Here is a 72,089-nt window from a genome sequence, read left to right on the forward strand (position 1 = left end):
ACTGGACCTATTACCGAAGTCAAACTTGTGTAAGTAAGTGAATCATCTGTCCTTCAGTCATGATAGGAAAACCAAATCGATGCTGGGAGAAGGAATGGCAGACTGTATTCTGATTGTATCTTCTATGCTCTTTGTATGTTTCTATGCTCTTTGTATGTGTCTTGGTGTAGGAGAAACGTAGGACCACGTTGGAAACAAGTGTTTCGGTACACGTTGACGTGTAGAAACTGTAGAGAGAAAATTGTAGAAATTGTAGAGAAAACTGGGGGGGTAGAGGTGATGAAGAGGTCTGTACAGGGGGGTAGAGGTGATGAAGAGGTATGTACAGGGGGGGTAGAGGTGATGAAGAGGTCTGTACAGGGGGGTAGAGGAGATGAAGAGGTCTGTACAGGGGGGGGTAGAGGGGATGAAGAGGTCTGTACAGAGGGGTAGAGGGGATGAAGAGGTCTGTACAGGGGGGTAGAGGGGATGAAGAGGTCTGTACAGGGGGGTAGAGGGTATGAAGAGGTCTGTACAGGGGGGTAGAGGGGATGAAGAGGTCTGTACAGGGGGGTAGAGGGGATGGAGAGGTCTGTAGAGGAGGGTAGAGGGGATGGAGAGGTCTGTAGAGGAGGGTAGAGGGGATGGAGAGGTTTGTACAGGGGGGGTAGAGGGGATGAAGAGGTCTGTACAGGGGGGTAGAGGGGATGAAGAGGTCTGTAGAGGAGGGTAGAGGGGATGAAGAGGTCTGTAGAGGAGGGTAGAGGGGATGAAGAGGTCTGTACAGGGGGTAGAGGGGATGGAGAGGTCTGTACAGGGGGTAGAGGGGATGGAGAGGTCTGTACAGGGGAGTAGAGGGGATGGAGAGGTCTGTACAGGGGGTAGAGGGGATGGAGAGGTCTGTACAGGGGGTAGAGGGGATGAAGAGGTCTGTACAGGGGGGTAGAGGGGATGGAGAGGTCTGTAGAGGGGATGGAGAGGTCTGTAGAGGTGGGTAGAGGGGATGAAGAGGTCTGTAGAGGTGGGTAGAGGGGATGAAGAGGTCTGTACAGGGGGGTAGAGGGGATGAAGAGGTCTGTACAGGGGGGTAGAGGGGATGGCGAGGTCTGTACAGGGGGGTAGAGCTATTCTCATGCTAAAATTGACTGTAAATCCAGATTTTAAAGTTGATATTCTTCCCCCATAACCTGTGCCCCACCCAAACATTTTAGCACCAGCCGCCACTGCTCACTACAAAGCCTTTCTTACCTTCAGGTGTGCATGAACTACAGGTTATCAACTGTGAAATTATATCTGAATGGTCTTTATTGTCATTGATATAGTACAGGTACCAAACAACGACATTTGGGAGGGGGAGCTCCCCTGGGGCTAGGAAAGAAAAAATAAAATAATAATAATATCGGTATCGGTATCGGTTATCGGCCACGAGAAGCGGGTAAATATCGGTATCGGTTGGAAAAAATGCATATCGTGCATCCCTAATTAAAATATCTATTTTTGAGTGAACAATCATTTTAATTGTCTTTATTTTTAGTGTACACATGCCTACAACAACAACTAACAACTTCAAGCTAAATTTAGAAGCTGATTTAGAAGATGATAGCTAAATAAGAGCGATTGAGTAATTGTGCGATAAGCTGTAATTTATGATCCGATTAGTCGACTAATCGTTAAAATAATCGGTGACTAGTCGACTATGAATATAATCGTTTGTGGCAGCCCTACTAGACATGTTATGCTCAGAGACTAACCATCTGGGTGGTCTCTGTAACGTTGTGCTGCAGAGCCCTGAGCAGAGACTCCTGGCGGTCCTCGTACTCCACCCTGTACACAGACCAAAACTGTCAAAGCACTGGGACATCTAACCAATGGGACTTCCACTGATGATACCATGTTCATTTTGAGAACACCCAAGTATGATTGGCAAAGAATACTCAAGGCTTTGTAAAACACCTGTGGTACAATACTGCAGCTTAAAGTGCTCATTAACTCAAGCTTGGAACCTTAATTCTAGCTGTGCCCATTCACAGCTGGACTCACCGTTGTAATTAACTTAGGTATCATATGTTGCTCCCTGCCACTAGGTGGTGCTATAGCACTGTGTGTGTGTGTGTGTGTGTGTGTGTGCCTCCTTCCAGTCTCCTCCAACCCAGAGTGAGAACTCACATAACAGGCCTCTGCATGCGGATGCCCATGGGTGGGGACAACTTATTTAAGCCGTCCAGGAGGGCGTGGGCTACGTCAGCGTTGCGGTGGGTAAGGAACATGATCCAGTTGTCCAGTGGCCGGCTGCTGATCAGGGGGATCCCCCTCATTTCTTTGGACCAGTCTGCTGCCCAAGCGTTGTACTCGTACTGGGAGATGAAAAAAAATGGGTTTGCTGACCTCTATACAAAATGGACCCTGGCTATGGTCTGTGATGTAACAATGACCAAAGTTTGAATTCTTCTAAAACATTCCCCACATCACATCCAGTCATTAAGGATGTCACCATGTGATGACATAACAATGTAGAACATGCAGCTGGGGTTCTAGAATCCAGCTGCAGTACACATGCCGTTCATTTACCTGCCATTCCTCTGTGAAGAGCTAGATAGATAGATTAGTTATTCGTTCTTCTCACAGTTTTTCTCCAACTCTCGCTATCCGAAAGTCACCAGACAATGAATCCTAGTGCGCCTATTCAACCGACGGCCTCCTTGTATGTAGGAGATCTCCACATGGACACCACTGAAGGAATGCTATGTGAGAAATTCAGCCCTTCTGGACCGATCACCTCTATAAGAGTGCAGGGCTTAAAGTACTCCGGCACAGTGCCGGATTTCCGGCGCGGGAGAAAAAAAAACTGCAATTGCGGCATTGCGCCGACGTGGTGGCGGGGGCGCTGTTTCACAAATAACTTCGTGTTTGCTAGCGAAACAGCTGATAGTTGATGTTGACTGCTCAAGGAGAATAAATATCATAAATTGATGGCGAAAGGGCACAAATTGGTGCATATCAATTCACCAGAATGCAAGAAATTAAGTGTTTGATGCTCGTTTAAGGACCCCCAGACAGCCCTGCTTCATGGGTCCCCCCCGATGTCAAACACCACTGGTACCACCTCCGCCTCATTTTGAGCCAGGAAAAACCCTGAGTAGTGACGGGAAGCCTTATGGGACGTGGTGCCACGAAGGAGAATATAAGTGATAGTGGCTTAATAAGTAATCAGTTTGTTCTTTTAAAGACATGTATATATGTTATTCTGTATTGTTATAGTGATAGTGGCTTAATAAGTGATGCAATCAGTTTGGCCTTTTAAAGACATCTACATATTTTTTTTTAATTAAGTATAAAACAGTATTATGAATGAATGAATGAATGGTCTTTATTGTCATTACAGTTTTTCCCAATTGCTAAAACACAAAAGCCAATTCTCTAAACCAAATGACCAGTTCTCTAAACACATTTAATAAAACTAGCTCCCATTTGCCAAAACCATAAACACATTTCACATGAAGACACAATTCACAAAACACAATCCTCCTTTTCTCATAAATCTTTTTTTTTTTTAAATTTGTTTTTCAGATTTTTATCCCTTTTTCACCCAATTTGGTAGCCAATTTAACCCAACTTAGCATCCAATTATCCCCTGCCTATTGCATAGGATCCGCCGCACGACCCCGTGGCCGGCAGTCCCAGAGGAGGGCGCCAGGCAGACTAGGCTGACTGGCTCCTCGAGCCCAGTACCGTTATTCCGGCACCCAGGGGGCGGTGTTGCGCGACGGATCCTAGTCCAGAAATACTCCTATACCCCCCTCGGAAGCGGCTGGCCAATATGCCGCTTCCCGTGTGCCTCGGCCATATCTGGATCTGGCCTTTTCTCATAAATCTAAACACATTTTGTCTTGCTAAAACACAAGTTGCAAAAAACTCTGCTCAAAATGTCAAATTCTCAAATTAAAGCTCATGTGACGCAAAATGCTTGCCACAGTCAGCAACATTTTAACACAATGAACACACCTGGCTTCATTCATTAAACATAACGACTCAAAATTTAAGACACTTGTTGCAAATGATTGTGGTGTGTGTGTGTGTGTGTGGTATAGTTCCATAAATAAATAAAGAAACATCACACCCTGAACATTGTTTTCAGTGAGTATTGTTGTGTGTAATGGATCCTCTCTAGTGTTTGCATTGAGTTGTGATACAGTACAGTATTGTACATGTTACGGTACATGTGGGAATACGGTAACATTTTTCAAACCTTTATTTACGTAAAACTCGATAGGACAACAGTGCAACAACTTCGCGGCTGAACTTTAGTAAACATGACATCATATGCCATTTAAAGGGGGGAAATAGATATCTAAAAATGCATGACTATCATGCAAAATCAGCCTTACTGTAATGTAAAATATGTAATGTTAGATATAACGTTAGACAGGGAGCGCAGATTCATTTTTATGCATGACTATCATACATGTGGGAAAACTAGGGTTAGGGTTAGGTGCTAGGGTTACAGTAAGGTTAGGGTTAGGATTAGGGGTAGGGTTTGAGTTTGAGTTTTGAAGAGAGAAGGTGTGGTTTTGCTTATGTAGCTTTAGAAAAGTGTGTTGTGTTTAGAGTTTTGGGAAAATGGAGGAAAGTTTTGTGAAATGTGTTTTAGCAATTGAGAAAAACTGTAATACAGTACAGGTACCATACAATGAAATTTAGGAGGGGGGCTCCCCTGGTGCTTGGAAAAAGACTAAAAACACGAGGGCCAAGGGTAAAATAAAAAAGGGAAAAGAGCTGGTTTACATAAATAAAGGCTATGTACACTATCTACTATAATACTATACTATACAATAAAACACTGTGCTGTACTCTATGCTATAAATATCCTAACTTTTCCTATATCTGAACCTTATGTACACAAGGGTTGTCATATTGCACATAGTATTGTTGCACATTCATTTAAAGTATTAATGCATTTTAACATTGAGACATATATTTTGTATTGACTATAAAATAGTATTAATGCATTTAAACATTGAGACAAGAAGCTGTCTTCTGTACCCGCTCTCCCAATATCTCAAACTGTGACCCCCCTCCCCAAGAAAAAGTTTCAGGCACAGGATTTTTTCCCACTTTAAGCCCTGAGAGTGTGCAGGGACTTGAGGACACGCCGGTCTCTCGGGTACGCTTTCGTCAACTTCCAACAGCGAGCTGACGCCGAGCGCGCCTTGGACACCATGAACTTCGACGACGTCAACGGGAGACCCATGCGCATCATGTGGTGTCAGCGTGACCCCTCTAGAAGGAACAGTGGAGTCGGCAACATCTTAATCAAGAATTTAGCGAAGGCTTTCGACAGCAAGGACCTCTACGACACGTTCTCAGAGTTCGGGGACATCCTTTCCTGCAAGGTAGCGTCTGATGAGAACGGCTTCTCTAAACGCTTCGGCTTCGTCCAGTATAACACCCAGGAGGCCGCAGAGAGAGCTATCGAGAGACTCGACGGCACGTTGTTGAACGACCAAAAAGTGTTTGTCGGACACTGGAAGTCTCGCAAAGATCGAGAGTTCACTAACGTGTACGTCAAGAACTTTGGGGAGGATATGGACGACCGACGCCTGAAGGAGAGGTTTGAGAGATTCGGACCGGCCCTGAGCGTCCGGGTCATGACTGATGGCGCTGGTAGATCCGTGGGTTTTGGATTCGTCAACTTCGAGAGGCACGAGAACGCCAAGAGGGCCGTCGAGGAGATGAACGGCCAGGAGATAAACGGGAGGCGGGTCTATGTGGGCCGGGCCCAGAAGAGAGGAGAGCGCCAGGCTGTCCTGAAGAGCCAGTTTGAGCAACTGAACCAGGGCCACAGGACCACATACCAGGTGTGTGTTTATGAAGGAAAAAATGTGACAGCTGCTGGTGAAAAGTAGTCAAAGCAACCAGTAGGCAAAGTCTTTTTTTTTTTTTTTTTTTTACATATGCTTAAACTACAGATTGTACGCTTTCGAATGATGTGTCATACAATCACAATCCAGAGAAAAAGCTGTTTAAAGAGTTGGTTGTTTTTCACACCTTCACACAGCCAGCTAATGGGCGGTAACACAACCACTCCCCCTCTAGATTGACAGCTGTCAATATCTGTCAGTGTTAGTCACTGGGTGAGATAGCTACAGCTAACATTATTATGTGTATAAGAAAAAGAAGCTGATAGTCTCGGTAAACATTGCTGATGTATTTGAGGTATAAAAACATCTCACTAAACATGCTCTCTCTCTACCAGCAGGGTGTCAACCTGTACGTGAAGAACTTGCACGACCGCTTGGACGACGACCAACTGCACAAAGAGTTCTCCCGCTTCGGAACCATCACCAGCGCGAAGGTGATGATGACGGAAGAAGGACGCAGCAAGGGATTCGGCTTCGTGTGCTTCTCCTCCCCCGAGGCGGCCACCAAGGCCGTGACCGAGATGAACGGCCGCATCGTGGCCACCAAGCCCCTGTACGTGGCCCTGGCCCAGCGCAAGGAGGAGCGCCAGGCTCTCAGAACCAACCGGAACATGCCACAGAGGATGGCCAGCGTCTGCGCCGTTCCCGACCCAGACTTCCTACCTAACTTACCCTACCAGGTTGCTCCCCCACCTGGACTCTTCATGGCTTCTCACATTCCACAGACCCAGGACTGTGGAACCGCCCAATACTCCTCAGCTCAGCTGAGACCCACTCATCACCTGGCTACCCTCGAACCTGAGGCGAAACCTCAGCACTTCCAGAACACGCCCGACGACACCACCACGTCTCCATGGGCTACCGGGCCTCAGACCTTCGATGCTATGACCCCCGCCACACCTTCCCAGGTGCCCTGTAGGATGACGTCTCAGCACATAGGTCAGTTTATTTAGTGAAGTATCCCTGCGCATAGCAAGGTTCCCACGGGTTCTTGTGAGTTTGAGAAAAATAAATCAAGGTCTTAAAAGTTTTTTGAAAATAGACATGGGCCATTGAAAGTGCTTGAATTCCCCTCTCTCTCTCTCGCTAAAAATTAAATAATATATATTCAAAAATGTTTTACTCAGCTCGTCAACTAGCTCCGTCTCAAACTATGCCGTGTTGGGTCCTTGAATTTGAGGGAATCGAGTCTTGAAAGTCCTTGAAAGGTGCTTGAATGGGATGTTTCAGAAGGTGTGGGGACCCCTGACATAGAGACAAGAGCACTATCCAAACATTTGCCATAAATATCCCTTTGGTTATGCTTATCTTCCCCTCTCAGCTACCCAGGCCTTGAGAAAGCACCCTGCCGTTGCAGATGGTGATCCAGCTATGGCACGGCTGCACGCTGTGCCCCAGAACAAGTCCACAGCTGGTGTACACGACCGCCAGCAGCACACGGCTCCCCAGCTACAAGTCCCCGTGCAGCAGCCTGCTGTCCATGTTCAGGACCAGGACCAGGAGACACTGACTGCCTCCATACTGGCTACAGTTCCCCATGAGGACCAGAAGCAGATGATAGGCGAGTCTATTTGTCTGTTTCTATGGATCCCCATTAGCTGTTACAGTTACTGTAGAATTTCTACCTTCTGAAATGATGGCTATGACTGGTGTTATCAAGCGAAAATGTTCTTTATATACAAATCTGCTGACATACACTTGTGATCACTTTCAATTCAATAAAACAAGCTGTTAGATATTCACTTTCATATTCTGGACGGTACAATTTGCATTTCTCAAAAACAACAAACTGTCGACTTCTGTGAGACGTCTTGTTGCAAGGCATTCTGGAACCTGCAGTTCTGAAACCCATTCTTTAACTAATACAACAGAAATGTACTTCTTGTTTTTTTAACTACCTTAACGATAAATAATAACTCTTAACTGTCAATCAATCATGTAACATATTAATCAATCTCTTTTAACTGTCAATCAATCATGTAACATATTAATCAATCTCTTTTAACTGTCAATCAAACATGTAACGTATTAATCAGTCTCTTTTAACTGTCAATCAAACATGTAACGTATTAATCAATATCTTTTAACTGTCAATCAAACATGTAACATATTAATCAATCTCTTTTAACTGTCAATCGATCAGGTAACCTATAAAGTTACAACAGTTACTGTTACTGATATCTATTCTCCCCTCCCTCCAGGTGAGCATCTCTTCCCATCCATCCTCAGCATGCACCCCAGCATCGCCCCCAAGGTCACGGGCATGCTGCTGGAGATGGACAACCGTGATCTGCTGCGCCTGCTGGCGTCTCCTGAGGCGCTGCGCTACCAGGTGGATGAAGCGGTCGCTGCGCTGGAGGCCCACTGGGCTGAGGAGGCTGCACAGAAAATTGGCCACTTCCCAGAGTTCCAAGCGGCTAACGCATAAAAAAGGAGACCCGGACTATGAAACAATACCGATTCACCGATGGAATAAAATGTTAGCATTGAAAAAAAAACGATTACGAAATGAATAAATTATTTCATTAGGAAATTAAATTGATGGACTCGGCTGTGTCTAGAAAAGGGTAAACTGGACCTTGACGATAAAAGTAAAAACCCTGGTTGGACTAGATGAATGAATGGACTTTATTGTCATTGCTACAGTACAGGTACCAAACAACGAAATTTAGGAGGGGTGGCTCCCCTGGTGTTAGGAAAAGGGGGGAAAAAAAAAAAAACTTTTTAAAAAAATCACAAGAAGGGAAGGAGCTGGTTTACATAAATAAAGGCTATGTACACAATCCACTGTACTATACTGTACAGATAGACGACTAGGGTTGTCATATTGCACAATAGTAATGTTTCACGTTATTTAAAGTGTCACAGTTTGCAGGCTTGAAATGTACATGTTTGTGCCTCAGCACTACACCTGATTTTTTTTCAGTCCAGCAGCTGCCATACAATCCTTCCAGACTGTCCAGGGCCCAGAACTTAGGTCTTTGCTGTGTTTAGGGCCTGGACGGCCCTGTGGTAGAAGCTGTTCTTCAGTCTGTTAGTCTTAGCGGCCAGGGTCCTGAACCGCCTTTTCGAGGGCAGCCTGGTAAAGTGTACGTACCCAGGGTGGGTCGGGTCCCTGGAGATCTTGGAGGCCTTCCTGAGACAGCGTGTGTTGTACAGCTCTTCCAAAGAGGGGAGGGGGGCGCCGGTGATCTTCTGTGCTGTTCTCACGACTCTCTGTAGCGCAGATAGACCAACAACAAGGCCTCCTAAGTGGTAACTGGACTGCACTTATACAGCGCCTTTATCCAAAGTGCTTTACAACGGCCTCTCATTCACCCATTCACGCACACATTCACACACCAACGGCGGCAAGCTACCATGCAAGGTCGCCGGCCCGCTCACTCACTGTGAGCAATTTGGGGTTCAGTGTCTTGCCCAAGGACGCTTCGACATGTGCCCAGCCGGGGACTCGAACCGCCGATCTGCCAACCTTGCGATCATTAGTCGGCGGCTCTACCTCCTGACTCCTGGTGAATGAACTACTAAACCCCTCAAAAAAAGTTTGGAAACGTTATTTCAGTCGATTCTTGCTCCCCTTTAGTAATACTAATTGGTATTGTATTTTATATCGTTGGAAAGCCTGATTAGTCACCTTTACAACGAGGTACAACTTGTAAGGATCATGCATTCGTGGAATGAGTTACACAGCTAAAGGTGTGGGTAGCGGCCCAAAATGTTTTGCCAAAAACGACTAGATCATTAGACAGCTGTACTTTTATGGCCCGGCGATCAGCTATGCACCGCCAGGGAGTGTGTGAAGTGTGCGCTCCCACAGGCACCTGGAGACATATATATATATATATATATATATATATATATATATATATATATATATATATAACACTAGGCTCCAGAGATCTGGATATTCTTCAATTCCTCTGTGCAGGTTGAATGAGCTGTGTGTGTGTGTGTGTGTGTGTGTGTGTGTGTGTGTGTGTGTGTGTGTGTGTGTGTGTGTGTGTGTATCTGTGTGTGTGTGTGTGTGTGTGTGTATCTGTGTGTGTGTGTGTGTGTGTGTGTGTGTGTGTGTGTGTGTGTGTGTGTGTGTGTGTGTGTGACATTATAGACCTGAACAGATGAAACCATCAGCTGAAAGTCGTCCTCCCTCTTGTCTTCTGTCCTGTGTTTCCAGGTCAGTTTGTGAGCTTAGAATTATAAGGTTCTATCTCCGTTTAGAATGAGAAGGTTCTATCTCCGTTTAGAATGAGAAGGTTCTATCTCCGTTTAGAATGAGAAGGTTCTATCTCCGTTTAGAATGATAAGGTTCTATCTCCGTTTAGAATGATAAGGTTCTATCTCCGTTTAGAATGATAAGGTTCTATCTCCGTTTAGAGTAGTTCAGAGATATTGAGCGTCAAAGTTTGTACATTCCATTATGTTTTGTGAGATGGAACCTTTGTATTTTGTTCATTACTAACTCAAAAATTTCAACATTTTAAAAATAACACCACACAGGCATTAATAAACACCTAATGGATCAGATTATGTAAAAAACTCAATTTTGACAAAAATTGAGATAGAACCTTATAATTCTAACGTCACAAGTTAGCATAAAGGACATGTAGATAGAGAGAGGAGGACGCTGCTGCTTTAGATCATTGGGACCTGGACTGGCTGTTGATACACAGGATATATTGAGGTCCATGAGCTATAAATAACAAATAAATGGCCAAACGGACATTCTGAAAGTAAGTGAAATTATTGCGTCTATAACACAACAAAATGTGGAAAAGGCGCAGGGGTCAGAATACTTTTCGAAGCCACTGTATTTGTGGATAGGCTACGTTTAAGTGTAATTGTTCCAGTCGTTTATATTTTATTTTGTCGTTAAATCGTTTCCTTGATCGATATCGTTAACCTTTTTATGTTTCTAATTCGACTTGCTTAGCCTATTCTTGACTCACGCATTAACGCATTATTGTCTTAATCTTGATATTAAAAACCTTACGAAAAACACAATTCTACAAGTCTGATATATAGGACATGCAGGGAGACATTTCAAACCCCAACATCATGAAACAAACACGACAATGTCAATTAACCATCATATCTTCATTGAAGCATTAACCTGTCGTCGCCTGTGATTAAAAATATTGGTCCGGATGAGAAAAAAGGGATAGAAAACGGGTCTTCAGTAACTAAACAGTTGTTAATCAGTGTAGTTCAAGTTACATTTACCCGTTATAGTGCCTCCCACACAGGTGTATGCTCTCTAATACAATACCAAATTCAACCATCTGGTTAACTCTTTGTCTTTCTAATGTGTCTTTCTAACTTTTTTTTGTCTTTCTTCGTAAGAAATAACTTGCTTAGCCTGGCCTTTTAATATGAATACAATAAATACATTACATTACGAGACAAATAGCCTATTGTTTTAATGTTCCAAAACGATACAAGCTGGATATACTGTATAGCCAATTGACATTTCAAGACCCAATATCATGAAAAAACAAGCACAATCATCATATCAATTTACCATTTCAAATATCATAATTTAACTAAACTGCAAGTGAGGGGTATTACCTGTGGCCGCCTGCGATGAAAAATGTTTGAATGAAAAAGGAATGGAGCGCAGATGATACCAGCTTAAAGCAGGTATTACCAGCATAAAGCAGGTATTACCAGCATAAAGCAGGTATTACCTGGGCGGTTAGTGTTACGCTTATGCAGGTGGGTGTATTTCGGGAGTGGTATTTTCCCCATCTTTTCAGGATGAATGAATAAATGTATCCAAAAGCATCGGATAAATTCATGCATGGCAAAATACAGATAGGCCTATGTGAACAATATATAAATATGTTTAAATTCCAAGTGTTTTCCCTCAACTACAGCAGTCACTGCATCAGGAGCTTTACTGAAGTCTACTTGAGCAGGGTCAACTGCGAAAGATAAACGGAAGGATTTTAGGCCTACAGTATATTCTGACAATTGGCCAAAAGGTGCGTTCTCTTCTTTGCACCCTATTAAGATGTTTTAATGATATTAGTAGGCTATGTAAATACTAGGTAGTACTTCCATGTCAGTTGACTAGGTAACATGAAAATCAGATGCAAAGTAGGTTTTAAGAGGAAACACATTGTAAGAGGAAAGGCTTTTGATCCCACCATCTGACCGTTTACCATAAACTAAACAAACTAAACCAAGTATGAACTCTAAGGGCCTATATTTATGAAGATAGATATGGGTAAAAACTCGTGAGGTTGTAGATTCGTGCAGTACAAGGTGCAGTACAAATAAAAGTGCAAAGAGTGCAATGTCGGGAAGGCAGGCTCACCTCAGGTCAAAGGCCAGGGAGAAAGCGGCTCTGATGTGGAGGGGGAGACTATTCCAGAGCATAGGGGCGTCCTTAGAGAACTTGGGTCAAAAGTAATTTGAGCACTTTCAGCAACCCTGAAACTGAGAGAGCAGGGGGGGTGGACATGCAGTGAGTGATTGATTGCAGTGCTTCACCAATCACAAGACACAGTGGCGTAACGAGTCTGCACTGGGCCCTAATGCACTGGGCCCTAATGCAAGATGGCCAGAGTGGGCCCGAGGGAGCGTGATTTTTTCTGCAATTTTTTTTGCGCAATCCTGCTTACGACAAGTTTTCGTATTTGTCAAGTATTTTTTGCCAAAATAAATAATAGCCTCGTAAAGGGTGCACTTTCCATGAGAGAGAGAGAGAGAGAGAGAGAGAGAGAGAGAGAGGGGGGGGGGGGGTCATATAAATCCATCCTTATTGAACCTCTACTGAAACAATGATTAGTCCATAGTCCAGCCTGAATTACTGTTTGTTAGCATAACTGTTTGTATGGTAGCAAAGTTGTTCAAAGGGCAGAATTGTTCTGTCAGTTAATTTTGGATATCTACCTCACGTGGCTGCAATGCTATTCATATTGCTAAAACTACACTAGAAAAAAAAAAAAAAAATCCCACAAAACTAACTTTAATAAACCCCTGTTCGGTGCTTGATTGAGTTAACATTAGAACTAAGAGATGCAAAAATTGAATATATAAATCTGATATATCGGATTTATATTCACTGGAATAGTGAAAAGGAATAGGCCTAACTAAAGTGTTATATCTGTACATATATCTTTATGGCTTTTGCACTATTGCACTTGCATCTGTCTGGATGCCGAATGCGTTTCGTTGTCTCTGTACTTGTCCTCTGCGAATGACAATTAAATTTAATCTGAATCTGAATAAGGATGACTGAAACTCGGTCATGGAGAAGTGGATTTCTGTGTATTTGTCATTACTTCATCCCAGTGAATCTCACGACTGCGAGGAGTGGCTCAGAATGAACAATGTGTGGTAGACCAGCACTGACGGGAGGAGTTGTGGGACATGATTGGTTGGGGTAGATTAGATTAAATCAATTACGACAGTGGCTATGGGACCGGCAGATTATTCCGATCCTTGTATTGCAAACAAACAAACAAACAAAACAAAACAAAAAAAGGCCAAGCTACAAGTGAATGTAGCCAATTCATTTTCAGTAATTATGTTACGGATTTGATTTGGTCATTCTGTTGCTGCACACAACCTGAACGTAAAATCTCTGTTCAAGACTGTCCATACTCACAAGAGTGTTCCTGTTACGCAGGCTGCATTCTTTGCACCTAGTGAAGTGCATTGGGTGCACATTTTGTGAGAAATTACAATTGAATGCAAACAATCCAGTTCAGCCCCTTCTGGCACCTGAGGCTGCATGCCTGTGTGTCGCTACCTCAGAGGAGAAGGATGACACCTAGACACTGGGACAGTAAATACAATGGGGAGCAGGTACACACACACACACACAGTACAATAATGAATCTCATATATCTCACTGGTGGCCTGCTCCTCTCCTCACCCGCCTCAAGGCGTGAGTAGCCGAGTACCTGCAGGGGAGACTCAGCACCATGAACAGCGCCCATTCCAGCCCCTGGGCATTGGAGATGCAGGGAAACCCCACAGCTATGCACAGCTGCCCTGCATCTCCCAATGGACCTATCGCTAAGCCACACTCCTTTTGAAAACTCGGACAAACAAACAACGCTTCACTGACAGTGACAGACTGACCGACCGTGACTGAATGACATTCAATGACTTACAATGGCGGGAGTTGGCACATTTCTGATTTCTGATTTACCACAGCAAGTAATAGACGTGTTTTTTTTTTTTTTTAAGATGACAAGAATATTTAGTCCTCACAGGAGGAGGCACATAAAGAAAGCAGGAGACAGCAACAGAGGAAGTGAGCGGCTGAGCCAGACGCACGCACGCACGCTGCGGTGAGAGCAGGACTAAAGGCCGATTTAAGCTTCTGCGTCGAATTTACGCGCGTAGCCTGCGTAGACTACGTAAGGGGTCTCGCACTTTACACTTCTGCGTAGTTCGCTCTGCAATTACACCGTCACATCGCTAGGTGGCCGTGTGTTTTCTATGCCCCTGTGCTGTGCCTCTTCCGGTTAGGAACTCAACGGAGCTCAAAGCTCAAAGCGGCATAATAGCGATCTTTTTGTTGTTATGCTTGTTGTGAATAAAAGTTCTATGATGCATTGAAATGACATTAAACTAAGATAATACGATGGTTATCATAATTTTTCAAATCTTTATTAATAAGTAATTACAGAAAATGTAAATGACATTTCTGTCATGGCTTCCGCATTTTGGGCGACGAGAGAGTCGGAATCTTGTCGGAATCATGTGCTACCAAGCGGACCAATCACAGAGCTTATGGTTGCGTAGAAACTGACGTGTTCTTAAATTTTTGGAGATGTGCACGTCAACCCTCTCCGTAGGCAACGCAAGGCCACGCGGGACTACGCAAGGCTACAGCGTCGATTTTACGCAGAAGTTTAAATGGGCCTTAACTACGGCACTGTATCCATGTTTAATGTTATTAAGTGTTCTGCTCTGCTGCCAGACCGAGGGCCAGTGACGGTGGGAGAGACCCCCGGCAGCACAGGAGACAGACCCAGCAGAGACGGGGTCAGACATTAGCCACCGGGCCACCCCGGGCTAGACGCCAACCTGATGGCGTAGAGATCCTAGAGGAGGAATCTTTGTTGGCTCATGCTTCCCCCCCCCCCCCCTCCCCCCCCTCCTGAGTTTGAGTAATGGCGAGAACCCCTAAGTTGGCTTTATTCCCCTTGTTCTTTTTTCTCTTTAATTAAATCCCTAAGTGGCTAACGGCCCCTCCTGTTTTGTGTCGTCTCTGGCTCATGTGCTTTTCCCTGGTCTTTTTATTCAAAAAGGCCTTTGACTGTTGAACCCGTGTTCATTCTTGTGATTTATTAAAACATTTAAAATGTTTACTATGTTTTCAACTTATTAGGTTTTTAGGTTGTTTTGTTTTGAACTCATTATGTAGTTTTTCTCTCTGTAGCACTGAGATTCTTTTGAATGAAAAGTGCAATACAAATAAAATGCATTATTATTATTATTATTATTTACAGTTTTTCTCTATCGCTTTAACACTAACATCGGAGTCTCAAACACAATGACCAAGACCTGAAACTGGTGTATTTTATCTCACACCAATTTTTCACAATGACAAACACATTTCTTGCTTGTCACTCATTTTGCAGCTCTAAACCACACAGGTAACAAAACACTAAATACAATTCTCTAACGTGCTATACATGCCATATAGGTGAAAAATCCATTACATCAGCCCTATAACACCGGTTTTACCTGATGGTGTACCCATCATGGCTGTAAATCAACCCATACTTATTGATTGATTGATTGAGAATGTTTATTTTGGTCCCCTATACAATTCACAATACAGATATAAGAAGATGTGCATAGTCACAATTTATAACACCAGGACCAAAAAGGTGTAGGCTGAAGCCGTGGCTTATTGCGCCTACCCTTGTTACATGTATGCATGTCCCCCCATGAATGCATAATCAAAACATTGAAACTTTTATAAACAAAAATGTCACTTACGCATGTCAACAAAAAGTTCAAAAAAAATACCAAACAAAAACTATATTTAAACCTCTGTTTTATACTTGTTAATCATCTTATTTTAAAATATTTTTAAAAATCCTTTTAATGTACTACACATTTTCATTTCCTTTTCAAAAGTATTCCATAAATTAACTCCTTTAACTGTTATCCATCTTTGTTTTGCATTTGTTCTAATCTTTGTTTTCATAAACATACATATTCCTCTGAGTTCATAATTACTCTGTCTAACTTGAAATAGTCTCTGGATACAGTCTGGAAGCATCTTATTTTTTACTTTATACATTACTTTATACATTACCATTTTGAAGTCCACCAATTCTTTAAATTTGAGATCATAGGTGTTTATGAATAATTTGTTAGTTGGTTCTTGATAGGCAGCTCTGTTTATAATTCGTATATCTCTTTTCTGTAGTAAATACATTGGATTTGTGATTGTTTTGTATGTGTTTCCCCACACTTCCACACAGTAGGTTATGTATGGAACTATTAGAGAACGGTACAATATGTGTAATGAATTTGGATTAAGTATGTCTTTCGTTTTATGCAGTATTGCAATAGACTTTGATATTTTAGTCTTTAAGTAGTTTATGTGTGTTTTCCAACATAGTTTGTGGTCTATAACAACTCCCCAAAATTTGTTTTCATAAACTCTTTCAATTTCAACATTATCTATCTTGATTTGTACTTGACTATGAATTTTTCGATTTCCAAATATCATAAGTTTAGTTTTTTCTAAGTTCAATGACAACTTGTTTGTGTCAAACCATCGTTTTATAGTTTTTAGTTCCGTTTCCACTGTATCCAGAAGCTGCTCCAAATATTTGCCAGAACAAAATAAATGTGTATCATCTGCAAACAGAACAAAATTTAACAACTTGGACACATTGCAAATATCATTGATGTATAAAATAAACAGCTTTGGACCCAGCACTGAACCATGTGGGACCCCACATGTGACCCTTAGCAGTTCAGATTTATCATTGTTTATTTGTACATACTGGTGTCTATTATCAAGATAGTTTCTAATCCATAAATTTGCTATCCCTCTAATTCCATATCTATCAAGTTTTCTTATTAATAATCTATGATCAATAGTATCAAATGCTTTCTTTAGATCTATGAATATCCCTACAGTATAATCTTTACTTTCAATTTTTGTGGATATTTTTTCTTATAGTACAGTACCTGGAGGGCTTGGCAATCACTTCATGTAAGCATGATTCATTTGAGGCATTCATTGATGCATTCGAAATTCCAACGCTTCTTGTCTAGCAACTACCGTATATGTCCTATGAGGGCTGTAAGCAAATCCCTCTATGCTTTCACTCCATACAGTTCTACAGCACCATTCTGCCAGTGTCTGCTGCTGCAAGACCTGTCCCAGGGGAGCATGTCACACACCACACAATGATGAATGGCATAATGTCTCACTGGTGGCTGCATCGTGTAGTCCCAACAATGGATCTGCCTAGTGAAGGATTTCATATGTCTCACTGGTGGCTGTATCGTGTAGTCCCAACAATGGATCTGCCTAGTGAAGGATTTTGCGAAAGGCAAGTCAAGGCAAGGCAAGTTTATTTGTATAGTACATTTCATACAAAGGGCAATTCAAAGTGCTTTACATACATTATTTAAAAATACAGCAAGAAGAGCATAGTAAGAAAATAAAAATTACAATGAATAAAAGCAAATAGAAGAAGTAAATAGAAAAAGACAATAGTTAATGGAAAAAAGACATTGATAGAAGTGTTTGTGTTTAATCATAACTGGTGCAAAACATGAATGTTTTTAGCTTAGATTTAAATATTTTAAGGGTTTGGGCCTTTAATTGATTAATCAGCTGTGCACTGTGTGTTCCAACGGTTTACCGCACAGCTGATTAATCAATTAAACCAATAGAGTGAGACAGGATATGTTCATACCAGTTGCCTTTCAGGAAGTAGTGAGATCGTGCACCTAGCCTATTGTTAGGGGTGACAGCGTCTGATTAATAGGTCCCCATCTCGGCCATTTTGAAACCTCGCAATCGAGCCAAACAAGTCTTGTTGTGAAAAAATGTGTTTTCCGGTTTTTGGCATAGGACGACAAACGAAGCGATGAAGAACCCACTCGATATCATATCCAACAGTTTTACATTCACTAAATACCTACATTTAGTTAGCAAAGTCGGGTGGGGGGTATTATTCGTTTTAGTGTGACAGTGTGTGTAGCCACGCCCACCCCAGCTGTATGTAAGGATCCACCTGCGTTTGTTTACAAGTTTACAAGATGGATGCTGAACCTCTCGCTAACGCTATCAACTGCATTTCAAAAGCAGGCAGAAATATCGACAGTGGGCAATTAATGAACTCCTTCATATTGGACTATACATAACGGGAACTCCGAACTCTGAATCTGACGATGACAGATGACAACGGAATGTCAGACATTGATCTCCACATCAGTTCACTATTCTTGGGACAGTCGTCTGCACAGAACTTCTGCTGTGTTCTTGGGTACGTTTTAGTGAGTTACATGTGTTGTTTACTAGGATTTTGTGTTGTTTACTTAGGATAGAAACAGTTATTTGTTGTTTTGTGAGTAAGGTAGCATCAGCCCCGTTGTTAGCATCAGTTATCAGACCACCTCCCACCATCACTAATGAGATGGTGGGAGGAAGAAATACGTTGTCAAAGATAAAACATAATGAATAAATACATTTGTTGCAGACCTACTAAACATGCAACATAGTGTAATATGTGTCATGCACCATTTTAGTGTGTTTGTGTGTGTGTACCAGCTAGCCAAACAAGTGTTAGCTTGTTAGCTAGCTAGCTAGCTTTGTTAGAGATGTAATAGATTATAGAAAAGTAAATGCTTTTGTAATGAACGCTAATGTTATGTGGAATCAAAAATAATGATTCATTCATTGATATGTCGATTTGCTGTAGAATAATACTGTGAATTGAAATGATTTCACTAGCCTACTCCTTACAGTACAACAATAGTACACTGAGTCTATGGAAAACCTATACTAGAGAAGAGTCCACACCTCTGACCTGAAATGTGTGTTACAGAATGAGGAGGTGAGAGGTTCTGAGAGATGACACCTTGATGAGTCACCAGCACTTCAGGTATTTGTCATTGTCATTGTATGCAATTCTATTTTATGAAGATAGTAGTAGGCTATTTTGTAAAAGTGGTGTTGGTCACAGTGGGCAATCATTTGAAATGTACTGTCTTCTTTTTTTATTACAGCTTTGATGCCCAGATGGGATGGGAAGGAACTACACCGAAGTCCCACTAGATGCTTTATGGACTATAATGATAAATGCATACACACAGACACAACATTATTATTTTTTACCATTCTATTATTGTGTTGCTCAATTGTATCTTGCCAAATTTTTTCCATTGCCATGAATTTTACTGTTGTACTTGTAATGGGACGTAATAAACTTTTGGCACACATGGCAATAAAATGATGATGAATCATGAATCTTGAATTATTATTATTATTATTATTATTTAGCTATTTAAACATGTCAGCCCTGCAATTTTGCTTCCTGAGGGTTAGCTGACAACCCCACTGACAGATGCCAGGTAGGTAATGACAGGTAGTGTAATGGGGGAGTGGTTGTCTTGAGGGTGTGGTTGTCTTGAGGGAGTGATTAGGGTGGAGTTAACCAGCTATTGTTCCCACTCATTACCTCTGTGAAAAACGTCTCTGAAGAAGTTTGAGGCTAGATATCTCAGTACGGTGGTTCAGGGGGTATCACCATTAAACTATCCATGACTTCTTCAACTTGTTTCAGATGTCAATGTATGACACATCATTTTAAAGCTTACAATCTACCCTTTCATAATCTGGAAAAAACAGAAAAAAGATTTTGCCCTAGTTGAGGACTTTTTAACCATGCCCTGTCACAGGGGAGTCTTGACTGACGACTGATGCCTCCTACTGACGAAATGGAGTATTATGATCCGGGACTAATTACTAATGGTTGTCACCTGTTGTATGTTCATATGTGGCTATTTAGGTGTGTCCCATTTCCCTGTTCCCTTGTCAGTCGATCACTCGTGTTATGTGTTTGAGAACCCTTGGAAGCCTTTAACCTTCCTCTTCTGTTTGTTTCATTTTCCAACTGTGCTACTTTCGGTCAAAATTGACCTGTGTGTTTTGCACAGTGATATCTCTAGAACCCCTTATCCAATGTTGATGGTTGACATCTCATTTGAACAGTCAAAGCAAGTAGAATCAAGGGGTGGCAGACATAATGACACCAGGGGTTAATTTCATATTATAATTTTGCAGCAAGTTCAAAGATAGTGTTTACTGTACATTACTGTATATTATTTAAAAAAATGCCTGCCATGTAGGCTGTGTGTACTGGAGATGGAAATGATTTAGTTAGTGTTGTAGCTGAGATTCTTCCCGTTCCATTGTTGTATGGGATGTATTGATTTATAGATTTTTCTATTTTATTATTACCCATTAATTTCCTATGGCGGTCAATTCTGCCCGGAAACATCATAGGTGTGACACGGTTCAATAAATCCCCCAAAATGCAATGCAATTCAATGCAATCAAGTGTATATGCTCAGGGGCCTAGGGTGGAGGATAACATAAGGTCTTGAGGCAATGGGATGAAAAACACAATATTTATGATTACAAACAAAGTCATTCGGTCAGATTTGACCGTCAACAGAAGAGGAAGGTTAAGAATACTGGCTGTTCATGTATTACACTTACATTGTATTATAAAACGTACGGGAAGCCAATTCAAGATCCTCCTGATCACCTTTAAGGCCCTCCATGGCCAACTGGGTTGCCATGGCATGGCACCCTCCTATATCTCAGATCTTTTAATACAATACATTGCGCCTAGGTCTCTTAGATCGTCTGACCAACGGCTTTTAATTGTCCCACGGTCCAGGCTCAAAACAAAGGGGGGCCGTGCTTTTACTGTTGTAGCTCCAACATTATGGAATCGCCTCCCCCTCACTGTCAGGTTAACTGGGTCTGTACCACTTTTTAAAAAACGTTTAAAACCCCACTTATATAGGATGGCATTTTTATAAGTTGTTTTCTCTTTTTACTTCTGATATTTGCATTGATTTGATAATTTGATCATTTGATCATTTGTTTTATTGCTTGTGTGAAATGCTTGTTTACTTTTTAAATGAATTACGCTGGCTGTTTATTTGCTGTGTTATGCAATATTCTACCAAATGTACTGTGAAGCACTTTGTGACTGCTGTCTTAATAAGTGCTATACAAATAAATTAAAGTAAAGTATGTATCAGGTACCTTTGACGTTTTCTTTAGTCATTGTATTTACACTTGGAGCCTGATTGCTCAACTTTTTTTGTCGTCTGCAGCAAATATTAGTTCAGTTATTAGTTGCCCACCTTGCCGAGCCTTACTGCTCCACCTTTATTTTACTCACGCCCCATCTCCTTACTTTGAACTACACCCCACCTGAATCCAACACACATGTACTCTTTGAACTTTAATAGTATCGTAACAGTATATGTAAACTTTTTTTTTTGTGATGGCTGGCAAAAAGTTTGATAACATTGTCCATGTCAATCGACTTAGGTCTTTTAGCTTCAATGCTGAGAACACCCAGGTTGTTGTCTGCTGTCTGTCGTCATCGTGAGTAATAAGTAGTCAGTATTACAACTTGTTCCATGTAAATACTAGGCCCTCATAATGTTGTGTAAGACTGAAAGATAATATGTCACAATATACCGTGAGGTCCAGGTGGGGCAGGATGTGCATGTGCATTCAACTTCTACGCAAGGAAAATAACTCAGCTTTTATTAGTGGAGACTGTGATCAATATAAAACTGCCAAATATTAACTCAGGTCTGCAATCAGGAAAGCCAAATCAAATTATGCCACAAAACTGGAACAGCAGATTGCATCAAGCGACACTAGAACAATCTGGAAAAAAATAAAATCCATGACCAACTACAACAAAAGTCCCCCCCCTACATCTGACATTAACACTGACCTCCCGGACAAACTCAATGAGTTCTATGGGAGGTTTGAACAGTCCCCAATTCCACCCTACTCCCCCCCCGACCCCCCCCCCACCCCCCCCATTTCACATCCAGGAGGCAGAGGTGAGGGCCGTGTTCCGTAAAACGAACAAAAGGAAAGCAGCAGGCCCAGACAGGATCAGTTCTGCTGTCCTGAATGTCTGTGCTGAACAACTGGCTCCAATCTTCACAATAATTTTCAACACCTCCCTCCGCCAATGCACAGTTCCTCTGTGCTTCAAAGACTCCATCATAATCCCTGTACCAAAATCAACCAAGATCTCCAGCCTCAACGACTACAGGCAAATCGCTCTGACATCTGTGGCCATGAAGGCGTATGAGCGCATCGTCCTCTCCTACCTAAAAACCCACACCACCCCCCTGATGGACACTTATCAATTTGCCTATCGTGCCAACAGATCTGTTGAGGATGCTGTCAATCTAGCCCTCCATCACACACTACATCTGGAATCACCCAACACCTACGCCCGCATCCTATTCATTGACTTTAGCTCAGCCTTCAATACAATAGACCCGGTCAATCTCTTCAACAAACTGGTGGTCATGAACATTGACCCCTGCATCTGCCACTGGATACGGAGCTTCCTGTGGAAAAGACGACAGTGGGTCAAGATGAACAGCCTTTCATCTCGACCCCTGACCCTCAGCACAGGCGCCCCCCAGGGCTGCGTCCTCTCACCCTGGCTCTTCTCCCTCTACACCAGGGGTCCCCAAACTCCGGCCCGCGGGCCGGACACGGCCCACCCCCACACTTGGACTGGCCCTTTGAACAACGTCAATTTTCTACAGGCGTTGCACTCGGTGGATTTCTGTCATTTCTGACTGCAATAGCGGCACTGCGCTGACGTGGTGGCGGGGGCGCTGTTTCGCAAATAAGTTATCTTTAGTTTTTGCTAGTAATAGCTGATAGTTGATGTTGACTGCTCAAGGAGAATACATATTTGAAAGTACAGAATGCCTGAGAGCCTTATATTGCATTATATTACATTATATTTTGATCATCTGGTGCCTGAATATTGTGTTTTCCTTTGCATAAATAATGACATTTCCACCATAAATTGATGCAGAAAGGTCACAAATTGGTGCATATCAATTCACCAGAATGGTAGAAATTAAGTGTTTGATGCTCGTTTAAGGACCCCCAGACAGCCCTGCTTCATGGGTCCCCCCGTGTATGATGAGGGTCCTCCCTCATGTATCAGACTGTAAAACTGATTATATTTCATTGACATATCACTATAGGTATAAATTCCATCCAAATTCAACTGTTTAGACTTTGTTTGCATCCACCAGTGCTCTCCTGCGCGCAATTGCTTTGCGCAACCGCCTCCATTTCACTCCGTTCCATATTATTTTATGTTAGAGACCGACCCAGGCCCCCCATCACAGAAAGGAAAAATGATGTGGCCCTCACAGAAAAAAGTTTGGGGACCCCTGCTCTACACCAACCACCTGCTATCTCTCCACAGCTCAGTCACCTTTATGAAATATGCGGATGACACTACCATAATCGGACTCATAACAAATAATAATGAAGACCATTACCGCGAGCAGATAGCCCAAGCAGTCACTTGGTGCCTCAACAACAACCTCCAGCTCAACTCATCAAAAACACAAGAAATCATCGTAGACTTCAGGCACAGCCCCCCCCCCCAAAAAAAACATCAACATCCTTGGAGAACCCATAACCATAACGGACTCCTTCAAATTCCTTGGCACTCACATCAGCAACTCCCTCAAATGGAACACCAACACAGACTTCATCACAAAAAAAGCCCACCAACGACTATTCTTTCTTAGACAGCTCAAAAAATTCAAAGTAAAACAAAAACTCCTCCTTCAGTTCTACACCGCCATCATTGAGAGCATACTCACCTCATCTATCACAGTTTGGTACGGCAGCTCGGACAGTAAATCAAAAAGGAAACTACAGCAAATAGTAAGGAAATCATCCAAGATCATCGGCACCCCTCTCCCATCAGTTGAATCACTGTATCTCAAACGCACCACAAATAGAGCACATAAAATTATCTCTGACCCCTCCCACCCTAGGTGGTGGGCCGAACGCGTTTATCGCGAAGTTTATCTTTTTCCATCTACAGAGTAAACGATCTCTTACATACGATATTAAGTAATTCTCTAAGATCTGGGCCGGTTTCAGAGACAAGGCTTAGGCCTAGTCCTGGACTAAATCACACTTTCAATGTAAAATCTCCATTGAAGATGTTTTTTAGTCTAGGATTAGGCTTAAGCCTTGTCTGTGAAACCGGCCCATAACAATTTGTTGGCAGCTGTATTTATGTCGGAGATTTTCACAAACTTATTTTTTAATCGTCTGTCTGCTCAGGGACATCGCTGGTCGCTCTAGTTGATAAACCAATCAGAATTCGAGTACGGCTTCATTAGGACCCCGAAATGTAAACACTGGCTGGATGTTAACCCTAGCATCTGCGGGAAAATAACAAGATGTGATGAATGATGGAGTGTTGTTGCATTTAACAAACCCAACAGACAATATTATAGCATTTTCAGATGCAAGTTGCACCAAATTTGTACATTGTTCTCTACAGTGGGTGAATCTTCACACTGCAGAAAGCCAAATTGCAGGAAGGGCTGTAAAAAAATATAGCCTAGTAGTAGACAGTTACATTCCAGATGTGCCAGCTAATATTGGCTACCATAGGCATAGACAATGCTATGCAGTATGCCAACATACGAAACATTGAAAGAGCCCGCAAGAGAAGGGAAAAATCAGTACAGGAGACTGCAGGTGTGTTTTATAGCAATATAAGTTATTTATAAGAACAATATTATATAAACAAGCTAAGATTAATATGACATGATATGACATGAACATTATTAACAATATGATATAAACAAGCTAAGATATGACATGAACATTATTAACAATATGATATAAACAAGCTAAGATATGACATGAACAAGATATGAACAAGGCATCAATGGGTCAGGGTCAGCCCTGTCAGGTCAGGTCCAGAAGATGTGCAGTGCAGTCTAGGGCTGAGCATCTGGGGTTACCTGGGGAAACAGATTAGGAGAGTTGTAAATAAACTAGGCTATAACTTTGGAAGCATTACTATTACAATGCATAGAGTATCATATGTCTCTCTCTCTCTCTCTCTCTCTCTCTCTCTCTCTCTCTCTCTCTCTCTCTCTCTCTCTCTCTCTCTCTCTCTCGCTCTCTCTCTCTCCCTTCCCTCCCCCCCCCCCCCCTTACAATGTAGTAGAAGCAGAAGGTCAAACTGAAAATGATACACCACCAAAGCCTAGACTTCTCCGCTCAAAGACTACCACTACGTTCAGCCTAAATAAAAAACCACATGTTCTTCCCGCCCAGTGCATAATATGCAGACGGGACAAATATTTCACACTTCACCACAGCCGGAAGAGAGTCAAGGAGAATCTTCAACTGTGTGAAACACTGACAGCTGGTAAGCTGCTTGCTGCAGCAAAGGCACGTGAAGATGAAAATCTGCTCATCCAAATAGGCGGCGGGATGGATCTTGTTGCCTCAGAGGCAATGTACCATTTCCGATGTTACCGCAACTACACACAATTTATGTACCTAAAGAAAAATGTGACACCACATGTAGTCCAAGATGAAGTTGCCACAGCTGGATCATCATCATCATCATCATCATCATCATCATCAGATGAAGACAGCACAAACAACGACACAAAAACTGAAACAGATGACACAAATCAGACAAGACTGTTGTTCCATGCAGCCATGACACTGAAAGATGTGATAGTGGATGCATGCAAAAGAAACCCCAAACTCACCTGGCCACCAACAGCACAACAACAGACTCTGTCAGCTGCCTCAAATCTCAAATAAGGTCTTCAATTTCATGGCCTGGACCACAGGCATGTCAACCGATCCCTCTACTGATGACAAAAGAGTGAATACAAGTGAAGAGGCGACTCAGAAGGTTATATCTACTTGCCAGGATGTCATGAACCTAACAATGAAAGGGAGATGGCTCATGCCCAAACATTGTTCGTTAGCCATGGCCGTTAGACACATGACAGGATCAGCTCAGCTGATCAGTGTATTGAATGGTCTTGGTCATTGTTCCTCAAATTCTCTGGTGTTAGAACACGACACAGCTTTAGCACAGCTACAGTTACAAAGAGGTGTCACATACATCCCTCAAAACATCCAAGTAAAGCTGCAAGCAACTCTGGTTTGGGACAATAATGATTTTGGAGAGGAAACACTATCTGGCAAGGGGACTACACACAACACTAATGGCATAATTATTTAAAAAATGATTCCATGTGTTGCACCTACCCCTACTCCTGATCATCAGTATCTACTTAAAACAAGGAAGAGGTCTCTTGATCCACCCCCGACTAATCTTGAGACGTACACCAGAGGAAAGCGGAGAGGCCCACAACTTTTTGGAAAAGAAGTTAATCTAGATTTAGATAACCACATGCTTACCAGGAAAGCAGCACAAACCTTAGACAGTGCCTACTTCTTAATGAAGACTGCAGTCCATGGCAAAGTCCTTCCTGGATGGACTGGTTTTAACACACTCATTCACGGAGGTCCAGTTCCAACACCAACAAACACTGGGTACCTTCCAGTGATTGATGCAAGTCCTACAGAACTGGGAACTGTAGAAACCATCCTTAAGAGGTCGACAGAAATTGCAGACAAATTAGAACTTCAGGAGACAGCTCTAGTCTTTGACCAAGCCATCTATGCTAAAGCTCAAGAGATACGATGGAGTAGTGAAAGATACAAGGAAAGGCTTACAGTTAGAATGGGGGAGTTTCACACATGTATGGCATTTCTGTCCTGTATCGGCAAACGTTTTGGAGATGCTGGCTTACAAGACATCCTGATCGAGGCTGATGTTATTGCTGCTGGGTCAGTTGGAGGAGTTATAACAGGTCACCAATATAACAGAAGCATCCGTAGCCACAAGCTGACATGTGAGGCACTACACAGGTTACGCTGGCATGAATACCTTGAGACCCTACCTCAAGACTGCCGTGAAATTGCTTTAACAGTTGCCACTGATCTCCAGAGAGCCTTCCCTGAAGACCACTTTGAAGCCATTGTTGAATCACAGGAGTTCAACACAATCGTTGAAGGCTATGACAAATTCAACAAACAACAAGAAAGTAAGACATTCCAATTTTGGAATTCCTACATTGAAATGATAGAGGACTTGCTGTCCTTTATCAGGGCTACACGAGAGGCCAATTGGGGTCTGCATCTTTCCAGCATCCGGATCATGTTGCCATGGTTCTTCTCCTATGACAGAATCAACTACAGTAGATACCTATCAGCATACTGGCAGGAGATGAGCATTCTAAAGGATACTCATCCGATAATCTACACACAGGTACAGTCGGGTGACTTTGTGGCACAGAGGCAACAAGCATATGGATTCTCAGGCACTGCATGTGACCAGGTCATAGAGCAGACGGCTAACAGGGATTCGAAGACCAAAGGTGGGCTTACCGGTTTTTCACTGAACAAGGGTGCAGTCCACAGGTGGACACTGACACAGCATGAGAGAGCAGCCATCACAATGGAGATCAAGGATATGGCTGGGCAGAACACGACAATGACACAGAGAACAGAATTGGATGAAAAAAGAAAGATAATCATCATAACAGATGAGGTGGAATTTCATGCTCCAGTGAAAAAGATGAAACTGAAGACATTTAAGGACACAGCAACCTCAAGTGTAACCAAAGTGAGAGGCCAGGAGATAGCCCTCAAAGCAGACAGAGATCTCTTCGCAAGGCTTATTGTTGTGGGAACAGTGAGGAAGATAGACATAGGGGAAATGCTGGTCTATAGTCTGGGACCCTTTCCTGCAGCAATTGCGAACATAGATGTCTCTCTTGTGAAAACTGACAACGCCAAATTAATGCACTTTCTAGAAGGATCAGTAAATCCACCAGCCACAGTTGAAATCCCTGATGGCTCAGCCTGGGTGTGGGATGCAATGGCACTAGTACAGGCTATGAAACCCCAAGATACATTTGGAAGAGTTGCCAACAGTGCACTAATGTACCTGATCAACACAGCCAAAGTGAGTAAATCTAAAGTGGTGCATTTTGTCCCTGACACCTACAAAACACTGAGTATAAAGAACGCAGAACGAGGTCGACGAGCAACAAAAGGATGTCAGTTGACAACAATATATTCAGCTGACCAGAAGACACCAAGACAATGGTCCAAGTTCTTTTTTTTTCTTTCTTTTTTTCTTTTCCCGGGCACAAGGCCCTTACCTCCACCCCCCCCCCCCCCCCCAGAATGGGGGACCATAGTACTTTTATTTATTTATTTTGATATATTTAAGATGAAGGGTGGGGAGAGGGGGGGGGAGACCAGGGTCGGGATGGGGAGGGATGGAAGTGGGAGGGATGGGAGGGATGGGGGGGGGTGGTGGGGGGAAGGAGGGAAGGGGGTTCAAGGGGAGAGTGGGGGTGGGGGGTTAATGGGGAGGTCAGTGTGGGAGGGAAAGGGGAGGATGGAAAGGGGGACTACACTTATACAAGACAAACAATCAACCAACAGACTGACAGACAAGACAACGAGAAGGACAGGGAAACAACCACAACAGTAAGCAAGAACGAAACTAGAGTAGGAGGACAACAGTGGATAAAACAATACATAAGGATAATATTAATAATAATAATAACTACCTTAAACACCACCAGATAATCAATAACATAATCAACAACAAACAACACTTTTTTTTTTACAAATGTAGGTCCCCGACATAGCACTCCGACCGAGGTCAAGCGAACATATCAAGGACCTCTCCAATAGAGACTGCGCCCCACCCACACAAATGCTGTTCCATATTTCCATTCTTTTCAGCAATGTATGTTTCTATAATAAAGTTGTGCTTAAGGAGTTCTTTAAATCTACTTATATTTAGGGATTCTTTTTTTTGTGTTTTGAATATAAATATTTTACCTAATAAAATGGTTTTATTATTTATGATTTTATTTTCCTCGTCAAGATCACCAATTAAAACCTTCACAAGGTCCAACTTAAGAGTTTTATTTTTATTGGAATAAAGCTTTTGTACTTGTGTCCAAAATTAGGCTACACAAGGACAATACCAAAATAGATGGGGGGAGGATTCAATTTCCTCGTCACAGAACCTACATAGGTTAGTTTCTTCTAGGCCCCAGATATGTAACATTTCTTTTGTTGCTAAATAATTATAAATTAACTTGAATTGAAAGTATCTTATGTGGGAATCGACAGTTGTTTTATAAATGAGATTTAAACTTGGTTCCATGGGAGTGGACAATCAAACAGGTTCTCCCATTTATTGTGTAATCGATATGGGATGGCCACTAAATCTTTTGAGGTTGTGTAAAAATTATAGATTGGTTTATTTATTTTAATCCCTTTTAGCCATTTCCAATTTTTTATGTGTGGGTGGCAGACAATTATATTTCGGGTGTCATTATTGATTATTTTCCTCCATTTGGGGGGGAGGGCTGCAGTCAACTGATTATAGTCTTGGATGGGGCAAATGCTACCATATGTCTTAGCAAATTGCTTATGGGTCATAATCCTTCCATCTTCATCTAATAAGTATTTTATAAATACAATATTTTTTTGAAACATGTGTTTCCAAGTAAAATGGTTTTCTCTGAATTAGAATATTGGAATTGAACCATATTATTTGCTGAAGAATATCATCTCGGCCCTCAGGTGGATAGAATTGGAACCAAAGGAGAGAGGTGAGAAGGCATTTGTTGAATTCTTTCAGAAACGCCTCATAACAGATAAGGTGGAATGTCATGCTCCAGTGAAAAAGATGAAACTGAAGACATTTAAGGACACGGCAACCTCAAGTGTAACCAAAAAGAGAGGCCAGGAGATAGCGTTCAAAGCAGACAGAGATCTCTTCGCAAGGCTTATTGTTGTGGGAACAGTGAGGAAGATAGACATAGGGGAAATGCTGGTCTATAGTCTGGGACCCTTTCCTGCAGCAATTGCGAACATAGATGGCTCTTTTGTGAAAACTGACAAAGCCAAATTAATGCACTTTCTAGAAGGATCAGTAAATCCACCAGCCACAGTTGAAATCCCTGATGGCTCAACCCAGGGGCGCCGCTAGAGATTCTGGGCCCCATGACAGAATATCATTTTGGGGCCCCCCCCACCTAAACCACCCATCAACCTAGAAAACCCAGTTGAAGTTGATGAACTATTGATGCACTGCAAGAAATCCAATGATGGACATCTTTTGTAAATGTAATTTAAAATTACAGTTAATACAGGAATCAACAATTCAGCAAAGAAATCTCAACATTCTTTAACTTATTAAATTAAGACTTGAACAACACAAGGACAAAAGTATAATTAAATGAAGATTTGAACCCAATTGAACACAAAAAGTAAAAATATAATTTTAATGGGGTGGTATTGTGTCTAAATAAATCTTTTAAAGATCAGTTGGCCATAATACTGTCAGGATTAGTTCAATGAAGAATTACAGCAGAGATATTTACTGACTCAGCATTGCTTGTTTCACACAAAGACAAAAGTGTCTTATACAAGAGGGAGCAACACAGACATGGTGCCAGCGAAATTGAATAGTGAAATGGGAAAAAGGTCATTTTTACACACTGCGGCAGTACTGTGGAATAGTATACCTGGAGAGCTAAAAACTATATCTAGCCTAATGCACAACGATTCAAGATAGGAGTAAAGAGATCAAATCAAATCAAAGCTAAACGCTGGGCCTTCTTAGTAGCAAAATCTTTAATACAGTAAGATCCTTGAAATCTAGTGATGAAGCCAACTTGCTGTGCTGCTGTCATTGTCCTTTGTTACTTCTGCTCTTCTTCTGCCTCTTGGCCTCTGCTCTCCTCTCTGGCTGCCTTGCTTGAAGAGGGCCCTGGCATGGAGTATCCATATGTACATAATTCATATAGATGTCCTATAATAGTATTAACATAGTAATACATACATTACACCAGATTAGCTAACTTAAATGTTACCTAGCTAGCTAACAATATTATTAAGATGCCAGTGGTTAATGTTATTGCAATTACTGGAAGAACTATTAACTAAATATGAATATTAGCTAAAGTTGTATTCAATGCTTGCATGGTAATGCAGCATACATTAAAATATTCAAAATCTGTTTGTTAACCCCAAACTCCTACTGCTCACCTCCTTCTCCTTCAACTGGGAGGTGGGTTGAGGGAAGGAGTCGCATCTGTGCATGACGTCATTAGCGTGTAACATTATACTAGCTAGCTAGCTATAGCAAGAGTGCATAGCTGCTGGATACAAATTCACTGAGCTCTAATAACCTATATTTGGACCAAAATTGCACTCATCTCATACATTTAACTGAAATTATACTGACAGTGCACTGTAAGTTAACTGTACTTGAAGTTAATGTTAATTAGATATAGCGAGCTAACTAGATCATCCACACAGTGATTAGCTAGAGCTAAACCACACAATGTTGTCTAGGTAGCCTACATGTTATGGGCCCCAAAAGAAGGTCTGTGAATGAATACCTATTATTTTTTTACTTTGTGACTAGCTGTCGCCCTTTTTTGTCACTCTCCTCGTTATTTACTTTTACTTTTCTCTTTTGACACCCTGACTTTGGCTTTGCCTTTCACGACATCGTCTCTCTCCTTGTCAGAATATTTGCGGTAACGTTCCTCTTAGTTGGGGGCCTTAGGGCTATATGAGGCTATGTTCGTGCAAATTTGTGCGAAAGCAAAAGCACCAAATTTGCACCAAAGCACCAAATTTGGCCCAGATGTAGCTCAGAGTATGCTCTAATGATTTAGCCAGGGCGCCCGAGCCAGCGACCACTGGGGTCGCCATGGCGGCCAAATCAATATGGCCGCCCTCCAAAAAAGGTTTTGGCTATAACTTTTTAACCAAATTAGCTTCAAATAAAAACTTGGTGTCTTATTTATGTTTCTTGGCCATTAGAAACACATTGGAATGCTTATATTTATAATTGGGTGTGTCTGGATCCCTAATTTGCATATTTCCAAGATGGCGGCTCCCCGAAAATGAGTTTTACCATAACAAAAAAAAGAAAAATCCAATTGGCCCATTTTGAATGTTGGGGAGCATGTGGGAGGGCCAGACCTCGTGAACTTAAAGACAGTTACAATTTGAATTTGAATTTTAAAAAGCTGTTTACAGTAGTGTGACTTCATGCTTGTGTGTAAGTCATAAAGATGGACAGTAAAGTGTACAACTACTATTTTCTTCCTCACGCAAGTTATAATTCATAATTTATCATCAGTCATTTTCATAACCTTACAATAATTCCAGGATCCCGCTCTCTGCACCTCACAACATTAGCTAGCTAGTTAGCTGGCTAGCTAACGCCCAGGCTCCACTATGGCCATCGAGCGTTGCGTCTGCGTTGCATTGCGTCCGGAATTGCTGTCAGCCAGGGAACGTTGCTTTTGTAATCAATGAAAGGTGCTCCACTGCCTACGTTGCGTCCGCGTTGCGTTGCGGCCGATGGCTGCGTCCAAAGTAAAAATTCGGCAAAGTTTAATTGATTGATTGAAAACCTTTATTGTCCCCAATGGGGAAATTTTGTTGTCAAACAGCTCAGTTAGGGCAGAAAACATTCAGTACAGAAAACAGAAAAACATTCAATAAAAAAACATAAAACAGTGCAGGCTCAATAAGTAAAAAGTTCCAAAAGTTCCATCTCCAGGTCTCCCCCACCCTGCAGGGCCTGGTTGTAGAGTCGGAGTGCAGCTGGAATAAAGGACTGTCCAAATCTTTTTGTACTTTGACGGGGGAGAACAAATCTGTGGCTGAACTTGCTCCTCATCCCTGCCAGCTCGCAGTACATCGGGTGGGAGGGATTGGCCAGCATGGGAGGGATTTTCAATTTCCAATTTCTGATGGCGAACGCGAACTTATATTTACAATTGTATATTGGTTGTTGGTTATAATTGTATATTGGTTGTTTTCTGGTGTTGTTTTCTTGTTTTGCTCTGTTTGTAGTCTACTTGTCTGTTTGTAGTCTACATGTCTTTTTATCATCAGTTAAATCACCACAGCGGTTAATCCACTAATAGAGAAGATACCAGATTGAAAATACTCGTAGCCAAATACTCTATAGCTCGTGTCTGGTCGCAGCTATTGCGAATTGTGAATCACCACAGGTGCTTGAAGCTTGTTGCAGAAATGGATGACGAACGGCTGATACTTGAGGTGGAAAAATCTATATTTTTATATGCGACAAATGATGGTGGAGCAGGTACAATGTCAAGTTAATGCAACGCTTATGGCGAGGTGACGCAACGCTGGTACTGGAGCCAGCCTGTAATATTCTACAGTAGCTAGCTATCAAGATAACAATGACTGATGCCTTCTTCTGTTTACACAAACACAGCCCATTGTCATGCATTCTTATCATTTCAATTGATAGGAGACAACTAAGGTATTGACAAATAAGGTATTGTCTTGTTTTACTTCTGTCTACAACTACTATTTCCTGCAACGACAACATGTAGGCTACAATTTCCTCAATCTCACGTAAGTCATATATTATGTCATCACAATATGGCCTCTACCTCTCTAGTAGCAACATCTAGTAGCACCATTAATTGGGACCTATGCTGTCTCTGCCAATGAGATGCTGACCATTGCAAAGACCCAAAAATGAAGGACTTGTATCACTAGAAAGGGAAAAAAAGATTTCTTAGCTATTGCTAATGTTCTTCCTTCTTCTGTTAATGTTACAATTGATCAGTTGAATGACGGTTCAGGTATTGCAGCAACGCTTAAAACACATAATGCTATGTGTCACAAACGCTGTAGAAGCTACTGTAGTAGTTGTCGTGTCAAAAGGGCTCCAAAGTATGACGTTGGCTCCTCCTTAGTAGTGAGTCCTAAAAAGCTTCGATCATGTCAACCCAAAGCCTGTGGCATTCATTGTGTCATATGTGAGGGGGAGATATGGATGACCTTCACAAGGCAGTAACAGATAATGTTGATTCCAATCTGAAAAGCTGGGCAGAATCCTGTAAACATTTTTAGCTTCTTGGTAGATTAGTTACACAAGCTTCCGATGTGCACGCAGCAGGTGTGTACTACATGCCAAATGTTATCTCATGTTGCGATATGCAGCAAAATGGCAAGCATCTCATGACACTGCCAGGCCAGGGTGTCAGAAGGGGAAGCATCTACCAGTGAGTGGGAGACAACCTTTGACCATCTAACTATTGCACAAACACGAATAATAATAATAATAACTTTATTTGTATAGCGCTTTTCCTGCAAATGTTGCAGCTCAAAGTGCTTTAATCATTATATAATCTTAATTTAATTATTTAGTAATTTAAAGGCAATATTAAAAAGATGGGTTTTTAGTCTTGACTTGAACATATTTGCTGAGGTTGTAAACTGGCAGTGCATTCCACAATCTGGGTGCATAAAATGAGAATGCAGCCTCACCAAATCTCTTCTTTTGTACATGTGGTACACAGAGAAAACCAGCATCAGAAGACCTGAGAGCTCTATTGGGCTGATATGCTAGCAAAAGGTCTTTCAAATATTCTGGTGCTATGCCAGTGAGAGCTTTATAAACAAGCAGAAGGATCTTGAAATCTATTCTGAACTTGCCAGTGTAGAGTTTCTAAAATAGGAGTTATATGAGCTCGTCTGCTTGTTTTGGTTAAAACTCTCGCTGTTGCATTTTGGACTAATTGCAGCAGGCCAATAGCTTTCTTTGGAAGACCAGAAAGGAGACTGTTACAATAGTCCAAACGTGTAATAACAAAAGCATGCATTAACACTTCTGCATCAGCTTGCCGGAGAAAATGTCTAACTTTTGCAATATTCCGTAGATGATAAAAAGCATTTCTAGTGATAGATTTGATGTGAGGCTCAAAGCTTAAGTCAGAATCTATATCAATATATATTATATTAATATATATATATGACAATGTCAATGTCAGAAGTACAATGCATTTGGCGGCACCCATCACACCTGCAAGACCGACGCAATACGTCACAGCAAGGACATTGACATTTGCCAATCGACCTGACCCAAAAGCCAAACAAAACAAAGAAAATGCATTATGCAAATTAGGGGTCCAAATATCCCTAAGGCCCCCAACTATCTAGTCTAGCAGCTCGCGAGCGGTGGACTGAACCATGCAATGAATAAATAGAGGGGTAAATAATAAGGCTTAATTTTGTCAACCATAAATTGTGACTTTTTTTAATACATAGAATTATCATTTGAAGTCGGCTACATTAACGTCCTTATGATAATAATAATATTATTATTATAAATATAATATATATTTAAAAAGATTATCTTGGGCCCCTGTCAGTGCTGGGCCCTTAGAATCGTCCTAACTTACCCCCCTAGCGGCGCCCCTGATCTAACTATTGCACAAATTGTTGCCCTGGTTGAGGTTTCAGATCCTCCTTCACAATCTCCTATTACGGCAACTCTACAGGAACCTTATGAAAGAACGCAGGTGTTTCAAGCAACATCTCCTCAGCTATCTGCCTGAATAGAGTGAACACCAGAAGGGGAGGGAAACCGACATCGCAAACAAGGAACAAGTGGCTAAGAGGAACAATTGGCTCAGGATGAGGCAATTCCGTTGATGAGGGCTGCCTTGGTTTTACACAAGTACTGCTTGCCACACATTTGACGGCTCCTTCCTGTCCAACTGTGTCACAACATCTGTTGCTGAACCCTTACGAGTGTTCAATGATATCGTCCTCCATGGTCCAGAGTTCCTCAAACCCTGTGCAGCTAATACAGAAGCAACCGAGAATAATAATAATAATAATAACTTTATTTGTATAGCGCTTTTCCTGCAAATGTTGCAGCTCAAAGTGCTTTAATCATTATATAATCTTAATTGAATTATTTAGTAATTTAAAGGCAATATTAAAAAGATGCGTTTTTAGTCTTGACTTGAACATATATTTGCTGAGGTTGTAAACCGGCAGTGCATTCCACAATCTGGGTGCATAAAATGAGAATGCAGCCTCACCAAATCTCTTCTTTTGTACATGTGGTATACAGAGAAAACCAGCGTCAGAAGACCTGAGAGCTCTATTGGGCTGATATGCTAGCAAAAGGTCTTTCAAATATTCTGGTGCTATGCCAGTGAGAGCTTTATAAACAAGCAGAAGGATCTTGAAATCTATTCTGAACTTACCAGTGTAGAGTTTCTAAAATAGGAGTTATATGAGCTCGTCTGCTTGTTTTGGTTAAAACTCTCGCTGCTGCATTTTGGACTAATTGCAGCTGGCCAATAGCTTTCTTCGGAAGACCAGAAAGGAGACTGTTACAATAGTCCAAACGTGTAATAACAAAAGCATGCATTAACACTTCTGCATCAGCTTGCCGGAGAAAATTTCAAACTTTTGCAATATTCCGTAGATGATAAAAAGCATTTCTAGTGATAGATTTGATGTGAGGCTCAAAGCTTTAGTCAGAATCTATATCAATATATATATTATATTAATATACTGTATATATGACAATGTCAATGTCAGAAGTACAATGCATTTGACGGCACCCATCACACCTGCAAGACCGACGCAATACGTCACAGCAAGGACATTGACATTTGCCAATCGACCTGACCCAAAAGCCAAACAAAACAAAGAAAATGCATTATGCAAATTAGGGGTCCAAATATCCCTAAGGCCCCCAACTATCTAGTCTAGCAGCTCGCGAGCGGTGGACTGAACCATGCAATGAATAAATAGAGGGGTAAATAATAAGGCTTAATTTTGTCAAACATAAATTGTGACTTTTTTAAATACATAGAATTATAATTTGAAGTCGGCTACATTAACGTCCTTATGATAATAATAATATTATTATTATAAATATAATATATATAAAAAAAGATTATCTTGGGCCCCTGTCAGTGCTGGGCCCTTAGAATCGTCCTAACTTACCCCCCCCCTAGCAGCGCCCCTGGCTCAACCTGGGTGTGGGATGCAATGGCACTAGTACAGGCTATGAAACCCCAAGATACATTTGGAAGATTTGCCAACAGTGCACTAATGTACCTGATCAACACAGCCAAAGTGAGTAAATCTAAAGTGGTGCATTTTGTCCCTGACACCTACAAAACACTGAGTATAAAGAACGCAGAACGAGGTCGACGAGCAACAAAAGGATGTCAGTTGACAACAATATATTCAGCTGACCAGGGGTCCATTTCACTAAAGGTGGATCAGTATAGCGGCGCTATAAATAAATGCGGCGCTCAGGGAACGCGAGATTGGATTTCAAGCCTCAGGTGATTCCTCGAATGAGGATCAGCCTTGTGTCATCAGTGTTCACAGAAGACAGGCTTACAAATCTTCGATATGGGCGCGTGCACGCAGACATACGCAGCCCAGAAGAGTCGATCTGTCGAAATGAAGATACTCCACTCTGCAGGGGTACTACATTTGCGCAGCATTCCGAATTATTGATTTTTTATGAAGACGGAAAAATAAGATGTAAAATAGTGCAATACTGCCGCAATTAACAAGGCGAGGGAAATGGTTTGGCAAGAAATTGCTGACCGATTAAATGCGTAGGTCATACTAGCCCCAGTTATTGTTATATGTTCATATTTTAATAAATGAATATTTACTACTGTGGTGATATCAGCAGCAGGCTACAAACCGTCATATCGCCACAATGGCCTAGTGGTATCGACCGCTGCCATAGGATTTATTCGTCATTTTATATCGGTGGTTCAAATCCCTCTTCAGGCGCACTTTTTACTGCATTTCGTTGTCTGAATCTAATCTAAAATCTCATCTAAAAAAGTATGTAGGCTATAAAATTATGGTGCAGGCTAATTTACAAGAACTGACACGATTACAATGGTGTTTGAAACCTTTGCATGAAATCTTCGGTTAAATGTAAAAAAAAAAAAAATGAATGACTTAGTCAAGTCTCGAACTCGGAACCTTTGGAACTCGAGTCCGCAGCCTTACCCACTACGCCAGCCAGACCGCTGTGATGACGGCCATGCAAGTTGAGACAATTACTTCTTTTTTTTTTTACACTCTTTTCTTTATCGATCTATCTATCACACTTTCAAAATATCAAATTATCTATCTATCACACAGTCAAACTATCTAATCAAACTATCTAATCTATCTATCTCGTGTGAAGTGGGAACTAATATTTCCTAAAAGACACATGAGGAACTTTCGTTCAGGGTTTAGTTTCCGCCTGTGAGCCTTTTTTGACGCACGGATGACTATAGCCTGCAGCCTGGTCGGGACCAGGCTAATTATATCTGACTCAGAAGGAGCTCAACCAAGCAGCAAATTATTTGAGCCACATTGATGGCACCGAACGCAAGCTAACATTTTCGAGGCTTAGAACTTTATCGAGGCTTAGAACTTTATCGAGCTTTGTGGAATAGGGCCCAGAAGACACCAAGACAATGGTCCAAGTTCTTGGCTTGTGGCCAAAACAAAGAAAATCTACAACAGTTTCTTTTTGAGACATGGTCCAAGTCCAGGAAAGACCAAATTCAAGACATCACTTTGATTGTTGGACATGGGTCTGAGTGTCATGTGATCAGAGTCAACAGCAGTGGCACAGAACTTGAGGTTTTACCACTGCTCACACTGTTCTCAATACAGGAGGAGGCAGACACCCGGCTGTTGCTTCACTGTGCACATGCCTCACAGTATAGCTCACATGTTGTGATCAGCAGTCCTGACACAGATGTGTTTGTACTGGCTATCGCTTTCTGTAAGGAAATAGGAGCAAACCTGTACTTCCACACAGGGAAAGGGACAAACAAACGCACCATACACGGACAGAGAATACACAGCCATCATGGAGATGAAGTCTCTGATGCGCTAATTGGATTTCACTGTTTCACCGGCTGTGTATTCTTTTGTCTTTTTATAATGTTTTGTATTGAGATCTAAAGCAGAGGTTCTCAAACCTCTCCTCGGGGACCCCCAGCCGCTCCACATATTTGATCTGTTCCACCACCTGATGGTTTGTACTTGATTAGTTGAATCAGGTGTGCTGGTCGTGGAACAGATCAAATATGTGGAGCGGCTGTGGGTCCCCGAGGAGAGGTTAAAGAATAGATTGTGTATGCATAAGTGTGGGGTTTGCTATGTATTAGTCACACAAACATACACACTATCACTATACAGGCTGCTCAGTGAAGCAAATGAAAAAAAGCCAGCTCAGTGTAGCAAATCGTGACGTTAGAATTATAAGGTTCTATCTCCATTTTTGTCAAAATTTAGTTTTTTACATAATCTGATCCATTAGGTGTTTATTAATGCCTGTGTGGTGTTATTTTTAAAATGTTGACATTTTTTAGTTAGTAATTCATAAAATACAAAGGTTCCATCTCACAAAACATAATGGAATGTAAAAACGTTGACGCTCAATATCTCTGAACGACCCTAAACGGAGATAGAACCTTATAATTATAAACTCTTGCTTACTGCATTTCATATCACACCGAGTCAAGCCTTGTGATTGTCAAAATTATTTGCCACTAGAGTTGAAAAAGATGATTATCTTATGATCAGTATATATACCTAGCATTTAGGCCATATAAAAGATGTTAAAAACATCTTAATAGGGTGCAAAGAAGAAAACGGACCTTTTGGCCAATTTACGGTTTTCAAAATAAACGGTATCCTTTGAAATTAATAAAATAAGCACTACAAGCTCCGGTAAGTTTTCAGAGTACCACAAAAAAGTAAAGTTTATCTTTGGCAGTTGACAGACATGGGCTGCTCAATATACTGTAGTAAAGCTACTGATTCAGTGACCTTACTGTAGCCTGCTGTAGTTGAGGCAAAACACTTGGAATTTAAACATAATTATATATTGTTCAGATATTTTTATTTTGCAATTCATGAATTTATCCCATGCTTTTGGATACAATTATGTATTAATCCTGAAAAGATGGGGGAAATACCGAGTGTTAAAAACACCCACCTGCAAAGGCGTAACGCGAACGCCCTGGATTTTCCATCTGCGCTCATTCCTTTTTCATTCAAACGTTTTTCATCGCAGGCGGCCACAGGTAATACCTCTCACATGCAGTTTAGTTAAATCATGATATTTGAAAAGGTAAATTGATATGATGATTGTGAGAATCAGCTTGTTTTTTCATGATATTGAGTCTTGAAATGTCACCTTTGGCTATATATCCAGCTTGTATAGTTTTGGAACTTTAAAACAATAGGCTATTTGTCTCGTGATGTAATGCATTATTGTATTGATATTAAAACTAAAAGACGAGGCTAAGCAAGTTATTTAAATTAGAAAGACAAAAATATGGTGGTGTTTTGTGTTCAGTTTGGCATTGTATTAGAGAGCATACACCTGTGTGGGAGGCACTATAATCGGTAAAAAAATAAAATAAAAATAAATAATTCTAGCGCTGTTGTTTTTTCTCATCCGGACCAATATTTTTAGGTTAGTTTAACAGGTTAATGCTTTAGGTAAATTATGATATTTATGTTTTAATTTCATTTAATTTATATTTATTATTCTAATTCGATTTAGCCTAGTCTTGACTCATTTGAATATCAAGACAATAATGCAATGCATTGAACCAGAATTATGTTTTGTGTTTAGTTTAACACTGTACTAGGGAACTGAAATTAATTCCAACAACTTTAAAGAAAATGTTTGTGAGTATAGGCGGTTAATTGTATTTCCTGGATAATTAACGACATACATGCATATGTGCTTGCAGCCACAGACAGCCGTCTTGCCAGTGGAGAGCGGAGATAGATAGATATCGATAGAGGAAACGATTTAACGACAATTAAAATATAAACGACTCGTATAGGCCTACACTCAAACATAGCCTATGCACAAAGTGGCTTCGAAAACTATTCTGAACCCTGCACATGTTGTTGTGATATAGACTCAATTTAACAATTATAAAATTGTGCTTTATGTCTTTTTTTTTCCAATCCACATACAACACCTCATAATAACAAAGCGAAAACACGAACATTGGGAAGTTAGAGCATAACTACAATGGCAAGAGTGGAAACACTTGTTTCCCAGTTTTGAAAGGTTATTTTATTTTATTTTAATTTATTTCACCTTTATTTCACCAGGCAGGCCAATAAGAACTCATTCTTATTTGCATTGGCGGCCTGGCAAAAGACAAAAGCCTCTTGGGGGGAGGGGGGAGGGGCTGAACACACGACAGGCAGCGGCAGACATCCAAGCATTTCCAGCACAGTTAAACGATAGAAACATACATACATACATCACACCTCCTCCACTTACAGTCACAGCATCAAGTTAAAGGGACAGTGTCACACATCCACATAAACCCGCACACATTAAGCACAGCAGAAAGCACACTAACAGCATTAAAGAATTAGCAATATACAGTATGCAAATTTGGACAGACACAGGAAGTCAAACAGGCATGCATGGGATTGATTGATTGATTGATAACTTTATTAGAAGATTTGCAGAAGTAGGTACATGAAAGTACATATTACATACAAGGTCAACTAACAGGATAAAAACCCAAGAAAGCCACTGGCTTATTTCAATTGGGGTCCTTGATACTCAATTCATCGTTACATGTAAGACAGACAAAAAAACTAGTACTATCTACAAGATAATACAGACAAATAACTAGTACTATCTACAAGATAAACATACATCCAACATGGGAAGAACAATACAACAAAACATAAGGTATGTACAGCGGGTAGGACAGGTGGGGACATACACCACAGGTGGGGGCGGGGGACAAAACACAAAGTATGTACAGTGTCAGTAGTCTCCATTCAGGTCATCGTCAAGTTGAGGATTGGGGGATGGGGACGGACAGACAGTAAGCAGCCAAACAGGTTTGGAAAAACCACTAGAGGGTTGAAAAACAGTTGCATGTGTCAGTGAGAATGTCCATGATAGAGTCCTTACAAGCTGATTTGGAAATGGAATGTTGGAGTGTCCAGTTTGAGTGTTTTCTGTAAATTGTTCCAGTCATTGGCTGCAGCAGCCCTGAAAGAAGATTTACCTTGTGCAGTGTTTGTTTTGGGAATTTCTAGGAGAATATGGTGAGTAGACCGGGTGTTGTGGGCAGCAGATGAAATTTGCAGCAAGTGTCACAGGTAGGGGGGGGAACAGACCAAGGATGGTTTTGTAGATGAGCATGAGCCAGTGGATATTGTGACGGGTGTGCAGGGATGGCCAGTTAACATGAGTATAGAGTGCAGTGGTGTGTTTTGAAAGGGCCATTAGTGGTAAACCGAACAGCAGAGTGGTAGAGAACATCCAGCTTTTGGAGTGCGCCCTTGCATGCTGTCCTGTATACGACATCCCCATAGTCTAACATGGGAAGGATTGTCATTTGGACAAGAGTTATTTTAGCGAGTGAGTGAAGTGAGTGAAGGTGGAACGCATTCTATACAGAAAACCGAGTTTAGATTTGACCTTAGATTGTAACCTGTTTATGTGGTGTGAGAAGGATAGTAAGTAAGTAAGTAACGTTTATTTATACAACAACAAGAGCCGCCCGAGAGCCGCCCAACAACAAGAGCCGCCCAAAGTGCTTAACAGATCAAATATAAAGATAAAAAACAAGATAAAAGAGATACAATAGGATAGGGTGCTGTCTAGCCAGATACCTAGTAGTATTTGTATTCAGTGACCTGGTCTAGGACAGCCCTATGGGCAGAGATCTGTGCCACTAGAAACTGATTTTGAATTACTGACATTTGAATTTGAATTGCTCACTTGAATTGCTAACTTGAAAAACCCCTAAACCCCCCTGTCTAACTGGCTCTTCTGTGCCGGTGCCCCTAACTGGTACACGAACACGCCACCCCCCGGGATGAGTGTGAGTCCTGTAACGTGGGTGAGAGACACCCAGACCGCAGCGCACCCGTTCTCCTTGCCTGTCTCCCGGCTCTGACTTAAATGTCCTGCAGAGTCTCTGACAGAGGCTGTGTTCGGAATGGTATACTAGCATACTGCATACTAGCATACTCAATGAGTATATACTGCATACTGCCTACTAAATTCATAATAAGTATGCGAAAACCAGCCGACCGTTTACACAGTATGCATACTGCCTCCCAGAATGCATTTCGCCGGGAGCGGGGGATTTAAACCTCCATTTTAAACCTCCATTGGCTAAAAGATGTAATTTTGGCTTTACAAGTGTTAACATGTCATTTTATGAATTTGTAATATGTTTTCAGGCGAGAAAGTAACCACATATATTCCTAAAATGTGTCCAGTTTATCAAAATAACCCGTTTATATATCTGATCTGACGGTTTTTTTCGTCTTCTGTTCCTAGCTACATTACTGCTGCGTTCGTAAATTCGCCCTGGAAATTTGATCAGCACTCTTGTCCAATCAAATTATCTGGTCCCTTTATGACGTTGAACCCAGTGTGCGCTCCGGCGCTCTCAGAGCGAATTTACGAACGCACCCTGCGTTGCTTACATATGTTGCTTACTTACGGAGTTCGACAGAAACATTGTAACATAATTACAACAAGTTGTAAAATGATTTGGGGGGGCAATATATTTAGCTAGCTCAAGTAACTAGCTTACTATATTGTTGTCTTAACAGTTGGTAAAATAACATGACTAAAATAAATATATATGAGCAATAACATATCGTGGGCTTGCTGCAGCAAGAACTACAACCAACTTGTCCGTCTGAAGCTACTCTGCTGGGATCATTCGTGATTGGGCTACAAGCAGTCAAATACTAGGTGAACATGTGTGTAAGACACAAATAAACTTGGATTTCATGCATTTCAAGTGGCATATTTGTAATCATGACGTAGCCTTGTCTAAGAATACATTTCACCATGTTAATGCCCAGTTTAGTGAAAATACCACCGCTCATTCGTGATCAGACTTAGCTGGGGTGCTGCAGCTGAAGAGTATCAAATAGAGTGCAAAAAAGCAGCATCTGCACACTCAAATCTGTGCAAAAAACTATGTTTATTGCAAGCTTTCGGTCCCCAGGCTATCGGACAATGTAAACAACAGCTGTATGACAAGTTTGTATGACGCAGTTTGACGAGGCTGAAAGCGCACAGGGTTGCCAGATGGGATTTGCAATTTACAGCCTAAACTTTCTATAACCTCAAAATCCAGTAGCCCATTCGGCGGTAACCCGCCCCATCTGGCAACCCTGGACGCGAAATGCATTTTGGGGAATCAGTACTCCAGAAGTGTACAGTCGTAACACACTTAAATTGTCCTGGAAATATTGCTCGCATACTAAATTTCTCGCATACTCAAATCTCGCATACTGTACAGTGTGAACGCTCTCGCCTACTCAAATCTACGTCATATCTAGTATGAGTAGTATGCTAGTACGCTATTCCGAACACAGCCTCTGACAGAGTTCACCGGCAAGGCTACAGGTGCAGCCAATTACTAATTGGGTGAGCTTCCCTAGGCAATCACATTACACTACTATGGAGGACGAATTGTGCCACAATGAAATAGAATACACACATCGAAAATGCAATACACACATCGAAATGCAATACATGCATAGGTGAAAGTGGGCCGGAACGGTCCGGTGCTGCGTTCCGGCAAGACTTTCTGTGCCGGAACGCCGTTGGGGGAAGAGATGCAGCTGCCTGTCAATCAAAATCCGATTGCTGCAGAGTGCAGAAGCAATCACGATTCACGATCCATAATTTCCAACAAGGAAACACATGGCTGACGTTATGTTTCGTTGCGTCTATTTTAATACCTTTGAAAAGGACATGTTAACCCGCTTTACAGTAGACCCGATGCGACGCGACGTGGTTGGGTGGGCAGTACTGGGCACTGAGACAGTCCGACCGGGATTACAGTTGCGCCGTATGGAAGCATATAGTGGACCGAATTCAAATGTTAATGCAATTTGAGATTGCATTTGTATGTTCCACTTTTGCATGCATTCTTTCAGACAATATTCAAATTCAAATGCAATTCTAATGATTTGCATTTTCATTTTCATGTACCTGATGTGCACATTCGCTGTCAATATTAAAATGATAATGCAAAGCCATTTGACATTTAATTTTCAAAGTCATGCGCTGCTTTGTAGCTGACAAAATTCAAAAGTTCATTCTAATGTGAAAATGACTATGCAATCCCAAAATAGCATATTCATTTGCCACTTTTGCCTGCGTTATTTGAGTCAATATTCAAATTGTAATGCAATAATGTGATACGCAATTGCATTTAGGCCTACATGTTCTAGTAAACACATCCGCTTTGTAGCTGACAAAATTCAAATTGTCATTCTAATGTGAAAATGACTATGCAATCCCAAAATAGCATATTCATTTGCCACTTTTGCCTGCGTTATTTGAGTCAATATTCAAATTGTAATGCAATAATGTGATTAGCAATTGCATTTATATGTTCTAGGAAACACATCCGCTCATTAGAATTGCATTTGAATTTGAATATTGTGTGAAAGAATGCATGCAAAAGTGGAACATGCAAATGCAATCTCAAATTGCATTAACATTTGAATTTAGTCCACTATATGCTTCCATAAGCAAGCTGTGTTGCCAGATTGGGCTACTTTTGGTCACACTGGACGGGTGGATTCGGCAGCTTTTAGACTGGTTGGGCTGGAAATTGTCAATTCCATCTGGCAACCCTGGTAGCAAAATATGTGCATACGTATCTGGTAGCCTACTGGTACTTTCAAATCGCATCGTATTATTATTATTATTATTAATAATAATAATTACAATTTACAATACAAATACAACAATTGGGGGTCCCTCAAAGAAAATTTGGGCGTACTGCTCGCGCACAACATCAACCTCCAAGGCTTGATTCTGACCCAGGAAAAACCCTGGTATGTACTGTATAACATGATAGCCATCTATGCACTGTATATAAGATGATGACCAAGGGTATTTCTGCTGCTGACCAAGGGGTTGAGTTCACTTGATGAGGCCCAATTTTGTTTTAGACTCTGTAGGCTACTGTATTTGTTTATTAAGACTTAAGATATATTATCTGAATTTCTCTTGTTTTATCAAATGTTCCAATTATTTTCATTTCTTGTGCTGGTTTAAAATTGCAGGAAACTAGCACAAATAATTGTGTGGGAGAGAGGGGCCGCCGCTACCAAAACGTGCACAGTTTTGGGTCGCTCCACCACCAAAAACTCTCATTCCAAACTTTTGGTGAAACATGGCAGCCCTAAAGTGTTTCTAATTTCGACACCAACACCACGATGTGTGTGTTCAGGGATGCATGAAGCTGGGGGCAGGAGGAGAACAATATGAAACGATGAAGGTTGGGGTAGTAGCCTATAGTTCCTGTAAGAAACTCAAACCACTTTCACCCCTGAATACATGTGTATCGAAAAGCAAATGCGAAAATACGGAATATTTGTGCCGACAATTCTCTTACAGCCACTCCCCCCCCAGCCGCAAAACCAACCAACCAACCAGCCAGAATGTTATCATGTGCCTATCTTGCCAAAACTCGCATCGAAAATGCAATGCACTCATCTCGAAATGTAATGCACACATCTCGAAATACAATACGGCCTTATTGATTTCATTTTGGCACAAATATTCCTTTTTTTGCCATTTGCATTTCTATAGCCTACACATGTAGGCCTATTGCATTTCGATGTGTGTATTGTATTTCACGATTCGTCCTCCATATTAAACTGCAAAGGATGCTGCAACCCAATAGGCCTATCATCGATCTGGTACAATCAAAATCAATCAGTGCAAAAGAATGTATGTGAAAACACTAACTGTAGAGTAGCCTACAAAGTCATTGGTCCATGTTGGGAAGTTATAGCCATGACAAAACACTGTGCTTATTTCAAATGGGTTCCTCTCCGTGCGCACAGCCACCGGGCAGAGGAAGGCAAGCCGGTGTGCCGGTTGTCTTAAGTTAGGTAACAGAGAAACTGCCCTGAATGATTATATCAGACTCAATCCCACAGCATTAACTTATTACTCATTCAATTTATTGAAATACAATCTAGTTTACAAGAGAGGCCTGGTTAATGAGGAATGAATGAAGAACGCTAAATACATAAAGGGTTGAGCAAAGAAACTGCGTGTTTAGACTGTATCAGACTAAAGTCTACAGCATTACGATTGAAGTTATCTAAAACCTGTTGCATTGCTTTCGTTCCTGACAGATGGATCGACGCAGCAGGCTGGTGGTCCTTCTCCTGTGTCTTCTCTCACCACTGGGGATGATGTACTACTGGATGTATTACCCAAGTCAGGTGTTCCCCCAGAGCAAGACAGAGGAGGACACATCAGTCACTCATCCTCTCAGGTGGAGAATGTCAATATGAGTGTGTTTACATAATCCTTACCATCCTAAGGATTTGCCTGTCCCTGTGGAAAAACCCTGTCATTAAATCTCATTTTGTTTCTAGAACCTGTTTCCTTTAAAGAGTGTATAGTTCTTATATATGCATATATAGAGGAGTTATTGAGCAAAGCGTAGTACTACTTTAGTAGCTACTGTATACTGTGACGGTAAACCTACAGTACCCTTCATAAGTACTGGAAAGAGGAAGCATTGTGTCTTCTTTTACCTCTGTACATCATACTTACTGTATGATGAAGCACCTACCAATGAATTTGGAGGCATTTGCTGGTAGTTGAGCTGAAAAGATATGTCTGTACGCTCATTATGCTACTGTCAGCAGTAATATAATTAATCAGTAATTACATAATATCATCAAGTTTTATTGTTACGTCACATTACATGAGTATTAGTACAATTTACACATTACATGACAAGTAGTAAAGTGGCTGTGGTTTAGGTAGTCCGTATACATATATATATATCTGTATATATATATATGTCAATAGTCTACAGTAGGCTTGTTTATGAGCCTGATCGCCTGAGGGAAGTAGCTGTTGGTTAGCCTCTGAGTTTTGGCATGGCCAAGGTTCACAAACGAGGTGGTATGCTATAATTATAAATCTTGCGCAGATCTTTTTTTTTTTTACTTTAACCTCATAGTGATTGTTTGATTTCAAATCCAAACTGTTGGAGTATAGATCTAAAAATAAACTCTTTCCAATACTTATGTACAGTGCCCGTATGTCATGCTGTTTAGCTCATTCCTGTGTATTTCCAGCGCCATGCCATCCAACAGCTCCACACCACCGTCCCCGTGCTCCTGTCCAGCAGGCTCGTACATACTGAGAGATCACCTTCCCAAAGGCCAGTATGAGGACCTCGTCCAACGGAGAGCAGAGGAGTACAGGAAACACCTCCTCAGGTGGGAGAGATGGCATTTATAGTGTAACTGTAGAGACTTGTTATGAGCGCAGGATGGCATTTATTATGGTGTGTGTGTGTGTGTGTGTGTGTGTGTGTGTGGTTGTGGTTGTGTGTGTGTGTGTGTGTACAAATATTTGAATTAAAATCTACCAAATATACCATGTCTGTCTCTTGTAGGACCAAGTCCAGTCTGAACAGGCTGCTCTTCGCTCCGTCTAACTCCCCTTTACAGTACCCCATCCAGGGATTCACTGTGGTCCCTCTCCAGAAGAGCCTCATACCAGGTCTCACACACACACACACACACACACACACACACACACACACACACACACACACACACACACACACCACTAGTCATCGTTACTTCCTAAACTAGTTATCAATGGCATTTCCTTCAAAGGAAATGAATAAACTTGTTATTCAGGTAACTTTATTTTCAACATCATTTCAGGTTTAGCTCTGCATGCAACAACAACAACAACAAATTACCAGGTTGGTTGGAAACTCAAGGGGCTTCAAGGGCCTTCGTCGCTACCGGGTGTAAAAACAACACGTTAGTTGGTGATGGTTCGGAATCTTAAAACCTGTTTTCAGTAAAGGTTTTTCAACATGGATACTGAAAATACATTGAATGAATGAATGATACATAAATGCTTTTACTGAAATTATGTCTATGATTGACCCTTATAGTACAGTGCTTCGCTATTACTGTCTATGGTGGGTCTCATCCAGGAAGTATAAGATGTCTATGGTGGGTCTCATCCAGGGAATATAAGATGTCTATGGTGGGTCTCACCCAGGGAATATAAGCAGTCTATGGTGTGAGCCCTGTTCTGTACCTGCAGGTGAGTGTTCGTGTGTCCAGCGGTGTCCTGGCTGTAGAGGCCCCTGAGCCTGGCCAGGTGGAGGGTCAGGGTCAGGGTCGGATCACTCTCCAGTCCCCCAGCCTCGCTGACCTCAACAACCTCCTGGAACGACTCACCTACACCAGCACTGTGTACCACATACACACTGGAGACCTGGGTAAGACCTGGGTTAGAACTGGGTTAGATCTGAGTTAGACCTGGGTTAGAACTGGGTTAGAATTAGTATAGTCCTGGGTAAGACCTAGGTTAGAACTATGTTAGAACTGGGTTAAACCTGGGTTAGAACTAGGTTAGACGTGGGTTATATAGTCCTGGGTAAGATCTGGGTTAAATCTAGGTTAGATCAAGATTAGAACTGGGCTAGAACTAGGTTAGACCTAGGTTAGAACTAGGTTAGATCTGGGTTAGAACCTGGTTTAGAACCTGGGTTATACCGGACCTGTATATGAATCTGCTACCGGCATCAGAAGGTCATAGAAGGTCATACTGGTGATGATTGTGATATGCAGTTGTTTCACTTCCTAGTCTAGACAAATGCACTTTGTTGTTTTAGTCACTCTGGGTAAGAGCGTCTGCTAAATGAATGTAAATGTAAAAAGAAACAAGGGGCCTGTTTGAATGTACTTAAAATATATCCTTCTGTACATGATTAGACTTGTCATCTCTCCTCTCCTCTCTCCCCAGCTCACTTCACATATGAACAGCACGAGGCAGTCTTCCCCATAGTCATCCAGCGACCATCGATTCCTGTTTTATATGACATGGGAAAAGGTAGATTGTTTTACTGGTGGATAGAAGGGGCTGTTACCTTTGCCACCCGGTACGCAAGGACCTGTCCCTCTAAGGAAGCAAAACAAAAGCAAAAAACATGTTCAATTGTCTCTTTCTGTTAGCAATGATCACACTCTCCAGTCAGATGTTTCCCAATTATTCTCAAGGTGTCATTGATGTTTAACCCCATGTGCCCCAGTGTTACGAACCCCAGATCTTATGGCTCTACGTCTAGGGGGTGTAGGGGGGGAGCCGTAACATAAAGGGTGTAAGTAAGTTGCCACTTAGATGTGGGAGGGAAAATAACTAAAGAAAGGCACAACACGAACGAACTAAAGTGCAATGATTTAATAAACAAATGGTGGTGTACAAAAACACAAGCCATAGGACAACAGGTAGACTATGAGCGGTGTCAACCCAAAGAAACAAAATTATAAAGTGAGACCCTACCAGTGATTACAATTCTACATAATGACAGCTGCTCCTTTGCCTAATGTATTTAACATAGATGAGCCTACGTGATGTAATGTATACCCAAGGGTATCTCACCTACGCCTGTTTCCTATGGCTAGTGTGTGACAATACAAATAGAAAATAAACTGTAGTCAAATACTAAATCATCTAAACAAACAACTAAATGGAAAATGGAAAAGATACGCACGAAATAACACAAACAACCTAAGAAACTAAGAGTTGACAAACTAACAAACAAAACACAACCAAACAGTCAACTAACAAGGAGACACAATGAGGAACATTTAAACAGACAGGCAGCCCTCTGATTGGATGATGAGCAGCCTTCTGATTGGACAGGAGTGGGATGATGAATGAGGGAATGATTGGCCAATTGACAACACCTGGATGGAGAATGACAGAGGAGAACATAGAAGTGGAAGGAAACACAACAAGAACACATGTGGACGTAACACCCAGCCTGAGCCTCCATAGTATCGCCTCCTCCCATCTGCCCCACTGAACTCTGAATCATACGTAGATGCCACCCCCTCCCCTAAGCGGGCCATATCACTAAATGGACCGCTTAAATACAGTATCTTAGCTGAACTTAAATACAGTATCTTAGCTGAACTTAATTACAGTATCCTAGCTGAATTTGCAAACTATTGATGCAGTCTTTTTCCATCACAGTGTGTACTAGACATGTTGATTTTGTTTCAGTCTTTGTATCTTGGTGTGACTGCTTTTACCAAGAGCTCTGTATGCAATGTAATTTTTGCTAAGTAAATTAACACAAATATAGGATTACTGGCAGCTTTTTTTTGGTGAACAAAATGTGTTTTGTTTTATTTAAGACAAAATGTTCCTGGACAGTCACAACAACAATTTCAACAGACCTGTATCCTAGTATCCTAATTGTAACCTGTTACCACATGATAGGATTGAAGGGAGGACAAAACAAACTATTGTCAAAATATCTACCTTTAAATCAAACAGGATCTCCACCTTCCAATGTGATGTGTTTGACATCACTACAGCGTCTAACCAGAGTGATAATCTGTCCCTGTAGACATCACTACAGCGTCTAACCAGTGTGATAATCTGTCCCTGTAGACATCACTACAGCATCTAACCAGAGTGATAATCTGTCCCTGTAGACATCACTACAGCATCTAACCAGAGTGATAATCTGTCCCTGTAGACATCACTACAGCATCTAACCAGAGTGATAATCTGTCCCTGTAGACGTCACTACAGCATCTAACCAGAGTGATAATCTGTCCCTGTAGACATCACTACAGCGTCTAACCAGAGTGATAATCTGTCCCTGTAGACATCACTACAGCATCTAACCACAGTGATAATCTGTCCCTGTAGACATCAACTCCCAGGTGACCATCGTGACCAAGACGTTCCTGCGGTACAGCGAGCTCCAACGCCTCATCAGCAGCATCAGGACCTTCTACCCAGTCATGAAGATCATCATCGCTGACGACAGCCTGAAGCCTCAGAAAGTCAACAGATCCAATATAGAGCAGTACATCATGCCCCCGGCACAGGTACAAACCACACAAATGTTTCTTGTTTAATCATTTATTTGAGTGTGGAAAATGATGTGGAAAAAACGGTTAATTGTTTAATTGTTAATTGTAAGTTTCAGAAGTGACACATAATCATAACAATAATAACATATGTAATAATAATAATAATAATAATACAAGTAAAAATAATAGCAATTAACAGGGCCTTATTCACAATTTATGTGAGAGGCCACGCCCCCATGGCAATTCATAATTAAAAGCGACCATGTTGTTTGTTCAAATAGTAAACAAAATGGAACCTGGGAGCACTTCACTCTATTGATACTACATACCAAGTTTGATTCTACAGTTCTCGTTCCACCAGCTACTATACATCAAAGCAAACCACTTCCGCAGCATTCTATCAAAGCAGTGTCCTCATTGTTAGAATGCCATTAGAGTTGTTGTGAAACCATCCTCAATCTGACCAGTTTTTAATGTAACTGTACCTATGTAACAGGAGGGTGCGGTTGGGGGACCAACCTTAGCAAGACAATGCCACTGTGGGAATTACACCCATAAAAAAGTTTTATTGGAGTTTGATAGAATGCCATTGGAGTTTGCTTTGACATACAGTAACCACAGAAATGTTCCAGCCACACAGGGCATATAACAACTGGGTTCCAGTAAACACTTGGCAAAATGCTAACACTACTTTATTACAATAAACAAAAATACTGGGCTAACTGGGGGGAGGTATACTAGCTATACAAGCTGGGGGCTATCCACTTGTGCAACTTACCACATCACGTGTATACACACTCTGAAATACAGCAAGCAAATAGTGCAAAAAGTGGTAATCACACAGTGCAACTAAGATCATCACGCTCACACATACAAATAATGTAATTAAGAATACAAGATCATACCTCTGGATCAAATGGGAAGGGACTGAGAGCCTGGACAAGCAGGGAGTCAGATGAGCAAATGCTGTCTCTCTTGTGGCTCATCGTCAAATCCTGCAGCCTACCTCTATGACGATGAGGTCAATTCCACTTATTACTGTAATTTACTATTAAAAATTGTTTCTAACACAAAATTCACTAGTAAGATTATCTATTTCTACATGGTATTACATGGCATTGACACAACACTAGGACATAGGCCTTTCCAAGTTGGCAATTTCTAACACTTGCTATAGCACCCCCATTAGGCCAATATTAGGTAGTATTAGTCCCCTAATAATACAAATTAGAATTTGTATTATAATAATAACTATTTATATTAACTGTTTCCTGGTGGCTCTGTTGTCTTCAGGGCTGGTTCGCTGGCAGGACCCTGGGCGTCTCCCAGGTAACCACAAAGTACCTGCTGTGGGTGGATGATGACTTCCTGTTTACAGCGCAGACCAAGATCGAGAGTCTGGTGGAGGTGATGGAGGCGATGCCTGAACTGGACGTGGTGAGGAAAAACTGGTCTTTATCGGTCTTTACTGGTCTTTACTGGTCTTTACTGGACTCTACTGGTCTTTATCAGTCTTTATCTGTCTTTATCGGTCTTTACTGGTCTTTACTGGTCTTTACTGGACTCTACTGGTCTTTATCCGTCTTTACTGGTCTTTACTAGTCTGTACTAACAAACATGACACTCATATTGTTTTCAACAAAAATGCCAATGGTTTCTACTACAATACCATGACCAAAAAATAAAACCTGGATTCAAACCCAGTCTGTCTTGCAAGCATTGACCTTTTCACCAACTCAATCTGTTACCTCTCTCTGTGTGTGAGCAGGTGGGCGCGTCTGTGGCCGGCAACACCTTCCACTTCTCCCTGGTCTACGAGGAAGGCGACGGGGAAGATGGCGGCTGTCTGTATAGGAAGTCAAAGATCAAATACCAAAGCCTTCCTGGTTTCCCACAATGCTCTTTCACCGACGGGGTGGTCAACTTCCTCCTGGGTCGCACAGACGCTATAAGGAGAGTTGGCTTCGACCCCCTGCTGAAGAGAGTGGCACACTCGGGTGAAATATTATTATATATTATAAAATTATATAATATAATATTTTATTTGTTTATCCTCATTATCTATTCCATAAGCAACAGCAGGGCTGCTCTTCCTGGGGTCCACACAAATCATCTAATTTAGTTGCACTCTCTTCCCATGCTAACGGTTTATTTAAAGTCACCAAGGTTTTATGAAAGGGGCAATCTGGGAATCAAAGTACCAATACAAAAAAATAAAATATGGATATAGCAATCCCAGATTGTCTCTTTTAAATATATATTTTTTACTTGACCTTGAACAAGTTGTTGTTTTAACCCCATTACGAATGCTTCAGGTATTATTCAGTTATTGGGAATTATCGCTACAGTATACTCATCCATCCTTCTTCTTTCTCCTCATCCCTCCCTCCCTCTGTTTCAGAGTTCTTCATGGACGGCCTGGGCAGCCTCCTGGTGGCCACCTGTAGTCATGTCAACATCGCACATCAGCCCAAGAAGGCAGGAAACAAGCTGTACTATAACTTCCGTTACCTGAAGGATGATCGTGAATTCAAACTGGGCCATCACTTCTTCAAGAACCATCTGAAATGCATTCGTTATGGATAGATATAAGTCTAGTGTCCCAGGAAATATATTCATATGTGGCATGAGGAATTTCTCTGGTTATTTTAGTTTTACTCCCCAAACATTCTGTCCACGTCAGCCAACTGTCCTGAATCAGAATCAGAAACAGAATAGCTTTTATTACTCATTTTTACACATGTACTGGGAATGTCCTGCGGTGGAGGCATTTTGGAAACTAATATCTTCCACTTTATCTAATCTATTGGGGATCCATATACCTTGTTGTCCGAGATTGTTGATTTTGAATGATACTTCATCATTGGATCTGTCAGCCTCCATGTCTCGTGTTTTATTTGCTGGTCTTACCGCAGCCAAAAAAATGTTAGCATTACGATGGAACCCTCCACATACTCTTACGCGTAAACAATGGCTGCTGTCTTTCCTGGACATACTATACATGGAACAATCTATAGCCAGAATACATGGAGCTAAAGAAAGGACAATTCAAACATGGACCTCTGCAATAGATAAAAGAGGTGTAAAAATGTCTGTGCAAAAGATAAAAGAGCTGATGGAGTCAGTGTCAGACTGTGTTTGTAGGATGTGTTGTATGTGAATGTAACCTGTAATTGATGTACTATTATGATTTTATGATATACCAAATATAGTGTAATGAAGAACTATGGGGGGGGGGGGGTGGAAGGGATGTTATCGCCATGGGGGGGGGGGTTACTCATGTGTTTATAGTGTGGGAGGGGGGGGGGTTAAGATAAGGGGGGGGGAAATCAGGGCAGACACTTATTTTGTTTGGTGTATTAATGTGAGTTTTTCATGTGTACTGTTTTGCAATAAATAATTGATTACAAAAACAAAGGAAAGCATAATAATGATCAGGACAGACACTTATTTTGTTTGGTGTTATAATTGTTTTTTTCATGTGTACTGTTTTGTAATAAATAATTTATTACCAAAAAAAGAATAGCTTTTATTACATCCAATGTACAGGTACACAACAGTAAAACTCTTTGGCATAGGTCCTTCAACATTGGCATTGCAGCAGGATACACAATCACAATAAGAGAATAAAGTAAACATCTTGTTACAGCTACAATACTGGGACCATTCGTGAGACTACAGGCAGTCAAATACTAGGCAAACAAGTGTATGTGTGTGTGTAACACACAAATAAATGAATAAAGCATTTCAAGTGGCATCTTTGTAATCATCACAACGTAGACATGTCTAAGAATGCATTTCACCATGTAAATTCCCAAAATATTGAAAATACCACCGCTCATCCGTGATCATACTTAAGCCTGGTACACACATATAAAGATTTTCTAAATCTTAACAGATTTCTTTATCTGATAGAGACCCCACACATGTAAATAAAAAATCATGGATTTAACCGTTTTGATCGTATTGTGTGTGGTGTGCTCCGATATTCCCTAACCCTAACCCTAACACCACATACATAAAGATCTGTCCTACAACAGTCTAGAGTTTCATCCCCCAAGCCAGAAATCTCGCGTGATCAGGGTAGTAGTACGCTGACTGACCTGTATGAGGCAGCCATGTGCAACAGGGCAAATAGACTTGGGAGAAAGGCAAAAGACTCTGGAGTTGTCAGTTTTGACCACAGACAAGAAGACTTTTGATAGTAAATAAAATAATAAATAAATGTATATAAATGTATATAATTTAATAATAATATAATAATATAAATATATATTATTATTTAATAATAATTTAATAATAATTATTATATATAATAATGTATTTATATTAAATATAAATGTAATAATTAATCAAATTAATAAGATAATCGGGTGTTTAGGATAATCTTTAAGGCCGATTTAAAGTTCTGCGTCGAATTTACTGCGTAGCTTACGTTCCCTACGTAAGGGCTCTCGCACTTTACACTTCTGCGTAGGCCGCGCTGCAATTACACCGTCACATCGCTAGGTGGCAGTGTGTTTTCTATGCCCCTGTGCTGTGCCTCTTCCGGTTAGGAACGCAACGGAGCTCAAAGCTCAAAGCGGCATAATAGCGACCTTTTTGTTGTTATGCTTGTTGTAAATAAAAGTTCTATGATGCATTGAAATGACATTAAACTAAGATAATACGATGGTTATCATAATTTTTCAAATCTTTATTAATAAGTAATTACAGAAAAAGTAAATTACATTTCTATCATGGCTTCCGCATTTTGGCCGACGAGAGAGTCGGAATCTTGTCTGAATCATGTGCTACCAAGCGGACCAATCACAGAGCTGACGCGTACTTAGATTTTTTGAGAGGAGCGCGTCAAGGCTACGCACGGTCACGCGGGACTACGTAAGTTTACGCGTAGCCTACGGGTCGACTTTACGCAGAACTTTAAATCGGCCTTTAGAGCCATCCGATAATCGGGTGTTTAGGATAATCTTTAGAGCCATCCGATAATCGGGTGTTTGCTGTCCTTGGTCGGAAGGGGGGAAATTGGGCCAAAATCGGTCAGATTATCTTTATGTGTGTACCAGGCTTTAGCTAAGGTGCTGCAGCTGAAGAGTATCAAATCAGCATCATGCAGCTATGTAAACAATAGCTGCACGACAACTTTGTATGACGCAGTTTGACGAGCCTGAATAGACGCGCAATGCATTTTCAATTATGTATGAAAATGATCCTCACGCCGCATAATCAGAAATATAGGCGAATCTAATATACCATCCGAGCATTTCTTGCGTGCACAAATTTCACATCCTATGCAGTGTGAACGCACTACATACTCAAATCTACGTCATACATAGTATGAATAGTACGCTAGTATGCTATTCCGAACACAGCCACACCCAAAAAATACATCAAAAGAGGGAGTTATTTGGAGAAATAGAAATAATTATATTCACCTGATACACAGTAATTCTAGTTTTACACAAAGTCATAAATGAGTATAATACTGATCATAACAAAATCACCCAACAATGTCTAATCATAACATAATAATTGAACCGTGTATGACTGAACAAAATCGTCATGACATGGTTATACCGAGTGAAATAGATTTTTGATATATATATTTTTCAATTGTGCTGTGATATGTCACATATTACCTGAAACTTTAAACACTTAGAGCCTGCACAGATTGAGTATTGATTGAGTATTAGTCACCCAATAGTGCTTTTTGTAAGGATATTTTTTTAATTAATATTGTCTTTTTGCCAGCTATTCCTGAACATTAGACCAAAAGTCAGACACATGGGGAGTGCACAATACTAAAGCAGATGTTCTGCTGCATTGGTTTCCTCACAACAAAATCTACATAGTGGCGATTGTTCAATGCCATGCCAAAAGCAGCTTCATCACGATCCTTTGAATATCTGGATTTTTTGCCTATTAAAGAGCTGCATTATTACAGCATGCTCATAATTTCTACTATGATCTGAAGCCATACGTATCAACTTGGTTGGTAGTGGATCCCAGTAGTGGTTCCAGTTTCCAAATCTGTCTGCCCCAAATCCATAAACATTCACCTGAAAAGAAAAAAAACAAGTGACTTACCGTAAATCCTCTAATATTGTCCCGGGCCTTTATTTACTGAGGCGCAGAGAGCACCAGGCCTTTGTTGGAGGGCTTATATTAGAGGGAGGCCTTTATTTCTTAAAATGAAACTCTCATGTACATAATCCCTTCATTTCCTGACATTGCACAAACCAAACACAAAGCAAATGCATTAACTTCACAGTTAAGTTATCGTAATAACAATCAGATTACCAGTAAACTGGAATACCACAGGTATTAACAAAATATAACATAAATGTGCCCAATGCCATATAAAAACTAAACAAAACAAATGGCAGACTGGCCAGTTTACAGCACAGTCAATAAGAATCAGATTCAGGGTCAATATCAGCAAAATATGGGGCACTGCATCTCTCACAGTGAAAATATGCATCCTACACAAGAAAGCCATTTATAATCTATACATAAACCTATAAAACCATAAACCATTCATAATCTCTACATAAACCATGTGTTGATCCAATTGGCTGATGCCTTCCCACCCTAGTTGACTACATGGCACCCTTCATGATGTCACAAATGTAATAAATGGGAAAGATGGCCAGTGCCTTCTCTAGTCATATACTGTATCTCTATGGATGATGCTCATCATTAGACAGTCACAATTAGTCATTGTTCTATTCCCAGTGCAGGTTGTATACAAGTTACCTTAGCTAGGCTGTTACCTGAGCTGAGCTGTACATAAACATATTACTAGCAAAACATTCTTACTTTTATGGAAAGGAAGGCTTACCTCATCACATATGTGTATGGCAAGTATCAGTGCCATGAATCCAGTGGATGGATATCGGCCATGTTTTTTAAGCCAAATCTCACGAACATATTTCATGAAAGTTGGATGCAGGACCATTACCTTCATGAATTATAAATTACATTAGCTATCTCAATCAGTGCAGTTATTCCACAGAAGCTATAGACTGTACACCCTAAAAGGTGGTTGTGTGCACAACATTAGAATGATGGACACACAATGCATCAAAATGGAGATAACAACATATTTTGTCCTGTTGATATTTTGTCAGGGAGAAAGTACCGTAGTAGAGAATCACTCTGCAGTTAAAGTAATGTAATTCATTTCTATTGGCAAAATAAACTTTTAACCTCCATTTATGGACCATATAGTATTTGATTCATCTGAGACATTGCTAACTCATTTAATTAAGAGGAGGTCATATTTTCTCATTCATTTGACATCTTCAACTCTAGAGAAACCATACAGGAACTATTTCTTATTGACTCACCAAGTCCTTGTTGGCTTTGATCGTTGATTTAATTGGTGCATATGTGCTGTTGAATACAACAAAAACACTTCAGTTGATCATTTTGATGTGATGTCCTTTTTGTGTAATCATGGCTTTTAGTGTATACCTGTCATAATGTTCTAAAAGAGCATTTAAAGATCTTCAAAACATGTAATTAACAATAGGGTATCAGTAAATGAACTTCTGAATTCAGAGAAAGTTAGAAGTCCATGGTCACTCACTGCTTGACAGGAGAGCCTGTGGTTAAGGCACCGAGGAGCCACTGGAGGTCCAGAGTCTTGAAAGGGAACAAAACCAGATGAGTGGTGTTGTCCAGGTCCACAGCACTCTCTGGGTACATGATGTGGTGAGTGGTTCTGGTCCCCACATCCTCTTCAAAGCCTTTGGTAGATGCCTTGTTAATTCTGGGTGACACATTGAATAGGCAGAAGTTTACCCTCTATCGCCACAGCGGGGCATGTTGTAACATTGCAATTACTCAAGTAACAGCATATGCTTGTTTTTGGAGTCAATAAGCAAATGCCTTGTGTCATTATGTTGAAAAATTATATGATTCTCTGATATGTCCTTGCCTCTATAATATTAATAATAATAATAACAACAACAACAACAACAACAACAATAATAATAACAACAACAATAACAATAACAATAATAATAATAATAATAATAATAATAATAATATAATTTTGGTTTGATTTCCTATACTAACTTTCCAGAGCTATTAGATCAAGTACATTTCCTCTCTCCACTGATCACTTCACTGTGCATCAAGGTTGTTTCTAAGGTCTTTGCACATTGATGCGTTTTTTTCGTATAGGCGTATGCGTATTTTAAAATCCGTCATCCGAAGAAAAACATCACGCATAGAGAGACCTTGCACACTGACGTCCGGTGCGTATTATATTAGACTATATTGACGTTGCGAAATTTCGCAATATGCTAAAATGGAGTCATCAAGCAGTGAGGATGATTTTGCGCTCCTGTCACTTCTTGAGAATAGAAAAAGAAACAACAGTGGTCACTAATAGGTGGAACCCGGAACCCGGAACCCGGACGCCGTCCAATCCGGACCCAGACCTATAACCGATCAATTATTGAGAATTATTAAATGTTGATGGAGCGTTTCTATCTTATTCTGCGCAGCTTTTTAAGCCTTTACAGCACTGGTTTACCGGCACTAGTCAACCAATGGAATCTGTGCATTCTGATAAGCATTGTTGGCTCGAGTCAGTGAGATGAGATAGCCTACACACACAGGGGGTGACGCGACGACGAGAGAGACTACTCGAGAAATAAATGAGAGATAAGTCATGGCGTGCTCCAAAAAAAGAAAGGTAGACAGCAAAACAGAGCTTTTAATGAAGAATGGACAGAGTCGTCCATGTTCATTCTTCCCACGGGCAGTTCAAAACCCGTGTTTGATATGTTCGGAGACCGTGGTGATTATTAAAAGCGGCAATGTGAAGCCCCTACGAAACAAAACACAAATCGTTTGAGCAAACATAACCACTCAAATCTTTTTTACGTCCGTTTAAAAAAAATAAAAAATAATATAGAACTCATGTTGTGTCGATCACGCTTGCACACCTAATCCGAAATATTCGTCTGTCATATTTTTTTTCGTAACAGGTTCTATTTTCTGCGTTTTTCGCGGCCGTCAAAAGCCTTTTGAGAGTTGTTTTTGACCACTCCGGCATGGTGGAGCGACACATCGTCGCAAATTAGAACTGCAGGACAGTTGGATTAATTAATGCTTACGGAAGTACATGTCTCAAGTATTATCTCGGCGGTTAGTCAAACAACATACAGGTGATAATTCACACAATATAATACCACGAAAGCGTACGGCACTAAACAATCACAGCATCATACTCAAATTCAGGCAGAAGGGCAAGGTCCGGGCAGGTGCGCACACTGTCACAGACTGCCAATGCATCATATAGGTATAATTCAGTATGGTTATAGGTGTTTCTTTTTCTATTCTCAAGTAGTGACAGGAGCACAACATCATCCTCACAGCTTGATGACTCCATTCGGCATATTGCGAAATTTCGCAAAGTCAATATAACAAAACAAATGCATCGGACTCTAATAAAATGCATCGGAGGTCAGTAAGCAAGGTCTATGTGCGTAACGGTTTTTTCGGATAGCGGATTTAAAAATACGACAGAATCCTAACACATAGCCTACATTCACTGCCCAACAACGTGGTAATGAATGTTCCCTTAAAGTTGCTTGGATTTTGGATTTTTAAAAATCTTGGATAAAAAAGCATTTAGGCTACTGACGGAGGGTTTTGTGAAAAAAATCAAATGCACATTTTTCAAAAGCTCTCTGTTAGCCTATGAATTTGTACATTTAAACGCAGCCCTTATTTGACTTGAAATAAAAAAACATGTATAGAGTACTTTTTATGTATAATCCCTCCAGTTCAATGTGAAAATGTAATATTGTTAATATAACAGTATATAAACTCCTCAAAAAAAGTTTGGAAACGTGAGGGGTTTATGTTGATATATTATTGAATTGTACTGTACATTATTTATTTGATTTGACAATCAGTTGTTGACTACATTGTATGTTGTTGTCTACGTTGATTACTATTGTTGATACAACTAGCCTATAGGCTACTTATATATATTTCGGATTAGGTGTGCAAGCGTGATTGACACAACGTGAGTTCTAATTGTCTTTTAAAACGGACGTAAAAACGCATCAATGTGCAAAAACCTTAAGATGTCACTCAATAACTTACTTGACAAACAGACTGATGCAGCACACCTATCAGTACCTTATGATGACGTCATTAAGGTCAATGTGGGCTCCGTAGTGGGACCCCTTGAGATTCCCAGAGTTCCCCACCACAGCACAGGTCCTACAGCGGCCAGGTCCTGCATCCATGTACATCTCCTTGTCAGGGGTGATCCGAAACAGGTTCTCCACAGCTTTGCTGAAGTTTCCTCTATCAGTCTGCAACGTCTGATGATGACAGACAAACCATACATGAGCAGAAACTCTAAAACTGAACGTTTCACTCCAATTCTATCTGCCCCTTGTATAAGTTGTGCTCGTAATAACCCAATGACCAAAACAATTAAAGTGATTTGAAAAAGTTGAGGTGACAACGCGCAGTAATGTTGTTCACAGTTGGATTGTGGAGAACTAATCTTCAGTAACACAGAAAGTATTTACCTTCCACCACTTAATGGTATCCAAAGGAAGTTCCTTGTTTACTCTGGTTAGAAACGGATTAAGGGATTGGTTGAGATGCTTCACAAACCAGGGATCATTCTCTGGCTCTGTCATACATTTGTGACAGCTACAAGGACGATTGGAGTGGGAGGACGTCATTACTTTAGAGGAGCCTGGTATGACAGTCTTGTCCAGCAGGCGATGGGCACGAAGATGTAAAAATGCCTTGGAAGATGTCTGACCTTGCAGAAAAAACAACGCAATGAAAGTGGTAGTGCAAAGTAGAAGTATGAGAACCCTGCTTAGTCTGTAGTTGACGAAAAGCATTTTGTAAATATATTTTTACTTAAGGGTAGCCGGGCACTGATTGGATTTCATCAGCAACTGATGATTTTCAGCAACTGTGAATAAAATAATGATACATTAGTTATGTATTTAAATAATAAATACAAAGACTTATATTTTATAATAAAGAATTTTGCGAAATATCATATTTGACATTCAAATACCACTGCTGTGTTTTTTGAGTATTTTTAATTTTAATTTTGCATTGGTTAAGGGCTAAGCCCTTTGTATAGCAAACAATGCTTTTGGTGTTAAAAGGGAGGGAGCTAAAGCAAAACATTATTATTGCATTCCAAGCTTCATTCATTGTTTTCAAGTTTCATTCTGAACATTAGGCTAATTGATGTTATCGCAATTTGTCAATTCAACACCAATTGTAGCTAATTAGTCATCATGAAACTGCTTTGGAGGGCAAGGTGTATCATATCAGTGGTGTAGCAGTCTACGTGATATGCAGGACTACGCCGTATACCCACTAGGAAAGGCCAAGGATTTCCGTATACCCACTTAATAATGTGTGAGGATACGTAACAGCGTTTTGTGACAGAACTTTCACGCTTTCATTCATAAAATTCACCCCGTCTGTGTTACGAAGCACTTTACTTTTGGACCATTGGTACTGACTATAGCGTCATGTAGGCTACCATCAACGGGGGGAGATAATACATTAAATACTGTATGTCAAAATGCAGCACTATCATGCACAGATCAGCCTTATAACATGTTATACATGTTATACATGTTATAACGTTAGACAGGGAGTGCAGACTTATTTTTATGGCGTTCCGAAATGAACGATATGAGGCTGGGAGGGAAAAATCACAGTATACCCACTAGAAAAAAACTAGACTACACCACTGGATCTTATCAATCATAAATATTTTCATTTAATTAAAGTGTGCATTTACCTGTAGTCTAAAGCAGTCCGCGTTTGACCAAATGGAAAAAGAAAACCGCGCCGGAAAAATCTTTGGAAGGTAGGGCAGACGGGAAATGGCACTATAGGGCCAACAGAAACTAGTAAACGTGTTAATCATTGTAGTATATGGTTAGTCTGATTGTAGATGGAAGTCGATTGTTGTTTATTGCGCAAGCTTTGGATCATAGCCCTTCTTCAGGCATAAAGCAGACAACACATGACCGAAAGCTTGCGCAATAAACAACGTTTTTTGCTGTTTTGAGTGTGCGGATGCAGTTTTTTTGCACTCTATTGATACTCTTCAGTTCCAGCAGCTCAACTAAGTCTGAGTAGGCCAAAGCCAATCACAGAAGCCAGGTAGGCTACCTGTGTATGCGCATTAAGCTGTGTAGCCTATTAATGAATGATATACGGTTTGCATATTCACTATTTATCAAACGACTACTAATAGTATAATAGGGCTTGATTATTTGAAATTGGCGGCTCAACATTGTCATTTTGAATCACGGTTAACCGGAAGCCTGTTGGCTTCAATTTCTAGTTATTGTGCTGTTGGCCTTGAGTGTTCCTGCGTAAATCCTGTTGAGATGCAGGTGAATGTTGCTGTTGGTAAGTGTGGTGTTATGTATTAACAACATTAAGGGCCGGTTTCACAGACAAGGCTTAAGCCTAATCCTGGACTAAAAAGCATCTTCAATGGAGATTTTACATTGAAAGTGTGATTTAGTCCAGGACTAGGCTTAAGCCTTGTCTCTGAAACCGGCCCTCAGACTTCAGTTCCCAGCATGCACCAGCAGAGTTAAGCATGCGCAGTCGTGCATATAGGCTACTTGGTTTGGATAATATGGTTTACTGTTGAATATGGTTTACTGTTGGAGCCTACCGGCAAGTTGATATCGTTATTTAAAAAGAAGACTTAAACCCTTGCCTGGTTTGTTATACAATAAAACTACAAACATAACAGTAGGGTTGCCACCTTTCAAGTTAAACATCGTTTCAATAAAGCCTTATGATATATTGGAGGAATCACGCAATGCGGGTGGATCGAAAATACGGAACATTATGAATGTCAGATACGGGTCGATTCCGTATTTTAAGAGACGGGTGGCAACCCTAGCTGTTTGCATTATGTTTATGTGCGCGGTAAAATGTTGTGTGTGTGCGCTGGGGAGGAGGGGGTGGCCTTTCTACATGTCCAGGCCCAGGGGCCCATTTGTTCATAATCCGTCTATGAGTAGGGCAGATAACATAAGATGGACATTAACAGTGCTAGGGGATGGGTGAGGCAAGTAAACATAGAACACACACAGACGGTTAGCTACAAGGGAGTGAGAATAGTGAAAAACAATGACAAGGAGACAAGGTCATAGTGTAATGATTATTTACCGTACCAAGACTAAGGAGGGGATTGTGCCCAAAGAACGAACCAAAATAAGGTAGTCCCTAAACTAAGACTAACCTAGCCTATATGTAAGCCCCCCAACTAACTAGTGTATACGATAGTGTAGATGCACATATGCGGAGGACCAAGTCTGTCAAAATTAACAATAAATATATTTATTAATGTATTAATTTACTAATTAATTAATACACACAGTAATAAGGGGGAAAATATATGAATAAATTAATGTAATTATAAATACATGTACGTATATGTTTATTTATTCTTTTACGCATTCATTTCTGTATATATTTATTTCCTGATGTATTTATTCCCCTATTCATTCCCATGTAATTGATTTCGGTAGCCTATTTATACATTTATTCTATCTTTTATACATGTATTCTTTCTTTTATTCCCTCATTAACTATGTGCATAAATGTATATACACACACACACACACACACACACACACACACACACACACACACACACACACACAGACACAGACACCCCACACACACACAAAAGCAATCTTTGGCCACTTTTGAGCCATAACTGAGCCATAGGGTTCAGTAGCCTATGTCACATTTGAGTGTTCTAAAATAATCCTAATTGTTGCAATGACTACATTTAATCAGTAGCGATCAGGGAATGAGTTCCCTTGTGTATTGATATGCACATAGACTCAAGTTCACCATTTCAACAACTGGACACTTTATTACACGTCACATCCAATATGGGATGGTGGGCCATCACCGCCCCCTGCAGGCTACAATCGGTACATTTCACTTTTTCTAAAGAAGGTGTAATGTGGTTCGTTGGAATAAACATAAACATCTAATGATCTAATAACAAAACAAAAAAATCAATAATAAAATCTGTACCTGCGGGCATACTAGTGAGAATTCTTAAAATTAACACTTTACCATTGTAGAACTTAACATCAACTTGTGGTCGTACAAATAAACATTTGTTAAACAAACCTCTATTATATCACATCATACAAATAAACATAGCCTAAACAAAGGTCTGGATATTATTTCACATGTTTCCCCTACTCCTGTCAAACACATTATTTTATTTTATTTTATTCTCCTGTGCACAACCGTAACATAGTCCATAATGGCCTTGTACTAATCTTAACTCTTTACACTCCTCTACAAGCCACTCTGAGGTTTAACAATGGTTCTCCTCGGCCTATCAGCTGGTCAGTGTCAGTTGGGATGTCTCCCTGTTCTTGTTGCCCCCCTAGGTGCGCTCTCGGCACCTCCATCATGGGATCGGCGTTCGCTGAACCCTGAAACTCCGTGCGTGGACTCTTCAGCAGGGGCCTTCGATTACTCCGGATCATGCTGCCATGTTCGGTAAGTACCTCGTCTGATCTTGGGGCAGTGGCGGATACAGAAAGTGGCTGATGGGTGGGCCTGGAAAAATCTGGGTGGGCCTGAGTGAAACTCATCACCGCACGTTTTAGACCTATGTATGAGCAGCCAGATGGATGGAACACAACCGGGCTCGCGATCATAGGCGCCGATTTATGTTTCTGCCCGTGGGTGCTCGAAACATTTGGGTACGACCAACACGCATGCACACACACGCACACGCACGCACGCACACACGCAAAATATTCGCAGGGACTGGAGGAGATCACTATGCAGACCATGAAACGAACGGAAAATAAATAAAGTACCTGTCTACCCAGAGAATGCAACGGACAGCCAAACAAGTTATTATAATACACACACGCAAGGCATTCAAGCGCACGCAATAGTCAATGAATTAACCAATAACCATCAACTATGGAGGACCAAGTCTGACAGAATTAACAATAAATATATAGGTACATAAATGAATGTATGAACAAATAAATGAACGAATACACACAGTATAACGAAATACAATTCTATATGTATTTATTCTTATTAATGAATTATGAGCTTATTAGTGGTTAGTGGTTAGGGTGGTTAGTGGCAGGCCTCCCTGCACAGCGGGCTGTAATCATACAAACACAAATGAAATAGCCAATCAGTAGCCTGTCACAATTCAGAACTCCCTCGCTCACAGAGGGTGCCTGCAATCATAAATGTATGCCACGGCGGGCCAGACTAAAATATGAAACCATGGCCTACCTTATCGGTTGGTTATACAAGGCGGAGTCGTCTGGGTTTTGAATTGAATAAATTGATGACTCGTGTTTGTCACAGGCCTGCCGGAGACGTTTCCAATTGTTGTATCCATCTCTTATAAAAGTGAACTCCGTGTGCGCCTCTGGGAAATGTCGACACACTTTACAAAAAATAGCGTCTCTTTCTTTACATCCACTTGAACTTCTCGTACCAATTTCTACTGAAGGAGCGCGATTTCCCATCTATTACAGTGGTAGGGAATGTTACCAGCTTTGGTTGAGTGGCTGGTTCCTCCATGGCTGACAGATCCGAGTGTAGTCCTACCAGTTAGCTCTTCACAAGCCGGTGGCAATGTCGGTCGCTTCGGTGGAGCTTTAGCGTGTATGCTCAAGTTAGCATTAGATGTTGAAGCTGTGGCCGTTTCTCCTTCTTCATCCCCAGGGCCAGCACACATCTCATCACAATCCTCCTCTCTGTCTTTGGACAAGGCCTGGTCCAAACTTTCATTATTTTCACTGACTTCCAGACGTGGCTTTTTAAGAAAGCGGGCCAATGTTAGCTGTTTAGCCATCGTAGCGCGCACACTGAACAACTGGTCAAGGTCAACTGAACAATCAGAGTAAACGTAAAAGAGGAAGCCATATAAACGTAAGAGAGGAAGTTGAATATTATTAGTATTAATACATACTTTTAATCATTTCCAAGACAAAACTATTCACATTACAGTTAGTTAGTGAAAATTAAACTTTAAAAATATTTTATTATAAAAAAATATGTATTTTTATGAATCTGACTGGGTGGGCCAGCTGTCAATCTGGGTGGGCCTAGGCCCACCCAGGCCCACCCATAGATCCGCGCCTGTCTTGGGGTTGTCTCTTTTAGAACTTGTGCAACCGGTCTCCATCTTAATTCCTTCACCAGATCATCTTGTTCAAATGGGCAATGTGCGTTCCTGTCATAAACACGTTTGGACCGGTGTTCTAGTCTGCGCGCGTTGATCTGCGCTCTGAAGCGGGTCTAAACAATAACATTCATTAGGGCAGCATCATACTCAAATTCAGGCAGAAGGGCAAGGTCCGGGCAGGTGCACACACTGTCACAGACTGCCAATGCATCATATAGGTATAATTCAGTATGGTTATAAGCAGGGTTCGAGTTATGTGGGAGCCAATGGGAGCTGAGCTCCCATAGAGATGGTCTGAGGCTCTCTGAGCTCCCATGAAGGCAGTAAAATCAAAAATCTGTGGGGGTCGCTAATAATACATTACCACAACTATTATTTGATCAAAATGTCAATGTAATGAATATTATTTAATTTATATTATAAATATTGTAAAATAAACATGTTTTCCAAAAGAACTACGCGCACCATTAATCTCCTGTGAATGACAGTATGCCTTTGACTGCCTGCACTTCACCACCAAGACACCATGGGGCGCAGTAGAATATTGTGCAACAGCAAAAGGTTGATTAATCAGCTGTGCGGTAAACCGTTGGAACACACAGTGCACAGCTGATTAATCAATTAAACCAATAGAGTGAGACACCAGTTGCCTTTCAGGAAGTAGTGAGATCGTGCACCTAGCCTATTATTGAGAAGCAAACATTCATTCATTAGCTATACAGGAGTATTTTGAGGAGAATTTGAACACAAGAAGAATTGCAACAGTGCCACCTGCTGTATTGGAATAATAGCGCAAACAAACGTGGACAGATCTCTGACGAACTAATTAGATTAGATTCACTTTTATTCAACTATATACAACAAAATGCAGTTTAGTATTCAACCAGAAGTGCAGTACTGATATTACATGCATGTTTCATTTACATTTTCACAACTACACGTTCGCTCATATGTGGGGGACATACCGGTCCAATCAATAGAACGGCTATATTCAGTCGAAATAAGGGCCAGACGGACGGACCTTATTTCGCTGTAAAAAAGACGTCCACAGACGTCTGGTGCGCACTGGGTATACATACAGTAGTAGCTACCATGCCGCCCAAAAAAAGGCCACTGCTGCCGACCGGGTCATCAAGCCTAGAACATTTCGGGTTTTTATCAAAGACAAATTTGACCCTCTCCCGTTCATCCAATCTTGGATAAAGAAAGGACATCGGACGTCAGCATCATGGGTTCCAGGACCGCGACCGCAGCCTACTGAAAACAGACCACTTTGGTCTATCTTGTCTCCGTAAAGGTAAGGTGGCTTTTACTTTTTACTAACCTAGTGTACTAACCTAATGTATTTTTCGCTCCTTCTGTATAGCAAAAATAACACAATTATTGGCCGAGATACATGTGTGACTATCGCTTTTATAGCTGTTGTTTCATGTGGGGCTGTTGATGTGGTGAAATGAGTAGCCTGCAGCTGTAGCGTCAGGATATGTTGGGATTTGAGGATGAGGATGATGTTTCGGTACCGGTACCGTTTTTAAAGTATCGATTTGTCACCGGTATCGAATAAAATTCAAACTGTACCCAACCCTAACTATATGTTTACATGCCAACTAATTAGCTAATTCATTTCTGTCATTTAGAGCTGAGGGGAGCAACAGAGAGACGGACAACAGGACAGCAACAGAGAGACAGACAACAGGACAGTAACAGAGAGACAACGGGAGAGGAGAGCAATAGAGACAGAACTGAATGCACTGAACCTTTTTTTTATTCTTTGCATTATTAACACTGTTGTGTTATTGTGTTATTAAAGTGTTTAAGTGTTTTATGGTAAAGCAGTATGAGTGGTGTGTGTGTGCAGGGTGCTCGTGAGTTGTATATTTTGGGGAGGGGGGAGGCTTGTGTATGGGGGCGGGGGGTCCTCACACAAAGGAGTAGCCTAGGGCCACTGACCACCTTAATCCGCTACTGCCTATAGCTAATTAAAACTTGTAAGTCCCATCGCTGTGTGGGCATGATTCGCGCGTGCATGAGAACATTTCGCACTGTTATTTTGGAGACCCCCACAGAGTTCAGCTTATAACTCGAACCCTGGTTATAAGTCTTTCTTTTTCTATTCTCAAGTAGTGACAGGAGCACAAAATCATGCGACACACTCAGTGACCGTATGAAAATGGGTGAGATAACCAGCCTTGAATGAACTTGATCCGGTTCTCCTATCGAGACTGACAGACCGAGAAGCAACGTTTTCATGCAATGAATTTAATACACCAAGACAAGGTCATGCGCGCAACGGGAGAGAGAGACGCATTTTCAGGCTTAATAACTGACTGCATCCCCGGTGTTTTCAGGCTTAATAACTGACTGCATCCCCGGTGTTTACAGTCAAAATAAAATGTGTTCCCATTGATTAGTGGAATTCATTATCATAATTAATTCATAAATGTATGAAAAGTTTTTCTCCGCTGGAAATTATTGGCGGCTGGTCCATGAATTATTATAGGTGTAACCAGGGAGTAGCTGAAAAGGACTGTATAATTTAGGAAGGGGCTGGTTATCTAACTAACTCTAAGCTAAATAGGCAGTGTAGGAGGATACAGGCAGGGGGCGCCAGCAAACCGTTAGACTAGCAGTTACTATCGTTAGCATTAGCATGGAATTAGCATTAGCATGGAATTAGCATTAGCATTAGCATGGAATTAGCATTAGCATTAGCCTTGGAATTAGCATTAGCCTACAAACAACTAACACACGGTAACGGTATCACATATGAACAACACATTTATTTACAGAACTGATGTATACATCCAGGCACGCGGGAAGGTATTTTGACTGGGGGTGCTGAGGTGCTGTCTATATACGCTACAGGGAAAAAAATTGCCAGGGAAAAAATTATAACGATTTCTCTCCCTCCCTCCCTCCCTACCTCTCGCTGATTGCTCGTTCGCTCACACGCACACAGTGGCATAACGACGGGCCCCAATGCACGGGCAATAATAGTTAAGCACGCACGCACCCACACACTACAAAGACGTAACGTTAAATATTTTACCAACAATGTGTTGGAATTTACAGTAATTTCCACTCAGCTCACAGTGTCCCACAATGTCCACAAACATGATGTTGACCATTATTACAGACAGCACTCCATGTCGATTGTTATTGCCTCTTAACGGAAGCCCTTCGCTGCCGAAGAATCGGATGGATCTGAATATCAGTTCTAATACGTTTCTGGCCGTCTGTTGCTCTTTCTCAACAACGTCCGACAGTAGAGCATTAATGGGAGTGTTGTTAAGCTCAGCATCTTCTTCCAACTCCACTTCAATTGTTCTGGCTGATTTAGCATTTTTGCTAAAGAACTCAGAGATTCCCTAGCAAGATATGACCAAGTGATCACTAACATTAAAACTAACAAACACATTTTTACATTTATTACAAAAAACACATTTATTTTTATTCCCAAAAGCAACAATAGTTATTATATTGTTTTAAATTATTGTTTGAATATTTTTTTTATTTTTTTAATTCAGGCAGGAGGAGCTCCTTCTGCCTGCCGCTAGGGGGTGCTGCAGCACCCTCAGCACCCCCCTTCCTGCGTCCCTGTATACATCCCCAGGTATATACATTCCCTCCCCGCCGGCCACACACACACTCAATCACTCACTCATAGTCTCTGGCCTGAACAGGCTTATAGTCCAGGGCTGTGGTGCGCGTTGAGGCCTGGTTGGATGGCATGTGCGTCGAGGAAGGTAGCAGACGAAAGGGGGGGGGTGACGTAGCAACGCGGAGGGAAAGGGCCGTCTTCGTGGTCCACAACGAGGTGAAGGGCCCAGGTCCGGTGGTCCGCGTCGAAGCTCCGATGGAGTCAGTGTTCGGTCGCAGTCCGCTCGTGGAGGCGACGATTATGTCCAGTTGGCGTCTCGCTTGGTCCAACGTTGAACAGCCGGCTGCTGGCAAGGCGGTCCAACGGGAACACAACTAA

The sequence above is a fragment of the Nansenia antarctica genome (assembly GCF_963989245.1).
Source record: "Nansenia antarctica genome assembly, chromosome: 15".
Taxonomy (NCBI): domain Eukaryota; kingdom Metazoa; phylum Chordata; class Actinopteri; order Argentiniformes; family Microstomatidae; genus Nansenia; species Nansenia antarctica.